This window comes from Toxotes jaculatrix, chromosome 8, assembly GCF_017976425.1.
Source record: "Toxotes jaculatrix isolate fToxJac2 chromosome 8, fToxJac2.pri, whole genome shotgun sequence".
Lineage (NCBI taxonomy): Eukaryota > Metazoa > Chordata > Actinopteri > Toxotidae > Toxotes > Toxotes jaculatrix.
This window is the reverse complement of record NC_054401.1, coordinates 20,046,059-20,118,147: the sequence shown is the minus strand read 5'-3', so window position 1 is coordinate 20,118,147 and position 72,089 is coordinate 20,046,059. Positions and strand designations below refer to the sequence as shown.

The 72,089-nt window shown below is 43.1% G+C and overlaps 2 protein-coding genes across 5 annotated transcripts; one reads left to right on the top strand and one right to left on the bottom strand.

Moving 5' to 3' along the window:
* Positions 1–15,737: 15,737 nt before the first annotated feature.
* On the bottom strand, positions 15,738–52,006 carry LOC121185738 (teashirt homolog 1-like). 2 transcript variants are annotated; one of them, XM_041044120.1, is made up of 3 exons: positions 51,979–52,006; positions 49,287–49,858; positions 15,738–20,572 (listed from the first exon to the last, which is right to left on the bottom strand). In XM_041044120.1, the coding sequence occupies exons 2-3, from the start codon at positions 49,324–49,326 to the stop codon at positions 17,037–17,039; spliced, it is 3,576 nt and encodes a 1,191-aa protein (XP_040900054.1). In that variant the 5' UTR covers positions 49,327–49,858; positions 51,979–52,006; the 3' UTR covers positions 15,738–17,036. The 2 variants fall into 2 exon arrangements, with proteins under 2 accessions (XP_040900054.1, XP_040900053.1); XM_041044119.1 differs by lacking the exon at positions 51,979–52,006 and adding an exon at positions 50,071–50,616.
* Positions 51,202–55,471, top strand: LOC121185740 (prostaglandin reductase 3-like). 3 transcript variants are annotated; one of them, XM_041044121.1, is made up of 2 exons: positions 51,202–51,806; positions 54,318–55,471. In XM_041044121.1, the coding sequence occupies exons 1-2, from the start codon at positions 51,523–51,525 to the stop codon at positions 55,246–55,248; spliced, it is 1,215 nt and encodes a 404-aa protein (XP_040900055.1). In that variant the 5' UTR covers positions 51,202–51,522; the 3' UTR covers positions 55,249–55,471. The 3 variants fall into 3 exon arrangements, with proteins under 3 accessions (XP_040900055.1, XP_040900056.1, XP_040900057.1); XM_041044122.1 differs by lacking the exon at positions 51,202–51,806 and adding an exon at positions 52,017–52,312; XM_041044123.1 differs by lacking the exon at positions 51,202–51,806 and adding an exon at positions 52,356–53,204.
* Positions 55,472–72,089: the final 16,618 nt, after the last annotated feature.

Below are 72,089 nucleotides of genomic sequence, written 5' to 3'. Positions count from 1 at the left end.
TGTCCCAGTAAGGTCACTGAAAATGTGAACACACACATATTTTATGTCATCATAGTCATGAAATATCTATTGAGTATGAATTAGTGATGTTTTCATGTCTAACTTAAGATATCATACTGTGAATCTAAGTGTATTCGAATGGCCAAATTAGAGTATAGACCACCATGGGTATTTATAGTGTTATTGCTGTGTCGCTGAGGCAAATGAGATAATATCTGATATTTTCTCCCACAGTGACAACAGGTAGAGTGGGTAATCAGCAACAGCAAAAGCATTCGCACACACATTCACACGTGGACTCACACATTCATACTCAGGCATAGAGCATTCATCTCTCACTAATCTAACCACAGGGATCCCTCATAGTTGTGGCCCCTAATAGCAGGAGCTGTCAATATGGACAAGCTCAGTGAACCCAGGACCATAACAAGCCAGACCCCCACCACCATAAACACACACGCGCACACCTCACATCTACACAATACACACACTGACTGGCTTTGATCAAATACATGAACATCATGAATATAATTTTGCAACATCAGACAAAAAAAAGCGATAAATGTGTTGACTGTAGACGCTGTAATACACCTCAGTCTGGTGCTAATTGAATTTTATCTATTATACTCCAGGCTCCACAGTGGTATAAGGCACAACATGGCAAATAATTGACCATTCATTTTCAGCAACATAATGTTATATGGATGTTATCACCAGGCCTCTATCAGGGGACTTGTATTGATGAGCTCAGTAAGCTCATCTGGAGTAAAAATCTGAATGTATATGGAAAGTGCATGTCTGTCGGTGTTTTTCTCTGCCCATAATTGAGATTAAATTAGAGTAAAATTAAAAAAAAGTCAAAAGAAGAAGAATCATCAAGCTGATAATAGGATTATTGTTTGTTGTTTGTTTGTTGTGGATGGCGGATTAAAAAGAAAACCAGGGTTAAATGCAGGAAAGATTAGCACAGGCTGTGTAGTTATCGCCCTGCCGTTTCATAAAATTAGCAAACGCAACAGACTGAGAGCTCATTTGCATGAGGAGATAACGCTGGCATTGTTGTACGAGTGTTGCTGCTAATTAGAGGTTGTGCGAATACTGTTATGATGAATTAAACCCTTCATCATTAACACTGAGAAAACTCACAAATGATTGGACAGAGGGGGGGAATAGCTGAAACAGGAGCTTGAAAGAGTATTTACAGGGTGTCAATTTGACTGACACCCCCCACCCCAAAAAGCACCAAGGGAGGGGCGGCTTTCCCTTTCGAATATTATCAAAGTCAGCAAAGCCCCAGATTGAAATATTATGGGGTTTAATACGACTTGGAGGTGTGACCTGCTTCTTTGCGGTGGTTTGTGTGTGTGTCTGTGTATGCCTTCTGGATGTAGTTGATGTGTGTGTGCGCACTTGTACGTGTGTGTATGTGAGATGTGTATACGCGTTTCTGTACCATGCTGTATGTGAGTTTGCTTTATCTAAAGTGGTTAATTAAATAGCAGAGTGGAATTGTCATTTAGTTTTAATTATGTGCCATAAATGAGGAGAGCAGCCGGCTCGCTCTCCCTCTCTCTATGAACTGGTCCTTCAAAAACATCAGTGAATAAAACCTAATATACGGTTCAGTTCGAAGTTATGCAATCTGATGAGGGTTGGAGTGGGGTGGGGAGTGGAGAGTGGAGGGGGATGGAGGGGAGGGTAAAAAGGGAGATGGTGCTAATTAAAGTCAGCTCTCTGTCAGTTCTGGTGGATAAACACTTCAAGAAGCTTTGCAGATAGACGAGAGATGCCTTTGTGTCAGGGAAATCTCTCTTACGTGGAAACGTACGCCGCAAAGGGTGACAATCCCCAGGGAGAAAGCGTCTGATAAGGACCTTGTCTCGGTTTTTAAAAAGCCAGAACAGGCCTCATTAAGGACCAAAGTCATATAGATATGCCCTTCGTCTGGTTTCTATTCTATAGCCAGCAACAAAAAACAATGAAACCACTTGGATTGCGAATTATGTTGCCATCAGATATAAGTCAGGTTTTGTCAGTGGTAATTATAACTTATTTATTATTTTTGGAGAATATTTATCATGTGATGATGACTAACTGTTTTGATTCACAATAAACTTCCATAGCTGGATGTAGAAATCTTTTTCTACCAATCATAATTTACATGTGCTTAGCAGAAAACTAACACTGAGTTTATAATCTGCCTAACCTGGCTCCTAAAAGCCTCCTACATTGCATTTGTCTCTAGCAAAATACTGCAATTCTACAAGAGAATGAAGCGGATGCATTTCGTGTAGCTTAGTTCTAGGACTCTCAGTCGACAGCTGCATGTCTGATTTGTTCACGTCTTCAAATCAGATTGATGCTGGAGAGAGAGAGTTGACAAGTCATGGTCATCATCTTGCTACATAGCTAAGCAGCTACCTAGATACACCCATAAAAATAGGGACAGATGTACAGGTTGCTGTGAGATGAACACTAAAAAAGAACTGGCCAACTTTTTAATGTAGTGAAAAACTTCAGCTTAACTGCTCCTGACAACCACTTCCACAGGTTCTGTGTCAACTAAAGATGATGTTGGTGGGACAGATATGTCACTTACTACTCATTGATTAGGATGCAATAAAACAAATTAACTCCACCCCCCTTCCCAAACAGAAATGAGCTAATGTGAGTATAATGTCTGGCTGAATGACTTTAGTAAAATAAAATAATAATTCTGTCTGATAATCAGTTAAGGGAAATGTTGTTTGTAGGGGGCCAAAATGTTTTTTAACTCGACCCGAACTGGTTATTGTTATACTAATGAGTCTGTATTTTTTTTGTTTTTTAGAAATGTAGCTGTAAGAAATACTGGAAGATACAGTATGTGATACTGTATAATAATCACCAGCAGGAGTGCACAGCTTTTGGATCATGGCTACATGAAGTGTAGCGCTCCTTCTCATTCTGCTTAAATGAGCACCTCTTCAAGTATTACCAAATATGGATAAAATGTCATAAATGTCCAAACACATACCATCTTAGGTTAATGGCAAAGTAACCTCTTTAATTTTGCCAGCCGTTGATCCTGTCCTCATTTGTCTGCTGTGGTTTGCTGATGTTATTGTGTTACTTCCTGGTCAGCAGATCTGCATCTCTGTTCTCGTAGATGTTGGTTGAGGGTTGAAATGAGCGGCTGCTGCGGCTCTGAGGCCCCCCACCCCACCCCCCGTGCCTGCAGGCAAAGCTGACCCCGCTGTCCTCCTCCGACTGTCTGCGATGAGGTGGCGATCCTCGCTTCAGGCTACAAACATACAAGGGGGAGGATGGAGCGAGGGAGGGAAGGGGAGAGCAAGGCTGCATGGGGCAAAGGCTTAATTTGCCTGTTTTGTCACTAAATTTAAAAAGGGAGCTGCTCAGAAGTGTAACATTTTACACTGTGTTTAATCCCACTCTGTCACGGCAAACAAGGGGCTAATGGGGAAAAATGTGGTGGGGGAGTCGGGGGTGGGGTGGTCGAGAGGTTTTCCCTGAAGTGTGGGGAGCCAGTTGACTAGTGGTTTGCATGGCTATTTGCATCCTCTACATGGCCAAATTAACACCCGTTTACAACATGAACAAGCGCATTTAATTTAAAGTTGAATATGCAATGGATTTAGGGCTTTTAAAACACGTGACAACACCAGAGACTGCAGTTTACATTATGATTCTTATCCACAGTTAACACTGATTACTTTTAACTAACTTTAACCAAAAATCAATCTTTTACCATAAAGGTGAAGCTAATATATGTTGTTTTTGGAATATTTAAATGGGTTGATTTGAAAGCCACTAACAAACAACCCATTTTGTCTCTTAGGTAGTGAATGAGGACTTTTATTTTCTTATGTTAAAATTATAAGTAATTAGCAAAACAGTGGGGAAATGTATTGCTTAAACCTAATGACCTTAATGAACTGTGTTGACCTCCTTTTTTAGGCTTATTTGAATTACTCTTAGGTGTTATTGTAGTGAGCTGCATCTTAGGTTAAACAAGGATGAGGCTTTTTGGGGGGAAAAAATTGCAGTAATTGTTTGTTGTCCTTCTTATTAGTTTACTCACCTTTTTATTTACTATTGTAACGATGTGCATCACAGCCCAGTGGCTGTGAAAAGGAGAGATAGCAAACAAAAAGGTATTTGGTGAAGGGTTTTTTTTTTTTTGGAACTACACCACATTTCTCTTTGAGTGACAGCCAGCAGTATTTTCAAGGCTTTCCTTCCTAGTGAAGCCCGGGCGACAAACTGCACATCACAAGCCGGCCAAGATGGCATCCATCGCACAGCCCTGCCACTGATCTCACCGCCATCGGCCGCCAATCAGACTCATCACATAGCTGCCTTCTGCTTGCTGACAGCAGCCAGGGCCAAAAAAGTTAACTCCTTCCTCCACCAGTCTGGACCAAAAAAAAAAAAAAATACTAGAATAACTGTCTCTTTCTCCGTCTCTCTTTCTCTTTGTTTCTGGTCAGATATTATCTGCAGAAAACAGGACTGAACCACAGCAAGCGATCACTCTCTCCAGGATCCACCTCAGCCTTCTCACTGTCACCAGGACAGCAATGCAGCTGTGTTTTTACTTTCTCTTTTTTTACAGCTAGGCCAGCCTTATCATCTCAGTTTGCATACACAACACTGTGGTAAATTATTGTGTGAATGTGCATAGTGAACATCTCTAACTTAATTGGGAATATTGAATAGCAGATAATTAGATATTTGATGTGACACGTGGCGCCTAATGGGCTTGATGCAGTGGTCTCATGTTGTTCCCATAGCGAGAGGGATTTTTGATGTGTTGTCAGGCCCCAGTGTAAAAATAACTGAAGTGACAGCAGTGACTTGGTTGTCAGTGTTGTCGAGGCTGGTGCGGATTTTCACAGCCGTGGGTCCTGTGTATGTGTGTGTACGCCTGTGTATATGCGTGTTTGTGTTGTATGTGTGTGTCTGTGTGCATGTGCGCACTTGTATACGTGTGTGTGTTTGTGCACGGCAATGTTGTGGGTGACAGTGCTGATCGCTGTGTGATGACAGCCTATCATTGTCGCTGTGCAAGAGTGAGAGTGGCAGGGGGGCCTTTTTGGCATGTGTTTTCTCCACGCCTTCATCTGTGTCTATGGCACTGCGAGCTTGGCTTAACAAAGGAGAAGCAGGGTGGGGAGGTGTGTTGGGGGGGTGTACTGGGTGCCGGATGTCGGAGGCTGGGTGGGGCTAGCCGTGGAGAAAATGTGTTGGTAGTGCAGTCACATGGTGTCACCTCCATCTACGGTTGAGGAACAGGAAGCAGAATTCACAGGCTCTGTGGGGCAAAAAGTCACCATGGTAACCAGCTTCTTTTTAAACTCCTCTTCTTGTGTGTTTGTATAGTGCTTCATCTTACTGATGTTTAACCATCAGTCAGATTGAAGGTGTTTACAGTAGTTTAACTTTCATTGCCACAGGTTTGTTAGGTATCATTTTGGCAAATGAGAATCCAGAAACCAAATCAACTGCACAAAGTGCTTCACTGCGTTTTTGCAGTGTTTCACACGGTTAAAATACCAAGCAAGCCTGGCATTTTCAACAAGTACCATGTGGGAGCAGTCATTTCTTTCTCTGGTCTAAAATTTGGTATGGGGAAAGACTTTTTTTTTTTAAACTTGCCTTAAGCTGTAAGATTGTGTTTTAAGCAGATGGATCACATGATTCTCTGTCTAAACAAAGCTCTGGAGGGCTGGTTTGGAAAAGCCTCTTTCTTGTTGGTGTTATTACTGTGTTCATATTTCGACAAACAAACCAAAAAGGCATAATTTCTCTAAACTGACTACTGTTAAAACGCCCAGAGAGTGTGGCCTTGGCATACTTCTGGACCAGCTAACTTAATTTGAAATTGCTGATAATGGCTGTTGAAAATACACATACAGTACACACACATACGGTACAGTGCACACACACGCACAATGGGTAAAGTAAAATTATCTTGGTGACGTGACAAGGAACTGACAGGCTGTCCATTAAATCAACACCCAGGAACATCCCTACCTTCCCACCACTACAGTGATGCATGGCCATTAACTGGACTGTCAGCCCATCTGTACTCTCTACTTCCACCAAAGCTTCTATTCATCTGCAGACTCTCAGCAGAACATGAGGTTTTTATACTAATAATAAACATAATGTATAGTAAATAGGAATTTTTCACATATACCTTTCCATTCGTTACTTTCTCATGTCTCAATCCTCTCCTTTAGCTTGTTTTCATGTCAAGGTCGAGTTTACATTTTTCTTCCCAGTTATTTATACCAGACATACTCTGTCAAAACCTGTCATTTACTCTTTTATCAGAGCAGAAGACAAACTTTTCGGATGCGTCAGAGACAAGCCACTGCATGCTGTAAACTCTGAGGATCGTGAGAAACGTACGCTTCATAAGTGTGGAGGCAGTTAACCTTTAATAAACAGATGGACAACTCCAACTGGCGCTGTGAAATTAACAAGCTCGAAATAACAACGGGACGATTACATGCAAGCTGCCTACAATGGCAGTCTGCTTCACTTTCCCTTAATTTTACTTTTGTTTCTTAAAACTGGTTGAACAGCGGGTTGGAGTTCTCAAGGCGCCATGTAAGGGTCCTCATCAAAATGAGGACAGTACGATGTTTAGAGACTATACAAATGTCCACTGTACACATAAGCTTCACTTTATTGCTCCCATACTTACAGTGTTGAATGTAAAAAAAATAAATCTCCTGCCTTAGATGTTTCTGACAGATGTGATATTCAGAGTGAATTTTGAAATTTTATCCACAAATTAACATTCATTTATGGTTAACACACATCAGAAATAACAACTACAGCATCCATGCCAAACAGTTATTTATCACAGCAACAAAAAGGCCTCTCATGATACTCTCCAGTTTTCAGCGCAGTCCAAGAAACCCTGTCAGCAACTTCTGACTACACAAACTTTAACCAATAACGTTAACAGTGGGTCACAAGGGAGCAGTGATCGAGCCCAGTAATGCAGGCAAACGGCTTCCAAACAAACACATTGTAGTTCTTTAAAGAAAGGGAATGAATGTACAATCTATACCCCTTAGGTCCAAATCCTCTGAGAAATTATCATTTTATACAAGTTTTGGAAACAGCATTTAGACTTTTACAGGACACTAAAACTCTCCATTAAAATCCAAAAAAACGGCTTTCATTGAAGGTTTTCCAGACTGTTGAAAAAATCCCCCACACAGCAGTAGAATTATTTCTGCGGCCATACATTTTATCTTAAAGTGATATTAACAAAAACATATTGACTAGCTGTGGTCAGGGGAGAAACCACCATCAGGGTTATAGAGGTTAGACTGTCTGCATCCTGTTCTGTGTAAGTTAACATCTTGTCATTGCACTTAATGGATTTTCTGTTGTGACACTTAAACTTTTTTTGCATTCAGCAAAGGGAAGTTTTATTTTGCCCACACCACTTTTACACACTAAAAAAAAAACAAAAAAACAAAAAAAAAACAACCGCAGCTTTGTAATAGTAGTCCAGTTTGTAGCTTAAAGCCTACAGCTAATTTTTAGAATTCCATACAGTCTGATAGAACAATGGACCAATTGACAACTGTGAAAGCCACTGCCTTTGATTCACTATTAGTCATGGAAGAAAAATAAAATAAAATTCAGTTTTAATAATATCATCAAATATTTCACCAAGAGCTGAGAGCAGTCATTCTTTCGACATGATTAACACCAATCAACTTCTCAAAAACTTATTTGAAATCTAACTTTGTTCTTGTGCATTGGGCTATTATGTATTCTACCATCAGACAACCTGATGAACTTCATATATTTTCAAACTAAAGTTAGCAACATAATATCAAGACCTGACTTGGCAGGGGATTAAACATGAAACAAGCGCTGGTTCTCTGACAATATGACAACACAAACTAGCACATGACAAAGGCCAACGCAGACAATATATACACACACAAGGTAATGGGAAACAGGTGGAAACAATCAGGGCGGAGAAAGACAATCAGACCAGGAGGGAAACACAAGGGGAAGAGGCAAGTTACCTGAAACGAGAGGAGAGTAGATTTCAAAATAAAACTGCAGCTGCAGCAACCCCATCTGTGCTCTAGAAGAGGTCTTGTTGCGGGCGTAGACGGAGCATGCCTCCACATACTCCTGCACTTCTCGCTCCATGGAAGGCCACCGGAACCTCTGGGAAATGGCATGCATAGTTCTTTTGGCTCCTGGGTGGCAGGTGAGCAGTGAGGTGTGAGCCCAATGGATCACCTGTGGTTGCATAGCAACAGGAACAAACAAATGATTCTTCGGGCAACCCCTAGGTGTCGGGTTCACAACATTAGCATGCTTCACTTCTGATTCTATTTGCCAAGTCACCGCTCCTACCACACGGTTCAGTGGTAGAATGGGCTCAAGATCCTTGGCAGTGGGCTCGGGGTCAAACAGACGGGACAAGGTGTCAGGCTTGGTGTTTTGGGACCCCAGCCTGTAAGATAACACAAAGTTAAAGCGGTTAAAAAACAATGTCCATCTGGCTTGACGAGCGTTAAGTGGCCAACATGAGAATCTGAGTCTGGGGTAAAGATCAAAGATCATCCAAGTAAACAAAGGCATTAATGGGATGACACATTAATGACACCACTGAAATGTATAAAACATACCAGTTAATCACACATAACCTGACCCAGGATCAGCTCACAGCTCATGACAAGATGCTTGTTGTTGTTTAAATTTCTTAACACAACCTAAACCTAACCTTAAATTAACTAATTTAGGGGGTCTAACCTTCATTAAATTTTTGATTAGTTAACTTTAATCCTGATCAAAGTTGTTAACCTGCTTAAACTTAAATGTTAGATTCTCACTTGATGGACAAAGAAAAGCATGAGTCGTATTCAGCTTAATGAATCTGGAAAGTGACAGGACATGATGCAGGACAGGACGTAATAATCTCCCACTGGAACAAGACCCTCATAATATAACAACATAACATTATAATTCCTACAGCACAGTTTCATTGTTTCAGTCTTTACCCTTGCCGTTATTCGTAGATGGCCCCTAGGGTTCATGGCAAGGGCATGGCAATACACTGAGCTGAACTGAAATTAATATTTCCCATCAAGCACTGGGATCAGTACAGTAATATCAGTGGACAGGTGACCTACAGGCCTATAGGACCTCCGGATCCTCATTCATGCCTGCCCTGGATGAGGCCTGTCCAGAAGAAGACCCTGAGGGCCCATGTTGTACCTCATAGTCATGTCTAATCTGGTTACCACGGCAACGGCAGGGATTAGGAGCATGATGAGGGAGGGGCTCCTTTAACGAGACTAGTCATATGCATAATTCATGTAAACGAGCCAGGGAAGGTGGGGTGGGGTGGGGTGTGTGTGTGTGTTGGGTTGGGGGGGGGGGGGTCAGGAGTAGTTGATGGTTGATGAGTGCTCCTTGAAGACACATACAGCAATTCACAAATTAAACTAAAAGCTAACCATAACTTCACTGATATCTTTTTCAAATTTTAATGTACATATACTGATGTAGAACACAGACATACACACACTCTTCAGATTGTGCCAGAATCTAACCACACGCTCTGTAGACTTTATGAACATACCAATTCAATATTGTTTTTGTGTCGTTTACCAATTTACAAAAAAAAAAAAAAAGTACAAGCACATCATCAAACACCAATCAAACACATCTACATGTTCATCCTCAAATGCTTTATTGAGTCACTGAAGCAAATATTATGTGAAGCTGATGATATGTGGTGTCAGCGGTGCTTTAACACCACACTGCAGCTGAAGCTTGGAAAACAAGCACATCCAGTGGAATGACAGAGGGTCATTTCAACAATATTAGTCATTTTCACTCATGAGCAGATGTCTTAAGGGACAAGATTATGGCTGTGATTTCACTGTGACTCAACATGCATATCACCAAAGCGTGAATGAGCCTGTGCGTGTGAGTGTGAGTGTGTGTGAGTCGGGGTGTCTGCATTAGTGAATTTGAATGCACTTGTTTATGTATATGTTGCTTCTCAGTGGACATGACAAATGTGTCGCCCCTTCAGTGTGTGCTACACCAAGATGCCGCCTTCCACCACCCCTCAAAAGCACACACATACACACTCACACACCCTGCCACCTCTTCGCCCTCGCTCTCCTCTTCGTGCCCCCCCACCTGCATAATAACCCCCCCCCCCCATCTTCCCTGCCAGAGCGCCCATGTCCAAACCAAACACAACAGATCAACAACTCGGCATGCAGATCGTGTCACGGGATAAATTATGCGCAGCGTGTCAGCTTCATACGTGGGCTCTCGGCTGGCTGTCCGTGACATGTGTCAGGGTGCCCCTGCATCTACGCTTCGCAACGCTAATGACGTGATGCTGGGTTAGCCTCCGATGCACCCCACCCCACCTCTCCTCCTGCCCTCAACCACCCCTACCCTTCTACCTCTTCACCCACTGCTCCACCACCCCCCACCCATCATGCGACGATGAGACAGTGTGTCACCTCCAGAAGGGCGGAAGCGAAAAAAAACCCTCAGGTTTTGAGGGGATAAAGATGGACAACCATGTCTGGTCCAGTATGAGACTGTGGTGGCTGATGGTTGAGGGCCTTTAGAGAGAGGGGTCTGACTGATGTGGAATTTTGTAAAATGATCAAGTGTCACGCAATATTGTTAATACTTGTCCATGTGTCTGCTAAAAAAATTTTTTTAATACTATTTTCCCTCTAAAATGGGCGTGAAAGTGGGAAAATGATAAAACCAACCTTTCCCTTTAAAACCAACTTGGAAATAATAATTAGATTATATTACTGATTTAAATAACAGAGGCTGAGCATCAAAAATTCTTATCAATACAATGTCTTTTTTTTTTTCACAGGCGTACAACACTGAACCAAATGCCAAAGGCCAGTATCAGCACTGTATATCGGTCTAAACCTTCTACGTACACAACATGACATCTAAGACCTTTTTAAAACAATTTACCGGTCTCCCCTTCCCACTACCTTCTCTTCCTGCTCAAGATGGTGCATTTTTTATTTAAGCCCTCTTTTTTTTTTCTTTTTAGTCTTTGTATGCAAATCCTGTCTGACTTGTCTGAATTATGTGTGTCTGTCCGGGAGCCTCTGTGATTCGGAGTGACTGAGGACTGCACACACGGTGATTGCATCCACTGGGCCTACTCTGAGCCTTGCATAAGTAATTGAGATGTCAGTATGTGTTCTCATATTCCCACAACAAAACTGTAGGAAAACATGCACTGTTGAAGGTCATTTGAATAATTCCTTAATGGAAGGGAGGCCTTGTTTTTCGGGATGCATGAAAAAGCAAATGTCAATGATCAAAATCAAGCAGCATCATATCTCATGGAGGCAGCACTGATTCCTGGAGCACTTCACCCTCTATCTCCCTCTCTTTCTCCCTGAAAAGATAGATAAGGGATAAGTGTCTTTGTGCATATCAAACACAACACAAGCCACTATTTCTCAAGGGTCTTTTTGAAACACAAATTGGTTTTGAGATATTTTCTATGTTGACCTCTTTGATTTGAAATAAGAAATGACAGGGACATGGTAGTTCTCCTATTCAAAAAAAAAACCCTGAGAGGTCAATGACTACATCATACACATGCTGGATAATGGAAAATATGTCATTAATCTTTCATATGTGAATTATTATTGTAGCTATAGACATGTCCCCAGGTGATCAGTCAAATAGAGATAGATTAGCTGCTACACAGAGAAGGTGTGCGCAGAAAATCATGTAACAGATATGGGGCATGTTTGTGTCTCAGAGATTAAAGATTCAAATACATATTTCATGGAAAGGTGCATGGTTTATAATGTATATCACGAGGAAAATCAAAGACACTAAGAAATAAAGATACACAACAAAGCAAACAGGCCAGCCGCCCCCCCCCCCCCCCCCAAAAAAAAAGAAAACAAGGAGAAAGAAAATACAGTGTAGGAACAGAATGAGTAGGTATCGTATCTTGTTTTGTAAAACCACATCCCTCATCCAGCAAGATGGAGGAAACATTTCATCCCCTGTATGCTTTGTGTTTTGTCCGGGCTTGTGATGGATGAAGGGCCTGGCGACACACACCTGCAGTTCTCATCCACCACCACATCGTAACTAAAGGCTTGGCAGACTGAGATGATCTCCTACATCCGAGAGCCGGCTGCTGTCAAACACCATCATTCTCCAAAGACAACTCTGTCACATCAACACTCCCACCGCAAAATAAACCCACCTTGATGAAAGACTGCTGCATGTCCATCACAAAAATACAAATACACTGCTACTGACACCAGCTGGAGCACTGCACTCTGTTACAGTGGCAGTATCACAGTATCACACTGTAGTGCCCTGAAAAAATGTGGTATAACTCTAATAAGTTAATAAATTCACTGTTTTGCAACCTCAGCTTCTTCACTGCATCTGAATCTATAATCTTGTAAATCTTCTGTTTTGTATCACAGCTAATTTTATAAATTTTTAAAATAAAATGTCTAAGTTCCCTCAGTGCAGTTGGTATGAGAACAATGCCGACTTTGGTTTCTTAAAAGTGATGTTCATAGTCCCCAGGAGAGCTCTGGGGGATAAACAGAACCTGCTCTGGTACTATACAGAACCATTTTTTGGTTGGTGTGCATGGAAGGTAGAATTATCACAGATCCTGCACATTTTACAGTATGAAGCTGAGCCACATAATTGAATGAAGTCCACAAACTGACTTAAATCAGCATAAAAATAGACTGAGGCAGGTATCTTCAGCAAAACATGAACACCGATAACTTCTTCCTGAGTCCAAATTCCACAATGAAGCATTTTATCAGGATCCAAACAGATTTTTGCGACTTTAGTTTCTGATCCAGTACAAAGGCTCTCAGTCGTTGTTGCTTTGTTTGTTGATTCTCTGTCAGACATTGTTTGTTTTGATGTATTTCGGAAGGGTATTAAACCATACGTTGGAGTTGTGTGCAAAGTTGGAGGTTTTATAGACGGCAGATGCACGCCAGGATCCTCAGCAGGAGCTTCGGCTTTGTTTCATAGCTGACAATGATCTTTGTATACAAACCAGGAACAACAACCACGAACATACGAAGCCGAACAAAAGACTTGTCAGGAAACCACAGGTGTGAGCGTGTGTTTCCACTGAGCATACTGAACATACATTTGAGGTAATAACACGCCTTGAATCTTAAGAGGTGAACCTCTGAGAAAAGATCAAACATCACATGCACGGGGATCACCATGCCCTCCCTTATTTAACTTCACTTGTCTGTGACTCCTAACCACAGAAATAGACCTCTCTATCATTTTCTCTAACAGGTGACACAAATATATACAGTACACTTGATGTAATGTACAGAATCAGAGTGTAAAGTAGACTCCCATGCAAACACCAATATATCCCTGTTCTATCTAGGCAGGGGCAGATGCGAGTTATGGAGGTTAATACTCCCTCCCTGTGTTCCCACCAACCCAGGTAATTTTGTTATTCCATTTGTGCCCTCTGTCTACACCCACCCCTGTCTGCTGTACATAATGGTCCCAGCCCTGAGAGGAAGCAGGCATTTACTTATACAAAACCTTGAGGAAATCCCTACCAATCCTCAGGGCTCACGTTCAGCAGCGCCCAAAACACAAAGGCTATGCAAATCTGCCCAGCCTGCGTTTATCTATCCTCGGTTTCCGTTTGCACCACGGGAACCAGCATTGTGCCGTGCGTGGCGATTATCGCATGTAATTTACATAGAATACGCACAGGAAACAGTGCACAGATCTCTAACAAAGCAGGAAAGAGTCTCTATCGGCTCAGCAGCTATCTGACGGCACAGCAAAATTACAGGTTTAGCTGTGGGGTATTAAACCTACAAGGTGTTTTTTATTTCTGGTGTGCAGGGAACACTATCTCCTCCAAATGTTGCTTGTTTATCTGCCTTGTTTGTTTTATAACCCAACTCTAGCAGCCCCTTTCTGAGGAAGCTGCATCTTCAGCCGGGCTAATCTGCCCTCTGCCTGTGTTTCCTTTGTCACTGAATCCATGTATCAACACAGCGAGGTGCAGCCAGATCGAGGAGGTGTGTAATTGCACAAAGACACTCATGCTAATATAGCTGGGAGAGTGAGTGTGTGTGACTGACTCAGCCAACACGAGACATGTTGTGAGTGTGAGGAATGGAAGTCATAACACTGCAGCATGGTTTCATCCATACAAAGGCTGGTTCTGTAAGTACTCAATCAGAAACTTGAGACATGAGGGCAAGATGAGAGATCAAATTCCTGATGCAGACGCTTTACCTGCGGGGCTGCCTGAGGAAGAAAATCCCACAACTTGCTGCTTACCTTTGGCTGGGGGTCATCCAGAGGTCATTTTAGATAATGAATCACATTCAGCTCTGGCTTCAGCTGAATGTTAAAGCTGTGGTAGCCAGTACATTACGTGAAATCAGACCTGAAACAAGAGAAAATACAACAGCACACAAAACAGTCAGAAAAGGCAAAAGTGGCGAGATAAAGCTGCAACTAAAGTCCAACAAAAGCAGCCAGTCTGATGATTAAGAAGTTGTTTGGTTTGTTAAAAAGGTGCAGAAATCGTCTGTCATGCTCTGCAAGCAACTATGCAAACATTCATTTAGAGGAGATGGAAACACAGTCAATGAAGTGGAAAAAGAATGCCAATGGTTTTCTACAACAGACTGCATCATTTCTGACTGAGCTTACACAATCACACGCTGGCTGTGGAAATCAAAGCAGTTCAGCCAATAAACTTATACACAGTGACAATGCTGAAGTGACACTTCATCCTGCACAGACGTTCTTTTATCTGAGCAAATGCGAAAATAGAGATAGGTATGTTAATAATCTAGCATTTACTGTACACATGTGTTTTAGACTATGGTTTTGATGAAGGAAGCAACCAATTTATGGCCACCAACTTATGAGCAGTCTCTGAAATATCAAATTGAAGTTATAATTCAGTTTTGATTATAGCCTCCACTTTTACCAAATTATATCCCTTAATTATAGCATCCCCATCACAAAAATCAATGTCATTTTTTAAATGCACAGTGCAGAGATATGCAGTGTATTTTCTAGTTAGCAGTATTGCAGTTGATCAGAGGAAAGGACAGCTTGCTGCTCGTGTATCATCTGAATAGTTGTGTTAATTATTGGTTGGTTCAGTGTGGCCAGTCAGGAGGCTATATCAAGCAGAACAGACACCCATCTGATTTTGTTCCAAGAAGACAGGCAAAAGTACACTGCTATCATTAATATAACACTGATTCTTTCAGAACAGGCCCTCCGAAGGCCAGTCACAAGCCTAGCATGGGTTTCTTACAGTACAATAGGCACCCTTACAGGCTTATCATCCCCGTCATCTTCATCATTATAATAATCATAGGCGGTATGATGTGGCTCAGTCATCAGTTATAAGTATGACACCAGTGACTTTTCTTTTTCTCTAAAAAATTGTGCAAACATAAAAGCAGGCCTGTTGCAAAATAAGTACAAACAGTGAAACAAGGAATTTTTAAATCTCACCTCTGCAACATTGAGTGTAGCCAAAGAAAAAAAAAAAAGAAATCCTATTACACTGGGTGAGGATTCGATTTGGGTGTGACTGCTTTAAATTTTATACACATTGAGTTTGGTGCATCACCATTACAAATGAACAGACAACCACAAATGTATGACTGTTAACAACTGCTTTGGGGTTTATTTTACAATTGAGAAAGAAATGAAACAAACTAATCGGTGCTAAAAAGTTTTTTTTGTTTTTTTTTTTTACAATATTGTCGATAAAACATTGAAATGTATAGTCATTGTGCATCGCTTATTTATTTTCCACACCATTTCATGCATCAAATTGGATGCAAGTATAATTAAAATCATTTCTGTAAACCAAGCCAAAGAAGCTAAATTTGTATTTTCTTTTAAAAAAGGACATTTTGTAGCTCTACAGCATATATCTATATACACCATCTGTTTTTATTTTTTTTTATCATTTTTGTATATAAAATGACAATATAAAAGTTAGAGAATGCACACACCTTAAGATACAAAGAATGTTGAGCTGTTTCAAATGGTAAGATATGTCTTATGGAGTACTGACATTTCACTGGTAATCATTTACATGTAACAGACTTTTCTCTTTACAGTTGAATAAAGCGACACAATTTAGAAAGAGAAAGTTGTAACAAACCATACAACTGGAAAATTGCTATAAGGTGATACTTCACAACAAGGAAAAGTTTTTTGAGCAAACTTGCATACTGACGGCCATTCATTTTCACTGATTGACTCGTAACCAAAAGCAGCATTTCAGTTTTTCCAAATGTTCACGTGATCTTTTTTCTAATACACTGACAGATTTGTGAGCAGGCCATTCATCATCAGAAACATTGCAGTGACAGGAACCCAAAAACGAGAAGGGGGGGAAATGATAATCCTTGATCTTTTAAAATCAATCTGATTTTGACAAATGCAAGATATTTCAAAACATGTTCTCTTTACAAATTCAAAATTCAGCTGTCTAAGGTGCTACTTCAGTCTTTCAGGGTATTCTTTCATTCTTTTGGTGTATACATTTAATTTTCACCTTCTTCATATCAAGTATTATACAGTTTTCTCTTCCACCAATTCTTCCCACTCAACACTTTTACCATTGAAGCAGTAGTTGTATTTTTGCCATGAAAAGATTAAAATCTTGTGTTTAACCTTGATTCACTAAAATACATGCACAGATCAGACAAATAGCATATAAATATATTACAAAATAAGTGTAAAAAAGCTTGGCAAAACAAAAACAAATCAACATGAAAAGACATGGTCCAGTCAGGCAGTTATCACAACAAAAAACAATAAGACTGATTTTTTTCTGGCGGCTCAGTTCGGCCCAGTGCAGTAACTGTGAACAATGTCATTTTAGTGCAATGAAATTCTAGTCAGTTCCACAGCTGTCAGTCTCTATCCTCAGCTTCAGACTCCACTTAAACCTTCTCCATCTTCTCTAGCTTCTCCAGTTTCTCCAAAGCAGTGACAAACACCAGGTGGTCCTCTGGAGACTTGCCGTGGGTCTTGCTGAGGTGCAGTTTGACTGCGTGTTTGCTGACGAATGTCCGATTGCAAAGTCTGCACTGGTACACAGAGCCTGTGTCGTCCTCTGGCGTGGTCAAGGCTGACAGGGGGCTGCCGAATGTCATTTTGTCTGTGATCACCTTTGAGGCAGCCTGCTGCTCCCGTAGGTGCTCAGCTGACAGTTTGGACAGGTCCTTCAAGCTGAAGCCCAGGTGAGACTCCAGGTGGCTGATGTAGGAGGAGGGAGTCCTGAACTGGGAGGCACAGTCACCACAGAGGAACACAGGCTGGCACGAGTCCATGTTCTTGAGAAACTTGGTGCCCCCAGTCCGTCTCAGCTGGTACTTGACATTAGCCAGCCAGTGGGATATGGTGGTCATGGAGAGGCCTGTGAACTTACAGATATGGACCCTTTCCTGAGGACCCAGGTCAGTCATGGCGTAGCGGCCCTCCGGGGTCTCCCTCAGGCTGGAGGCGAACTGTGCCTGGAGGATGAGGAGGTGCTGGGGATTCCAGTTGGACTGCCTCCCTTTCCTCTTCTGCACTGGGGAGAGATCCTCTAGGGCGTCCTCGAATGCACTGCCATCAGCATCCGACTTCTCTGAAATGGATGAAGGAGTTGAGGATTTGGGCGTCAGTCTGCCAGTGAGGTTCTTTACCATATCAGAAATGTCCATTAGAGCATTCTCTCTCAGGGGAGAGGAGACTGAGTCAGGGAGGGAAATGAGGGGTTTGTTACCATTTACACTATTGTTGGTCAAGAGCACACTGCTGCTATTGTTATTGTTATTGTTGCTGTTCGAGGAGGACTTATTTTTACTCAGGTCTATAGGCTGGTCACTGTTTTCATACAATTGATAGTGGTTGATGGGCTCAGCTGGCTTGCCCTGAGGAGTTGGGTTGAAAGCTGGCTTATCCATCATGCTGTTGCTGATTTTGTAAAGCATAGATAGTGGGTCTGCTGCTGGGCTTACTGGTTTGGAGGCCTTACCCAGGTGCGTGTTCATGATTGACTGGAGTGCGCTGAGAGGGTTGATGAAAGGAATTTCAGGTGAGTGATCAGTGATGATGCCAAGACTGTTGCCGTTAGTTACTGGGGACTGACACGCCTCGGAGCCGTTCTTTGAATGGTTGTTGTGGCCATCTACTAGGCTCTCTTTGGGCTCCTTCTTGCAGATGAGCTCTGAATCTACACTGCCTGGGCTGCTACTTCTCATACCAGACGGTTTACCTGCAGAAAGGTCATTTGGAGATACTAATTGCTCTCGCTGCTCTCTCAGTGCAGGAGAGGGGGATTTTACTAATGATGGGGGCCGGCATCGTTCCAGGCTAACCATCTTCTCCTCCTTTTCCTTCTTCACAGTGGCAGCTTTCCCTGTCACTTTCTCCACAAGCTCTTCCATGGCAGTGACATTGCTCCTGAGGGGGGTAGGGGAAGAAGGACTCCGAGGTGAGTGGATGACTGAGTTGGCATCACTCACCAGGCCTCGTAGCCCACTGTTAAACACTGGCTGCATCTGGACACTCTGGACAGTTGGAGGCAGAACAGTAGTGGAGCTTTTCATGGCACCCTGCAGCTGGTAGGCTGCATGAATGCTAGGATAGCCACCCCATGTGGGTGTGCCTGTCTGGGCCTTGCTGATGGCACTGGATACAGTGTTCTCAAGGGATTTAAGAATATCTAAACCCTCTTTGGGTGTCTCCTCAAGATCTTCTTCTCTAAGATATTTATAGGATGTGCCGTCAGTCTCAGATTTCTCACCTGAGTCATCTTTTTCCTCCTTAATTTTTTTCTCCACTGACTCACCACCCTCAACCTTTTCATCATCACCTCCTTCCCTCTTTTCCTCTGAGCATGAGGAGAGAGCAGGGGACACAGGCTGGGACTTAACACTGCTGGGAACAGGGAGTCTGGTGGTGGTTGGTGGCAGTGGGATAGACTGAATCTTCTCTTCCACCACTGGATCAAAGACCAGCTGTTTGCCCTTCTTGGATGCAGAATTTGTGACCTTCAAAAAGTGACCTGTAACCATCATGTGGGCAGTCAGCTGTTGTAGTGTATCATGAGAACTCCCACACTCCATGCATTTGAGGATCTGGGCTTTACGAGCTTCAAACTGCCACGTGTAGCTGGCACCATTCTGGTAGCCATAGCGGTTGTTTGGTGTAACATAGGGGTTTGGTACGGCTTTTGTATCTTTCCCAACATCCCCAAGAGATACACTGCCACCACCACTACCGGCATGGAGAGAGTCTGGGGAGCATGGGGAGACTATAGCATCTTGTATAGCTCGTTTTTTAGCTGAAGTGGGCACCAGTTTAGTGGCCAAGGCTGGCACTGGTTCTTTGAGAGGCACTTTCTGGTAATGCTTGGTCTTGATCATATGAACGCTGAGATCTTGCAGAGACTCGAATGAGTGGCCACAGTACATGCACTTCAGCACCTTCTGGGCATCCTCTTTCCCCTCCATCTCCATCAGGGAGCGCTTGCGTGGTTTGGACCAGCGCTTTCCCTGATCCTCCTCTTTGTCCTTGTTGTCATCCCGATAATGGCCCGTCTCATTCATGTGGACTGTCAAACCCACCAGTGTGTCGTAGGCCGCGCTGCAGTCTTTGCAGCGAAACTTGCTTGCACCAGTGAAAACAGAGCCATACAGCTTGTTGTTCTGCCGGTAGAGCTGTACTGTGCTGAAGAGGCTGGGCTCTGGTAAAAGGTGGTAAGGGGTCTGCTGAAGAGTTTTGGCAAGTGCTGCCTGGTGCCAGTCATAGGCTACACCACTACCATTACTAGCCCCACCGCTGCTGCTCCCACTGCTGCTGGTTGCACTGTGGCTGCCAACAGAGCTAGCTGCTGTGCCATTAGTATTGCCACTTGCGCTGCCTGTGTGGTTGACAGTGGTGCTGGAGCTCCTGCCATTGTGATGACTGCTAGCCATGTTGACCCCACTGCTCTTGTTTATGGTTGTAGTTGTGGAGACAGAGGTGGTAGAGGCAGGCTCTGGAGTGGTGAGGGCACTGTTGACACTGCCTGCCGCAGCAGGCTTAGATTTCATGATGTCCATTGTGATGCTGGACCAAGAGGCATCTGAGATGAGGTTTGCATAGACGGCTTTCATCTGTGCCAGGCTATCCTGGAAAGAGAGGCCGTTGTTGTTGCGGAAGGGCAAAGCTGTGCCTTCCCTCTCCTGACCGTCCGTGGAAGAGGTGCTCTTGAAGTCCGTAAGTCGGTCGCTAGCATCACTGAGTGGAGACCCATATCCGGCATCAGGGTTAGTGCCATTGCTAAGTGGAGAGTCTCTGTAGCTAGGTGGCTGGGCTCCATCGACATCCTCCTCTTCCTCATTGCACAGGAACTCATTGTCCTGGCCATCTAATGACAGGCCATCATCCTGAAGGTGCTCTTCCTCATCGTGAGGGGATGCCTTAAGCTCATCCTCGGGCATGTACGCTGGAGCACAGACAGAAAGAAGACAAAAAAGGGGAGAAAAGAAAAGAGAAAAAAGAGGTCAGCTCAGTGAAATTAAAGATTTACAGCACACTAACAGGACCACTGTCAAAATAACATGGAATGAATACTCAATGATAGGAAATGTAAGCTTTTATTCTCATCCAGTGTGTGTGTGTGTGTGTGTGTGTGTCTGTATGCAGGCATGCATGAGTTAGTGTGTATTTTACACACATGTGGCTCTGAAAGCCAGTGGTGAAAAAAGCCTCCAAGGGAAAAATAAATCACTGAGCTTCTGACAGTTGTCCTTTTCCTTCCCAACTCCCTATTCCTCCACACATGCCTCATGTTCCCCAGGAAATGACTGGCTGTTTGGCCTTGTTAGCCAGCTGTATGCTTACATGTTCAACTCCCCCTTTCTCTTTCTTTCTCTCTTCCCCAAGCTTTATTGCCTCTCACTCATCCAGTCCATGAAGTTCAGCTCCTCACATGTTCAGGTTATGTAACTGATCGTGGGGTGGGGTGGGGGGACAAAACACTAATCTGGAGATATCACAGCTTTTCCTAACCCACTCTGATGAGCGGAAGGTAATTTTCATTTGAGCTAATAAGCAGGAACTGGTAAAACAATGGTACGTGGACTGAGAATACCACAGTGATTGCTGGAGGAAGGACTCTTGGGCAGACAGTTTATGCACTTGCAAAATCTACTGCTGTTCTGTGATCCAAAATGGCAAGCACAATGCTTAACACAGAGACAGAAGAAAGTGAACACATGATCAAAGATTGAGGTGTGTGGAAAGGCAACTAAAGAAAGCTGTGATGTAACAGGTTTACTGGTAAAATATATAAAGGCATATAGGAGATAGAAGGCTACACTGTGTGTGTATTCATGCTAGGGAGGACACAGCAAGCATCAGTAAGTAGGAGAGACAGGAGGTGGTTGAACAAGTGAGTGAAAAGAAAATGTGGGGGAGAAAGAAAAAGTGAGCAGGAGGTGGTGGGTTTGGTGGGTGGGGAGAAGGGCCGTAAGAGAAAAGGCAGAAAGGAGGGAGAGAAAGAGAGAGAGAGGGTGAGGGAGGCAGGGAGACAGGAAAGACGGCCCCCTAGCTTCTTCCTTTATCTCCTTCCTGTATGGTGAGATGTGTGTCCTAGATGCCAGTATCAGTCTCTCCTGATGAAACAGATGTGCTGTCAGCTTCAAACGGCACGCTAACCTGTCATATCATAATCTAAGTGGACATAATACCTGATATATATACACTGGCACCATTTACTGCTGCCTGAGAGGAGATGGGTGGAGGAGGTGGGGGAGGTGAGCAGCTGCACCATCGACTGTGACTGTGCGATGATGTGCATGCGTGTGCATGCGTGTGCCTCAGTAACTGCCTGTTTGCAAATGCGTGTTTGCCCGCACGCTCACCTTCCCATGCCTATGTGTGTACTTTACGCACTCTGCTCTGCTCATACATGTTTGCTCTTACAGCGCAAAGCTGAACCCACCGACCATAATATTGCCTATAAGTCTGAGTTTGCTGTGTGCTACTGATACACCCTTCTCCAAATGAGCAACATACTCCCCTAACGCCTGACAGGATTTCAGTGAAATGAGAGCACTACAGGAGAACCTGGCTGCGCTTCAATCCCACTGACAGACTGAGACCGAGACAGTTTCTAAAACTCCTGAAAATCCCTAACACAGCAGATTAGCATTATGTGCTGTACTCTCTACAACACATCTGCAGAGTGTCTTCTCTTACAGTGCCTTCCCTCTCGCTAACCCGCTTCCAGAACAGGAGGTTATCAATACATATCAGCCATTTAATATACAAAGCATCCTGCAGAACGGCTACCCATTCTTCACAAGCACACACGAACAGTGCAAACATACAGTAGGAATTACCTATGTGAGTCACTCATGTCGGCTGCAGCCAAAAAATAGCTAAACCCCAATAGTTGGCAGTGCTTAATACATACACACTCACACACATACACACACACAGACAGCAGGAATGAGAAGCAGCAGATCAGAAATATCCCTGGGTGAGTGACAAAACACAGACTGCAGCAGGGAGGGGCTTCGAACGATGAGCAGGTCGCCAGGGAACCCTTTGACGATCCCTGTCAATCAATGCCTGTCCTGCCATGTTGTCATGGAAACAACAAAGAGGGAGATATCAAAAGCACACAGACAAAAGACTGGCAGAGACAGACATCTGTAAAAATCACAGGCAGCAACTGGACGGTTTCGCAAACCATAAATGTACAATGTTAGTAATGAAACATGGCTAACATTAGTCTGAAATAAATTATCTCTCCATCTGCTTTGAGATGCTGCATTTATTCTGACACGATGCTGAAATCTGGAGCATGAGGAAGGAAAAATACACATCAACACTATCTGTTCAATCACTGCAACTTGATGATGTGTGATTCTGACTGGTGACCAGATTAAGCTCCTTCTCTTGCCCTGGACGCACATATGCGGAGCAACACCAGCAGCAAGGGGCAGGCTTGGGAAGGGGTAGGGCTGGCGTGCCGTCCCTGGCGGTTTGGTTTGCCGAGTGGGTGATGGCTGTGAGCAGGGCCATCTGCACGGGCGCCAAAGCGCCTGTCACTTTTGCTCGGGGACGTGCCGCCATCAAGGAGACAGGCGGCAGCGTGGCCAGGATAGCACTGCAGACTCATTGTCAGAAGCTGCAGCGATCAAGCCCGCCACCAGCCACGCCGGATCACCAACGACACACAGCAAGGAAGCTTGAATTAGCATTCCAGTGTATCACTGATCTCCCAATACCTACACATGCGGTTCATACACCATTAATAAAAAGGAACATAAAGCATGTCAAGTGCTAAAAAGGGTTTGTAGTAGCCCCTTTGGATGTTATGAAGAGTTCTTTAAAAAATTCATAATGCAAATCGAATTGACACATACACCTATGGTGCTGTAAAGCTTGTGCTATCAAAGGTTTTCATGTCTCAGACTACCAAATATACTTTGGGTGACAGACCCTTATTTGATTAGATGTAAGAGCTTTAAAAGAGCTATGTGTTTTGTTCTCATCTATCTCATTTATTGTTATTCTTACTTAAATGAGAGTTGATGGAGGACTATCTGAAATAAAGTACCAATGAAGCACCCTTGATTCTGATTCCTACCTAATACATAAAGATTAAAGAATACAACAGTTCATTACAGATTTTGCATTTACAATCTGTGACCAGGTTTGCACATTTAACACTAATTCTCAGAGACCAGACTAGAGCTGAGTGGGTGCAGTCCTGTTGTGCAGAACAGACAGGCAGTTTGATATGATATTTTTCTGATGAAAAGACTGTGGTGAACGCCCTGTATCCTGCCTCAGCACGACACTGGGCCTCACAATGGGACAACATGATCGACCTAAGTACAGATCATCCCTAAAACATTCTCCCTCACACATGGATTTGACTTTGTGTGTGACTTGATTTTTGTAAATGATACCAAATGAAATACAACAAGCAGACACGTCAGCATTTTGGCAAGGAGGAGAGCAGAAACATATCACTCCTTTTCAAAACTTTGCTATCTTTCTCTGCCCTGCCCATTTTTTTTGCCTTCTCCCTTTTCTTTGCTGAGAGTCTGCTGGTTGTTAAATCAATAAAACTCTCTGTCAGGCTCGCGGAGCTTCACCATTTGGCCGCTGTCAAAGCCAAACAAACCAGATAAGAAAGGCAGAAAGGCGATGAAATGAGAGAGAGACAGAAAGAGAGAGAGGAAAAAGAAGGGGATGAAACCAGTCAGCCTCCCCTCACCAACACCTCCACCACCAGCCCCATTTCTCCAACACCCCTCCTTCTATTTATTTACACACATTTCTTTATTTATTTGATGTGAGTTTGGGAAGAGGGGGCAATCACGGCAGTCATTTGCGGCACTAATGTCCAATCACAGGCCCCTTCACTCATGTGATTTAGGCAGTGCAGGAGTGGGTTCGCAGCAGAGAATGGTGGTGGGGGTAGGTGGTGGGTGGGGGGTGGCAGAGGCCGTTTAGGCCAGCCCCTAATAGGAAACTGGCAGTCTTATTCCTTCCCCAGATTCTGTTTGTCACCCTGCTCTCCATTACGTGCCTCTCAACCCTGATGGCTTTGGACAGGAGCTGATCAAAAAGCCATCGCTTGACCTACACGCTGTGGCAGAACGAGACTCGCGCCCTGCACAGGGAGAAGGGGAGAGAGGGAGATGAGATAGAAGAGGAGGGGGAGGAGGAGGGGTGTATGTCACTGAATGTGCAAGAGAGGAGAAAGAGTGTGGTGGTGAAGATGGAGGATGGAGTAGGGAGGAGGAGGGAGGAGGGGGGGTGATAGCTCTCGGACCGGGACAAGAGGGCTGTAAATAAAATGACATTATTATTTCCTCTGTCCCGTCATGTAGAAAAGCCAATTATGGTAATGCTGCTGCCGGCGTGTCAGAGGGAATGCTGGGATGTGCTTCCCGTGAAGCGGCTAACATGAGAGCAATGCCCTGATCAGGAACACAGGCCTCAGTTTGACAAGAGACTGTACAGATAGAGAGAAGAATAGAGAGAGGAGGAGAAACAAAAGAGAGAAAGAGATATGAAGCTAACAACAAAGCTGTATGTGGGCCTTGTTTTCTTAACGGATAAATATTAAGCTATCTGCAGGAGAAAAGATTTTTCAAAAACTCAATCCCTTACAGATGACAAAATGAGGTTTAGGGATCCACGGTCTGAGGTGTGGGGAGTTCATTTTCACCAGTTACTTGATATTATCCTGAACACATTTGATTCTCACTGCTACAAACATTTAAGAAGTGGATTTTTTTTTTTTTTTTTTTTTTTTGGAGAAATCAACCCGCAACAAAACAAATATCCGTGAGGAGGTGTGTCGCACAGAATCTAATGAAATGCAGCCCCGTGATATGAAAATGATTGAGAAGCCCTAACCTAAGAGAAGCTATCAACCTGAAAAGTTCAGGAGTTCATGAATTATACTCTGTCACACCTCAAAATTTGACGAGATGAATTATGCAAAGACGACGGTGAAAGAGCCGGATATTGAGGGTGAAGGCGATCATTTACTTTAGAAGCTAATTCGTTCTCATCTCATCTCAGGCTTCTCCCGGTATTCCGTTCTTAAAATTCCTCCTGCGCTTGATAGAGGGGGCTCTCCTTAAAATAATTCCTCAGCTACCTTTCTCCTTTCACTCCCTTCCGTCACCCCCTCTTTCTGTTTTTCTCCCACCCTCCTCCTCCTCCTCTCTCCAGTCTTGCTCACACGCCCACATGGGCCCCTCCCAAGCGGAATAATGGAAGCATATGGCCTAGGCAGCACCTACAGGGCCTTAAATAACTGCTGCAGCATTCCAGCTCGCTGTACCAATTTATCTCTCACCCCCCTCTCCACCCCATTTCAAAACACTTCTAGCCTGAGTTGAGCTCAGCAGACAGCAGCGGATGGGACATGTTGTTCTTCAGACACATAACTACATAATGGACTGACGTAGAAGGTGGTGTGAATGTGAATAAGTGCTGTGCAAACAGGATTACTGTTGAAATTCTTTATTATTGGCAGATATTCAGTGAGTCAACCACCAGCCTTCCCGGTGATCGTTGGCGCTGGTGGCTCCATGAAAACACTTTAAGTCATGTTGAGTTACAGTAGGCCAGAGGCATTATGTAAAGTCACAGTGCTGATCTTCTAGAGAGCAGTTTGTTAGTGTGTTTTGCCTTGCTAACAGCAGGGCATAAGAATGGCAATGTCGGACTGTCTCGCAGTCAGTTTGTCCAAAACTTCCAAGGTCCATATCTTTACAACTCCCGGCCAGATAAAGATGGGAGAAAATCTTCTTGGCCTTTGAGAGACTGTTCTCTCACTAAACAGGTTCAGGTTCAAGGTTCATATCTGCCAATGCTGTTTTAGCAACGTTTTGGGGAACATATTGATCAGCTACTTGCTCACACCACAAGTTACTAGCATCAGCTAAATACCTAAATGTGTTGCGCTATAGATTCATCTGACAAGATTATTGTTCTGTAAAGCAAGGTGGGGTCAGAGGTCGGACAGGTAGCCAGAGCTAAACTGAAACAGGTCATGCTCTCATGTAAATATGTCAATATGTCCCACAGACATCCTTCTGTCTGACCTCTACAGAATGATATATGGATTGATGGGAGGCCTATGTGGGTATAAGATCCAAGAGGTATGTGGCCACGTTTGAGTGTGTGCGTGAGTTTGTGTGTGTGCGAGTGTAAGTGAGAGAGAGTGAGTGTGAAAGGTGCTGCTGTTTTATTTATAGAGCGAGCGCTTTTTATACCCAACTCAAAGATCAGTTCAGAGAAGCAGCTTGTGGGCCACAGCCAAGATCACTCTCCATTACCGTGCATGCACAGACCAAACACACACACACACACACACTCACACGCACACCCAGACTCTCTCTCTCGGTTAAATGCAAGCCAGGGCTGTAAGCACTATCGTCTCTGCTTTTTACACATGCATGCAGTAACAACATCGGGAGACATTTACAGTATATCCAGCCGTGTGTTAGTTGTTGAAGGGGTGGAAGGGGCAGGGGATGGGAAAGGGGGGGGTGAACCCACACTGACTGACTGAGTGTTCTTCATGGAGTACAGCAGCTTTAACATGCTGGGGGATCAATACAGTGAACCAGCACCGATCGATTGCAATGCATCTGGCTTTTTTTTTTTTTTTTTAAATTTCATTCTCACCCACTCACACTGCGCACTGAGCTGCTGCTGCTGTCCTGCGAGGCAATACATAAATAAACAAACACACATATGCATACGCATGAACACATAAACACAATAACACATGCACACACCTGAGTGGCTGGAACGATTGTACCCTCCATGCAAACGCGGGTTCAATAAACCCGTATGGAATTTATTTATTTTTATTGAGCATATCAGCCCATCCTGGTCTTCTCTGCATAACAAGGCCTGTATAATTAAACCATAAATTTCAGTGCGCTCCTTTAATTACCACAGACAATGTCAGGAGGCAGCAGAGTAAACAAATGGCTTTGAAGTGAGCAAGGGAAAAAAAAGTGCTTCAACACAGCAATGGAGAAGCTGTTCATTTTGGTGGTGATGTTGTTGCACTTGAAAAGGATGAAATGTTCAAAAGAGTGTATGTGCATGGGGAGTACAGTATGTATTTTTTTTCCCTGCCGCCTTTTCTGTGAATGCTTTTGAGGAATGCAGGTTTGCTGTAAAGTGAAGAGAGGAATAATCAGTGTAAGTGTATCGCTGCGAGCATGACGATGTGCAAATATGTATATTTGGATGAGCATGACACGCTTTCGACTACTAATAAAGTGTGTAAGGAAATGTCTGTGTTTGCGTTTGTGTGTCAGCATTTGTTTTTCTAGAACACACACACAGTGAAGAAGGTGTGTTTGTGTATAACTTATTGGCAGACAGAGGCTCTTGTCCCTCTTGACCATGACTCGAGACGTCTAGAAAACTGCATGTCTTACAGTATATATGCACTTGTGTGTGTGTGTGTGCGTGTGTGTGTATTGTGTGTGTACGCTTTAGGTCAATGTCAATACACAGGCCTGCTTCTCAGCAGCTTAGCTAATTACACAAGAGCCCTGAAGGCCACTTAGAACAGGTTAGCTAATTAACAAACAGGCTGATTGCAGATTAATTGAGAGGTGTTCCTAATCTTCACCCCTAAATGCAATGACAAATGCTAACTGGCACTAATTAGGCCGGTATGGAGAGCCGAGAGTGGAGGCTGTATTTACAGTTACTGCGGCTCGTATGGATGTGTGGCTTATATCCAGCTCCCTGTAACAGATCTGCCAACAGGTTAAACAAATAAACTTCAGTGGAACTACTGGGATGCAAAAATGTGAAGTAGACATTTTCATCAGCAGGTTTTTCACACTGTTCACAGCCTAAACAGTCAAGGTGTGTATTTTTTTCCACTATATTTCTAATTAGTTTGTGAATTGTGAGTTTGATGTTTGATATAATTATTATCAGTTTTGGCCAAAAAACTGATAGTGAATTCTTAATAATTTATTGCTTGTAATGTTAGTTATTTTTAAGTTTACACTACTTTCCATGTTAACATAATAATTACCATGACTTCTTGTATACTATACTATTATAATGTCCTCTCAGATCATTTAGATCACATTGGCAATTAAAAGTTTTCAGTAATCTCCCTAAGCTAAAAAGATCCAAGTTACCGTTGATTATAATCACCTGCACTTTCTTTGAAAACTCCCTCTCATATGTTCACTGACGCAGTGTTAAGGCTATAATGTTTACAGTTGACCTTTCAATGTGTGTGCGTTTGTGTGGTATTGTGTGTGTGCCTGTGGGGGGTCGGTGCATTTATGTCTGCGAGAACATGAATGGCGTGCGTAAATCACGAAACCTGAAACGGCATCAACACAATGGGTTACGGTGGATTACAACGGCAAAATGAAGAGAAATAGTGGAACCATCACCTGCCAATAGAAAATAGACCCCCACACCCCCAAAGACACACACACACACACACAAACACACAAACACACACACAACCACCCCCACCCTCCCTCCACACATACACACACACTCAATCTTGCAATTTTCACAGCCACTAAAACTACTCCCCAAGGCCCAACTTCTTCCAACTTCCATCTGCCTGGATAAATTTATCATACAGCTCCCCTGTCTATCACACACACACCTGTGCCTTTTAAGCTGCCCACCCCTTCCAAATACACACCAACTCAAATTCCACCTGGCCTTTTTCAACCTCTGACCCCACCCTCACCCAAGTCTCCCTCCTTCCCTTAATCCTTTCCCTTCCATCCATCGACTCCTTTGCTTCCTTCTTTCTTCTACACCACCTGCGCTTTTAAATCCCCACTTCGCTTCACCTGAACACACACGCACACTTTGCCAATAAATACATGCAAGCACCCTCACCTAAATCCCAGCAAACACACACAAACATACACAAGTATGTACAAACGCACACACACTCACATGCACTGTCTCCGACAAGACAACAACCAGCACCAGCTGCTTCCATCTCCTAGCAACGGCCAGCCTGATAGATGACCCAACTATGGATAATTACCGTAAATCACCACAGCTCACACACTAAAGGAGAGAGAGGGGCAAGAGAGCTTGAGAAACACAGAGAAAGACAGAGAGAGAGAGAGAGAGAGAGAGAGAGAGAGAGAGAGAGAGAGAGAGAGAGAAACAGAGGAGACTAGGGAGTGAAAGGGATCAGAAATAGAGGGCCGGGACTGGTCATGTGTGCACTAATGCACCTTGATGAGCTCAAATTCATCTGCCTTTTAAAGCACACACACACACGTTAAGTGTTGAGTGTACAAATGAACACTCTCATGTATCAACACACACACACACTTATATACACCCAATTCATACACTGCTGCACACAATATAAACCTGTGTATGTGCATGAACACTCAAAAACAATAAAAAATGCACGTCCGCATACACACAAACACTTGTGTACACTTCGACGCGTATAAAACACGCTCACGGACACACATTGGTAGCACTGTCGCTGTAATTGGAAACCGCAGGCCCCACCTCCCTACAGAGGAGCTTGTCTGTCATAGATTCACCTCTTTTACACAGAGGCGCCAATCAAAGGCCAGACAGAGCTGCAGGGTGGGTCTAAACACTACCTTGCGGAGCAGGGGAAAGCATTCACTAAGAAAAAAAAATGAACACAAAACTGCTGTTTCTGATACATGAGAAAATATTATTGGTTTCTGATGATCAGTGCGGTAAATTTTGAATTTTAGATTTTAAATAATAATCTGTACCTGAAAGTTCCACTACGTGACATTCTTTTTAATTTACTTCAAAAATTAATATCTGATGACTTTTCCATAACCTTTTAACTTTCCACTGATGATAATAAAACACATTTACATAAAACCATGCCCGACGGGCATGCAGGCTATATTCCATGTATTCTAAATTTAGCAACATGACAAACTACCTCCAGAAGTTTTAAATAATTGCACTCTGAACAAAGTTTACTCCAAATTATCAACAGATCTTCGATATGCACACGCAGCTGCTCCATTTACTTCCCCTTCATTTTCTGCTCTCCCAGACATGCAATCTGTCCCTCTCTTTCCCTTTTTTCTTTCCTTGCTCCCCCTCCCTCTTCCCTCACTCCCTCCCTGTGCGAGTCCTGGCTGCTGCAGACATTTGATCTGGCTGCCTTGTGATAGATTGACAGGTAATGAGGAGGTTGAAGGGGCGTTGGAGACAGGAGCAGGTGTTCAGCACAGTCTTTTTGGCCAGCGCTAAGCTGCCATGTCCTTCACTGCTGCACCGCACCACTCCGCTTCCTCCCTCTCTCACTCATTCTTTTCCTCCTTCTTTCCTTCCTTCTTTCCACCATCCCCCCTTTCTCTTCCTGAGAGAAGAGGACTATGCAATCCATCACGCAGTGACACGCTCAGACATAGACTGTCTTTATATGGGGAAAAACGCATGGGCCGTGGAAATAAATAGAGAAACGAACATCGAGTCCCATGCTGGCAGCAGTAAACTAGGCCTCGGACTGATCAGTCAAACTGTGTCGAGGAGAGGATGAGACTGATTTGGAGCATCCTGCGCAGAGGAGACCGATATGGGCTTTTAAGATGCTGATACTGGTGCCGATATGACTTTTACCATGCAAAGTAGAATTCCCTATTATGTCTTTCCCCTCTAAATGTATTCTTGTGAGGTTAGAAAAAGCTTTGAAAAAACATTTCAACCATCACGTAATTTTAAAAGGCCACTGAAAGCCAAACTAATGACATTATTTTAGATTTAGCAGCTCTGTACGGCAGGGAATGCAGGTTTCACTGCAGGATTTACACACTTGAGGCGGTGAGTAAATCCTCCCACACCTCACTGAGGTGCATTTTCTGGTCAGCCACCTGAAATAAAAACATTTCTAACACGTTCATATTCACCTGCTGTAGTCAGGCAGAAATTCTGCCTACATAATATCAGAGGTGGATGGCCTTGCCTGGCCAAAATCCAGCTAGAAGCCAATATCAGAGTCACTCTACACTTTGACCTGTAACAAACCTGCTGACATAGCGAAGCATCGCTGGTGCATCATACCTCACTAAGTAAGGAGGAGGAAAGAGCAGAGAGGAGGATGATGAGTGGGAAGACAGAGCAGAAATCTGAGGAAGGGGAGAGGTAAGGACAAGCTGAATCAAAATATGGGCTGCCAGTGGATACGAATGTTTTTAAATGTGCAGCAAATATCATTTGCTTTGGTTTTGATTTAGGTCAAATTGTTGTTTTGCTGTATGCAGCAATTGCTTTGGTTGCATTTCACAAGTCTAGCAAACCACAGAAGATCCCTCAACAAAAGCCACAAGGAAAGTTAATTTGCTTCACTGGTCAGGAAAAGGTCTTTGTTCTGGGGTTGAGCTTGTCCTTGACCTGTGATTCATGGCAGGTTTAACCCAAAGTGACCACAGCTGGCTGCAGTTGGTTTGGATCATGTGAGTTTACATCCAAACAAATTTCCAGTGTACTGAGAAACTTCCTCTGCTCAGCTTCAGTGTGACATGTGGCTAAGTTCTGAGGTAGAAACCAACAGCTCTGCTGAAGCTACTTGAAAACACCTGAAACTCAGTAAGAGTGGAGCTTGTATTGTCGTCATAGGAGCCAGCGGACTGAGTCAGTGGGGGAAAAACAAGGCTTGAACCTATAAATCCACCCCTACAGTTTACTACCCAACATTAAAGGACATGTCACCCTCCTAAATCAGTGGGCCGAGAGGAGACAGCAGGGCTAAAACAGGGAGCATTTGCATGTTCCCTCAAACATTCCTGAGAGGTGAACAAACCACTCGACCACCTTCCCCCACTTATATCAACATCATAGTTCAAACAATTTGAGATTACGCACTACATGATGGATGCCATCAGCTTGCTGTCATGAGGGACCTCTCTGAAGCAAAGCGAGGGTTTGGATACGAAGAGAAACTTGCAAGTCCAGTTATCTGGGTTTTGTTTTTATCTGTGTTCCAACAAATGGATTTATACGTTGAAATCCAGCACCCGGTCAGATGTCTGACCAGCTTTCTTACTTATTCATAGCTACAAAAACAGCTTCACCTGGACAGTCTTACAGACAATTTAATTATTTAAAATAACACCAGATAAGAGCGTGTAGAATTAAAGAGGAAGCTACCAAGCTTAAAATTAGCCTTTCCCAATTGTCACCCTACTCAAAGAGAACCTGTTTTCTGGAAAAAAAAAAAAACGTCACTGACGCGCAATCACATTCAAACACACTCGCCTGTCAGTTTATAACTCTCCTACTCTCTCTCTCTCTCACACACACACACACACACACACACACACACACACACACACACACAATGACACACACACACAGACCAAACGTCATCCAATACACAAATAGACACCCACACATACACACTTTTTAAGCCCTCGCCTGGCATCAGCTGTCACACAACCTGTCTCGGAGAACTAAGCAGAGACAGACGCTGTCAACTTAGAGTGCCTCAAATGCCCACATCCAGCCAGGCAGAGGAGAAATCAAGCCTGTCTCCCAGTATAATTTGCGCTAATCCTTCATGGGAGATAGTAAAGTCTATGGCATATCTGCCTAATAGCATCAGTCACCGGCAGGTTCTAATCTCATATTTAGACCCATTTCCATCACAGACTGACGACAAAAGCACCAGCACAAAGTGTGATTACCTTCTTATTTTTTTACATTTCTGCATGACTTGACTCCTGATAATGGTGGTGGTGGTGGTGGTGGGGGGGTTTAAAAACACAAGAAGCAAAAACTTTGAGGTTCTTTTCTTAGTGGAGGAAGAAGAAAGTCATTTCAGACAACTACAGAAGACAGGTGGACAGAAAAAAAGAAGTAAAGTAAGTGGCGAACTGTATCAGGAGAGAAAAAGTAGGTAAAGAGAGTGAAAACCTTTCAGTCAAGAGCCTGCACACACTCACACACTCACGCTCACATTAACATTTACATATCCTCATGCACACCTTACACACTCACATACACACTCTCCTTTTCAAAGCGTTTACAACCTGTGGTGTTTGTCCTGCTCTGCTGGCTGCTTTACCACGTGCATTTGAATGCCGACTGGAGTGCATCCCTCTCTTTCAGACAGCGCCATAAAAGACGACACACACAATGAGGGCTCTTTTCAGCCGAGTGGGGCTGCCTGGGGGTAGGGAAGCACCTCCAAAACCGCCACAGCACTTCAACTCTCAGGGCACAATGAGGTGCTAAGCCTTGATGAATAATAAGAGATTATTCATAAAGATGACAAACAGAACAGAAACAAACTATACAAAGTGTTGGGATGAAAAGTCCTTTAGTTGCAGCTTTCCTTCTACAGAATGTGTCTTGTCTGTGTGTGAGTGTGTGTGTCTCCAAGAGTGACCTGGCAAAAGGAGGGAGACAAAAAGAAGGGGTGGTAGCACAAGGATCCTAATGAAGCCGTAAATCAGAGTCCGATGAGAACAGACTCTGAAGGAGGATCACATCACTGGAGATCAATGTAGACAGTTACACACACACACACACACACACACACACACAAACACACTGATGAGAATAAAGACGAGAAACAGCCAGGCGCCAGCACATGCCAGAATTCCCAAGTGAAGCCGACTTATGAAGGTACAACCAAGTACATGAGCATTAACACACGTTCATTCAGACACACACACACAAAGTGGCACACAGGCTCATCTACAATCTATTAAACTTGCTCCCCACTACAAACCCCCCCCCGAACCCACCCATGGGCTCAGGAGTTCCACCTCCTTGTTCAATCCCGCTCGTCTGAATAATATCAGCCGTGATGAATGGCGCCATAACTCTGATATCCACAATCAATCTCTGCTTTAAAGACACATCCATCTTCTGTAATGCTGATGGTGGGAGGGGGAGGAGGTGGTGGTAGGGTGCTCGCCTGACCTCCTAGTTGGTGGTGGTGGCGGTGGTTGTTGGGGGGGGTTCTTGGGTGCTGATAGAAGAAAGAAGGGGAGGGGGGAGGGGGGCACTGAGTGATGTCTGTCAGCTCACATCTGGCTGCAAAAATAAATGAGGCTTATGAAGACAAATGAAACGGGGCTGTCTTCCCAGTCCTCCACCTCCCTGACACACACACACTCGCACAGACAGCCAAAATGCACAGAGAGGATAGAGTGAGGAGGTGAGAAGACAAAGAAGAGAGAGGAAGAGACTGAAGAGACAGAGGGCGTTCGTTAATGTAATCATGTTACAAGGATAGTGCAGAGTTTTTTTCTGCATCTCAAAGCTCTGTCTCTCATTCCTCATCTCCATATTAACTCTAATGTTGTAGTGTAGTCACACTGACACGTATGTTCAAGTGTGCAGTCTTATTCTGCTGAGGATCCTTTGCTGAGCAAGAAAAGGGGAAAATAAAGGTATCAAAATGGCCACTGCCTGACTACAACTCCAGCCCTGAACTCATACCTATGTCTTTGTGTACAGAGGAGGGGGGGCGGGGAAGTACTTAGTGCACTGGGGGGTTTAAAGAGTGAACTATCCATGACCTGTTGGAAAGGTCACCCCTCAGTGACACCGCCACTGAATATTCTTCTTAATGATGTACCACGTCTTTTAACCCCTGCAGACAAAGCAAGGAAACATTATACTGTCAGGAGGGCTCCCCCACTTCTTCTTCTTCTTTTTTCCCCCCTCTTTTTCCCCCCTCAGTCTCTCCCTCTCTTGTCTGCTCACCACCTCATGCTGCCCCGAGTTGGATTTTTAATTATTAAACAGAGAATTTCACCCAGAGTTTTTCAGCTGCTCTTCAGGCTGTGTGATCTGAAGGACCTGGCTGGATTCTGCAGTGACCGTTAATAGTAAAGATGTACTTACTTTAATCTGGTGTTAGAGAGCAACAGTGAGCAAGAGAGCACAGTTTTCAAAGAAGGCACGTTTGTAAGATGGATCAGAATTGTATGTATTTGTTATCCCTAGCATGCCTTGAGGAGTCCGTCTACATAAATGTCTACCAGTACTAACTTCATTTTAAAAGACATACAAACGTTACTTATTCAATACAATAAATTATATAAAAGTAGCTTGTAAATGATCACATTGTTCCAGAATTACGTGATTTAGCTTCCCAATAATTTTATGCTGATTTTACTTGATCTTTGCTCATATGTTGGACAAGTCCTACAAAATAAGACATCGCACAAACATGGCAACAAGGTGTGTTTTACTGCAAGTAAACACAGGTAAAGAGGCAGAGTACAGTGTTAAAACTCTGGCCTCAGACGCCTAATCTGGCTACGGTGGAGGAAGGGAAGGGCACCCAGGTGAGATAGTTTATTGATTCTGGAAGTGGCTGGGATGGAGTTAACCCTAGCAGGGGCTGATGATGGGGGTGGATGAGGGGTTGGGATGAAAGGTGAGCCGATGATGGATGAGAGGAAGCTGAAAATGGAGCATGCATGCGGTGAGCTAAGACATTAACACAAAAAGTTGTAGATAGGTATGCCATGACTGGACTGACACAGCTTGCTATTGTAACTGACACATTGGTTACAACAGGCGTTCCTATGTACAAGCTGTTCTGCAACGTAATGCGTTCTTAAACGAGCCCCGAGCGCTCAGTGCCGTGACCCCGCAGACCTCCGACTGGGGCCCGACCAGCCGGGAAAGCTGTAATCTCTCCGTCAAACAACTCTTCAGAAGCAGGTATGGAGAGCGTGTGTAAGTGTGTGTGTGTGTGTGCATATGAATGCTTCCAGACCAGCAGGAAATAAAATGAATAAAAATGACAGCAAAGTAAGCAAAGAATTTAGGAGGGGGCACTAACAGCTATGCTCTAATGAGGCTTCAATAATAATCAAAAAAAAAATTATGGGTGTTGTTAACCAGATCAGCAACAGCCGCCCTGGAGGAGCGTGACACACACACACACACACAAATGTCAATTCACTAATCCAATTAGCAAGGTAAAGTTGCTGTGTATCTTTCAATACCAAAACTTTATTTCTGAAGTATTATTACTATCAGCACTGGGTGATAAATTTATGAATGACTGTATAATAAAATTCTGTGTAAGCTGTTGAACAGTTAGCTTGCAGGGAACACTGGTTTTGAATGTTCTTTTAATGTGATTTATTCTTTCAGATTTTCTTCAAAGTTGGACTGACTTAGCCTTTAAGGTATAGCAACTGCCTGCACTCACTGGGGTAACCTTGCATACACAAACACAGACTAGTACACACACACACACACACACACACAGCAGCTGTGTGTGTGAGTACAGGGAAGACAGAAAACATTACAGGGCCCTTTTTTTGGCACCAGGCAAAGTGAGTAGGGAGGGTGGAGGTGGTCGGGGTGGAGGGTGGGGGGGTGAGAGGCAGAGAGGAGAGAAAACGAGGAGGAGAGTGAACGGCGGGGGCGGGCTGAAGGAGTAGAGATGAGTGAGGGAGGGAGGGAAGGAAGGAGGGAGGGTTGAGCGTTGGAATGAACTCTCTCAGGCTTTGTGGTGCACGTTTCCCAAGGCCCCCGCCTGGCCCCTTTGATAAATGACACATGTCATTCTGTCAGCTTGTGACACTGCAGCTGGGAGGCCCTGTGATATATGGCTCTGCTGAAAAAGGAAATCAACTTTTTTCCCTTCTCTCTCTCTCTCTCTCTCTCTCTCTCTCTCTCTCTCTCTCTCTCTCTCTCTCTCTCCTCCCGTTTCTGTCTCCCTCTCTCTTCCCTTCTTTCTCCCTCCCTCCCTCCCTCCCTTGGCCCAGGCTGAGTGCATGGCCTTTTTATATGAGGATTTAGGTTTCCTCTGGTCCCCCCCAGAGCGATAGACAGGCATGCATCCAGCCAGGTTGCGGCTGGTTTGTTCTCTTGCGCACACACACACACTCGAGGTGACGTAGCTATTATGATCGTGTACAAAGCCGTAACCCGAGGAAAAGGGGGCAACGCCACATCGGAGGTGGATCCAGGATTTATGGCTAAGAGCCGAGGAAGTAAACAAAGTATGCACTTTTTAGTAGGCAAGGGGGGCAGGTGGAGCGGTGGGGGCAAGATTCCGGTTGGGCAGGATGGCTGGTGTCTCCCACTGGGTCATCTGTCATCCATGTGTCTGACTGGAGGACGAGCACACACAGCTCTGGAAACATTGCGCATACACACACACTCCCACAGGAACTGGGATGAACTAAGAAAAGTATGCCACACACACACACACACACAGAGTTACGCAGGCACATACAGTATAGATGCAGGCAGATAAATATTCACACTCGAAGAGAGATTTCAGAGCAAATACCCACACTATCAATCTTCAAACAATGAAAAAAAATGCAAACAAAGACACGATGAGATTTTATTTCACAGGGCAAATGAGTCTAGCCAAAAGAGCAATGCTCTAACCCTCCCTTCCTGGCAGATTAGCCTATCACGGCATCCCATTGACCCCTCCACTCCATGCACCGCCCACGCAATGGGTGAGCCAGCATAAAGAAGACCAGTCTCTCTCTTTCCTTTTTTTTTCCCCTCTTGCATACACACTTTCTTACTCTCTCTCTAATCATATCCTGGTTCTTTCCCTTCCTCACTCTACCCCCTCCTTCTCTTTCTCTCTCTCTCTCTCTCTCTCTCTTTACACCCCTCCTCCCTCTCGTTTCTCTCTCAACGGCTGACCTGTTATCAGTGCTCTGGAGACTTAACGGCCAAAAAAAAAAAAAAAACAGCATGAGTCAGGCGTGACGGAGGGACGTTTCCCAGTGTCGCCTCTCAATCTTCATGAGATCTCACACACATCCACACACGATTCACACACAGCTACAAGACAAACACACTGATTTGAAATTAAGCAAATGTCCAGATATTGTCACTGGAGGTTACTCGGTCCGGGCAGGTAAAATCGTGACGAGGTGATGAATGTGTTGGTATGAAATTACAGGAATAAGGAAGAGGATTCAGGCCATTCAGCAGGGCTGCATACACACTAATGAGTAAGAGTTCACTATGTGTTGCTATGGGGACCAGGGCTACTTTAACTAAAGGAGAGCAAAAGAGCAAGAGACACAGAAAGACACAGAGAGAAGAGAAAAAAAGAAAGCAGCATGAAAAGGGAGGAGAAGTTCGTGAGAATCCAAGAGACACAGGAGGAGAAGAAAGAGGCGGGTCAGACATTTTAATAAATTTGTTTACCAATACTTATCATTTATTAAAAGATGACCCTTACGTAGGTCTAATATGATGGATCTATTTCAGCATCACGTTTATTGTAAATGTAACACTACACTGTTGTCTAAGGGAAGCTCTTTTAACCACATTTAATAGTAATGCTGAATTTTGATTGGATTAAACAACAAGGCAGCAATATTTTTAGTGTTATTATTATCATCATTGCTATTATTATTGGCTTATTGGCTTAGAGCATTTTAGTATCGTGTAATTCTGGTTGAAACACAGAATATTTAGAATTTCTGGTGGCATGAAAATTGTCAAATTAATACCATGCAGCATTATAAATATCAGCTATCTGCACCTTCCAGCACTGAAACACTAATGTTCACTGCAAAAGGCTCATATCTGTTTGAACCTAAATGGAACATAAAGTCAGCTGAGGAGAGAAACACTGAGCCGCAGAGAGAAAGAGAGGAAACAAAAACACGTAGAGGAGCGCAGCAACCGGCCGGACTGCGGCCACCTGGGGGTCACGAACTGCCTACGACCCCATCAGATGTGCACTCTGGCTGGGATGGGGGGGTTGTGTATAAGTGTGTGTGTGTGTGTGTGTGGGGTGGGGGGGGGCAAGGCATCATTAGGGCTGAGTGATGAGTGGTAGCCATGTCTCACGACTGCAGGGTAGAGCTCCGCTGCAGGACCGACACTGCATTTATAAATGCCAGGAGGCCTTCACAATGCCGTCAACAGCACCAGTGCAACAACTGCGTGTATGTGTGTGTGTGATTAGAGGAGGGGGGTAAACCCCCACTGGTATGAGCCCCCTGTTAACAAGCTGTCTCTGTGTCTCCGTGACCCACAGGATATTGCTATACACATGTAGACAACAAACACATTGAAAACACACAGCGACGCTGCCACTGGAAGAACATTCCTACCGCTAATGTCCATCTACATGAATAGTGTAGCCACTGTAGCCATTTTGTTTTTGTTTAGTCTCCTTTTGGCCCAAAGTTTGGTTTGAGTGGTTTGATTTTCTCTTTTAATCACAGCTGGAGGAGAGGAAGAAAGAGGCATGAGGAAATGAAGGAAGTGATGTGACAAGAGGGGCAGTGTGTGGAGGCAGGATCCTGGGAGTGTGTTGTTGCATGTGCGTGTAAGAAGGCAGCAGTGTTGGACTCCAAGGTCAGCCGATAAACACCACATTCACAAGTCAAGAGGGGAGGTAGGTGGAGAACCTGCAACCTCCCGTTTCCCCCAGTTCCTCCGATTCCAGCAAAGCATTCGCTTCAATTAATCACTGGAATTGTTACACCATGGTAATACCAAAAACAATCTCCATGATCACACTCACAAACAAAATTTCAAATTGCTATCATCCATCTCACCTGCCCCCGTTAAAAGCACAGGGGGGTGGGGGTGGGGGTGGAGGGGGAGTGGTGGCTAGGCGAACCATTCATTGGCCTCCCTCTCTCCCTCCGTTCCAAAGGCCTGGCCGGTGAGATGATGGTGAAAAATTAACGGCAGGCAGCCAAACAAGTAAAGGCACCAGGGCGAGGGGATCAATGCACGGCATTCGCGGCAGGAGCAGCTATGTAAAACACTTGCCTTAAGTCAGCCGCATCCAGTTAATATTTAATCCCCCCATCCATCTCCACAAAAAGCGTTTCCCTTTTAGCTTTAGCTGCCGTTTACTTTGATTACACACAACCGTTTGGGATGGAGGGGCAAAGCAGGAATGATAAGAGAGCATGGTGGGTGATTTGCATGGGGATGGAAAATATTCTCAGGTTTGATAATCGCTCAGAGCTGTATAGTACCAGTGTGAGACAGAAAAGAGGGGGTAGGCCTGAAGAAAGAAAGAAATAAAAAGAGAAAGAGGAAGAGAGAGAGAGAGAAAGAGGTTGGGTTTGTGATGAGGAGAAGAAAAAAAAAGGATGATGCAGAATGAAGCTCCGAAAAACAAACCGAATTTCACTCCGAGGGGTTGCCTTATTTAAAACAAGAGATATGCAAATAAAGCAGGAGTAGCGAAATAACACTGATATTATCTTCCCCGGTTATTTTCTGTGGCAAATGATTTCTAGGGAGGAAATCCAAAACTGTAACTCCCAAGTGAACATGCAAATCCATCTGTGTATTCCTGGGGAGCCTTCTGCGCTCACTCTCATGTTGCTTTTCCACGTTGCTGTTTTTGCTTCCTCCTTCTACCGACAGAAGCTTCTCATGTTTATTCTGCGCCGGCACTGAAAACTGCATTTATTACAGAAACCAAGTAATAACTACACAGTGTCAACAGTGTGGCACATAGCATATAATAACTTTAAAATTCATATGGCACGTACATGTGAGGCTAAATTATTTGGTGTATAATTAGAAATAAAGGTGTGTGCAACACAACACGTAAATCTTCTCTCGCACACATACACACACACTGAAACCTAGTCTTGTGCACATAGCGCTTTCTATTACACTTTACCAATTAAAGGGAAAATAAAGTGCATACCACCGCACTGATATAAACCCTTAAAAATTGAGAAAATATGGCAAATGGAGAACACACACCGCATAAATTTCCTTTTTTTTTTGCGGTAAAGCCAAAAGCATGACTGCCGACCCAAAAATGTGTTTATCTGCCAGCGCGTTTACTGGTAGGGAGCCTTCAAGATGGGCAATGGCAACTGTTCATTTTCTCACTCATTGACCCCAGATCTACACTTTACAATGTGGAATAAAAGCAGCCCTGTATTAACCAACAGGGTGAGTAAGAGAGGATCAAGGGAATCAGCATCTCGGTAAGTGTGCAGCCACTGCTGTGCAAAAGGTGAACACACCACACACTGTGTGGAAATGCATTGAAACATACACACCATAGTTGTAATTAAGGGGCTTTTTTAAACCTGTAGAATACAGTTAAACACCATATTACAGCCCAGTCTAAATCTGTATAACAGAGTCGTTTTACAGGCGGTGAGAGTCTGATGGAGGAGTCTCATACTGAAGTTAAATCAACGCTTTTAAATACCTACGCCACTGCATCTTTCTGCTGATGTTCGGTAACCTGAGAGCAGGGTTGGCCACAAACAGAGGATCACAGTTTGTACAGCTATTAAATGGACAAAACTGGACACCCCACCCCCCCCCAACTGTCCACCTACAGACACATCACCATGATCACTAATACGCCGAGCTATTGATCAGCGAGCGTCTGCCGCTGGCTGCCGTTTCAAAGGGAGAAGAGAACCGGCACTGCAGGGCCTGTGACAACCCTGACAAGGGTAAAGTGTTATTTCTCTCGCATGCCGACAGCTGGACAAGGGGTGGGAGGGGGGAGTTGTAGGGATGGAGGGACGTGTGTGTGTGTCGGGAGGGGCACTCGGCCGGCCGGGCAGTAATTCTTAATTGACACCTGTCAGGATAATGGCGGCAGTCACAGCTGTTGCGGGAGAATTTGTCCATCGTCCCGTTCATCTGTCAGCTCTAATACCCGTCCTAAAAGCTGCCCCCCCACCACACTGATTCCATCCCACCACCCCTCCCCTCGCCATCCATCCACCCCCATAGACCCCCACCCACAAGCATCACTTTCTTTGATGCTGATGTCGGACTAAACATCGGTGCCCATTGCCATCTTCGAACATTCATTCTTCCCATCTCACTCTCAATGCTATTCAGTCACTGGAGTGACAGTACAAATAATGCCAAAACAGACCTATTCGGTTACATGGCTGTATGCATTCAAAACCATTTGGCAAAAGACAGCTTAAAAAAAAAAAAAAGATCAAGAATGCACAGTTAAACTCTTTCACTCCTTCCCTCATTTGTTTCCCTCTCAGCTTTTCATATCGCCGACGATCTCCACCTAACTTTGTCTGATGAGGTACAACCAACGGGGAAAAAAAAAAAACAGAGCGCAGTTTAAAAGAGAAAAAAAAACATTTTTTGTCATCGTTTTTCATTCACCCCGTCCTTCCCTCTCCCCTACCACCAGCACTTCTCACTTTTTTCTCTTTGCTTTTGAGCGGCAAAAAAAAAAAAAAAAAGGGTATTTATATCCAGAAGAGAAGGGGATATGAGATGAGGAACATGCTGGAGAGGGGAAAAGAACAAGAAATAAAGGGAAAAGGGAAAGGGAGTGCCGAGAAATGAGAGAAGAGATGAGAGGTATGCGAAAGAGACGGAGAGAGAAAGAGAGGTAGAGAGACATAGAGGAAGAAGAGACAGAGGAAAGGGAGGAGTATGCAGGGGTTGGGTGTCCCTGGATAGGGCTTTTGCTCTTCTGTAGTGGGCCCATCTCGTTTGTCTTGTTTGTTTGTTGGCATCAAAGAGCTGCCTCTCACTCCCCCTGCTAACTGATGTAATGAGTGGGTAAGCTACATGGTTTTTTTTTTTTCCTGCGCCAAGGAATTCAAATACTTATTAGACAAAATATTCTGTAATTGCTCATCTTTTATTGATAGAAGTAACATGTTAAATTTGGCTCTAGCAGACTTTCCCATACCCTCTCGAGGAGGCACGGCACTGATCAAGAGAGCAAATTTACCCTCAGCAAATGTAATACTTTACTTAAGAAAATTTGAGATGTCAATTTTTTGCCTTAAATTTTGCACGACTACTTCTCTTGAACGCTTCCCCTCTTATCTTCTTCATGTCTCAAAGTATGTGCCAGAGAAAAAACAGAAAACACAACATGTCAACAAATTTTCATTAATGAGCTCTTCAGCCGTACATCCCCCACTTTGGAGCCTTAACAAAATGTAATTACTCAGCACAACACAAATATTACATAGTAATTAAGCACACTTAACGCAAAGCTGATAACAGCAACAGCGCACTGTTTATCAAAGGTTTGAGTCCAATCTGAATTTCACGAAAGTAAAAAAAAAGAAAAAACGAGTTTGTTATGCTGCTGCAACATTGAAAAATGAGAACAAAAATTCTTTATTTGGGGGGAAATTGTTTTTCTATGGCAGTCAGGAGTAAGACTGCTTGTCAGCCCAGTCCCAGAGGGCTGCTTTCTATCTGTTTCAGACTTGATTTTCTCAGACTTGAATTTTTTTCTTTTTTGGATCCCATGACTTGCTGCTGTTTTTATGTGCTGCAAGGCAGGCAACAAAGCACATCTGGCTGCTTTAATGATATGATTTCCCATCATACTAAGCCACCTCCATTATGACCTCCCACAGAGACATGCTGGCTGCACTTAAGCATTAGGTGTAGGTGTGTGTGTGTGCGCGTCTGTCTGTCAGTCTGACTGTCTGTGTTTATGGTTGACAACGTGTGTGTGTGAGTGTGTGTTTAAAGTGCAACAAGGGCAACACACTGCTAGTGATGGTAGCAGCGTGCCCTTAGGGCAGCTTTTGTTGAGAATGCCCCGGAAAGAATCAGAGAGAAAGAGCGAGAAAGAGACAAGGACAGGCATTAATGCTACGGTGTGAAATATATCCTTATTTATGGGAACACGAAAGGCTCCACACATGCTGCTCAAACCTTGCTAATACCTTCCATTTGATTATGTTGGTTATTCACTGATAATCAATACTAAATAAAAAACCTTTCATGCTGATCTTAAAACTGTTTTGGTGATGAGAATGTAACTAATGTTTTTTTTTTTTTTTTTTGTGGTCACCGCTCGTGCAAAAGAATTACTTTTTGCAAGGATAACAAACGAAACTAATGAATGTACTGTAACTAGGAAACTAATACCACACACACACACACACGCAACACCAGGAGCACTTGTGGTGACTCCAAGCATTAGAAGAGCGAGCTAAGCATGTTTGACCTTTGACTGGCTCAAATCCCAGATGTAAATTTAACTATTAGTTTCGGAGGGTGGCGCAGGAGCAAAAGTGGCTATCGACGAAGCTGATCGATGCCACCTGCTAACGACACCACCACCAATTAGCGTAACCTCTAGCCGAGTCCAAACACACACACACAAACAAACACCAAAGGGAATGCCTAGGAAGTATACAGCACAACTGAAGAGGGGGGGTGCGGAATAAAACAGGCTGCGGTGGATCAATATGTGTTCCTGCTCTGTCTGATATCCCTCCTTTTGATTGTGAATAGTGAACAGATATGACAGTCAGAAGTGAGAAATACGTGGAGCTGCTGTTAGAGCTTGTTTTCGTGCTCCTGTGGGGGAACGGAGAGGGGATCTGAAGGCAGGCCCTGCTAAAGAGGATGACTAACATGGCGTGGTTACCGTTACACTCGTTCAAGTTATTCATTCCAGGAAAACTAACACCGGTCAGAGCTAAGCTACACGCACACACACCCTCTTTGCCTCTGTCTCCCCCCCCCCCCCCCTTCACATACACACACAGAAACAGACACACACACGCACGCTCACACAGACACACACACTTTTTTCATCAAATTCTAACATAAACTTCTCATTTCTCAGAAGCTGTGGAGCCTTTAAGCCATCGGAAGTTATAAGCCGCTCCAACTTTCGGGCCAAAGACACTAGTTCCTTTGCTGAAAATCAACTTTTCATCAAAACAAGACTGTTCTAATTCTCAGGAAGGAGGGTGTTATTCAAATCCGGCAACATTAAAAGTGAAAAAAAAAAACACACCTAGAGGCTATGCACTGCTGTACTCCTCAGGACGCTGGTGTAGACAGAGAAGTGGGGGGCACATAAATCTCAGCATGCTGATTATTTCGAGGGGAGAATATCACATAACAGCATCGTCAAGTAAGAGCACAAAGGTCGCTGTGTAATCTTAGCTACCCCGGGCATGCAAAATCATTAATCCCTGGGCACTGTGATTCTCCAGCACGGAATAAACTGGAGGCCTTCAGCGAGGCGGCTGCAGCACTGAGTTGGGAGGATGTTCAGCCAAAGTGCGTGGACACTATGTTATGATGTGGTGGTGATTTACAAGCAGGACTGTAACACATGCAAAAGTGTAAAAACTTCAACAGAACGTCTAGATTTTAAAAATGGTTCCTGGGATTACTTTGGAGTGCTGATATATCAAGTGGTTAGAGCAGGCCTGAGCCGTGTAAATAAATAAATCTCTTGCAACAGTTAGAAAATCTCCACCCTCACATTCCATCTGAAAACAAGAGGAAACTTTAAGAAAATGCACGGCTACTTTGACTCAAAAATTAAGCGCTGTAATCGAAAGGATACCAAAGAAAACAAAGGAATTAGATGACAGAAAATAAAAAGAGAACAGAGGAAGAGGTTGCGATGTGCTGTCGCTAGTCTGTCTTGCTTATTACAAGGTTATAAGAGTGGAGGGGGGTTGGTGGCGGGGGCTTGCCGAGGTCATTAACTGGCATTGTCTCCTGACGTGATTAGTCAGGTAGCAAAGTCCATTTGTCACCTGCACAGGCAAATTGAGTTGGTGCTGCACTAGGGGCTATGGGGACTGTATAATATCAACTTGATTACATCAAGGCAGCTGCGGACTTGACACCTTACTGAATTTGTCAGCATTAATCGTTAGGGCCTGTCACAAATCCATCAGCTCCACAGATAATTAGGGCTCTCTCTAATGAAGCCAACGGGAAGCAACCTTATCCCCCCCAACCCACCAGCCCCTCTATACGCGCACACACACACACACACACACACACACACACACTGTCTTTCTTATAATTAACCATCGTGCTCCACAAAAATAAGAGCGAGTATCTTATCTGCCCTTCTTCCTCGCCTTCCTTCTGTAAGACTATCTAAGCCTGCCTTGGATGAAAGACGGCATCACTCCATTCTGCCTTTTAACTGTTCCTGCCTTCCCTCCTGTTCTCGTCACCTTTAAATGGAGTCATTTCATGATAAGGTGAGGCCACAAGTGTAATAACACACACAGGATTACGCATCTGATCATCACAAAGATACATACCATTTATATATTCACACACTTGCCAATGCATGTTTTTTTTTTCTTTTTTAAGTTTCTCTCCATTGTGCGTTTCCTGTTTAGACTGCTAAACTTGAATTTACCCGTAAGTGTAATGAGTGCTACACTATACTTAGGAAATTATATCTCACATCTTGACCATTTTATGTGGATATAAATACCACACACACACACACACACACACACAGAATACAAAATAATACTGAGAAAACTCCGGGAGAAAAAAAACCCAACTAATTATTCAAAATCAGATTTGTGTTCGTGGAACTGTAATATTTAGTTTTGAATAAAAACTAAAAAAAAAAAAGAATAATCTGATGACTGACTTAATAGAAATATATGTGTATATAATTAGAGCAAAAATCCTGTTCTTGCCTAAAAAGTGTAAATTATTAGAAAATGAACTGTAAAATTTCCACAACTCAGTGTTCAACTCAAAGAAATCCACAATTAGATCTTTCGCTATTTTTGGTGTTGCGGGATAATTTTATGCAGGATTTGGCCCTGAGAGACTAAAATAAAACATATCATAACAAGTAATGTTCTCCAAAAAAAGGTACAAGGTGAGAAATAAAAGGAAGCCTGTCCAGACAAGTCTGCTATTGTTTTAATTGTCTGACTTCTGATTTCCATGCTCAGTCCCACCATGAGCAATTTCCTCTCTGAGCAGCAGCACAGAGAGGAAGCCACAGGTCAGTACCAGCTCCCAGTAGAGCATCAGGCTACCCTGGTGTGTGTGTGTGTGTGTGTGTGTGTGTGTGTGTGTGTGTGTGTGTGTGTGTGTGTGTGTGTGTGTGTGTGTGTGTGTGTGTGCGTGTGAGAGTGTGTGTGTCATTTGTTGCTATTGGGAGCGTGGAGTAGAGGGCGTTATCTCTGACCGACCGTCATGTTCATGGAAGAATGGAAAACATCTCATCTGCCAAGCTGTGATTGACCATTACAACCCATGATGTGCATGGCACTCAGTGGACAGTGTAATGGATCAATGGTGTGTGTGTGTGTGTGTGTGTGTGGTGAGAGAGGGGAGGGGAGGGAGGGGTCACAGCGATGTCATGTTTTCATGCCTCCATCTACATGCAGAAACCTAACAGAAGCCACTCTGCTGACCTCTTCCAGAGGGACATTTCACCAAAACATGAGCCGTAACTCTCTCTCACACACACACACAACACACACTCAGACGTACAGCGAGGTTTGATATCAAAATCTAAATCCTTGCTTTGCAGTGTGGGCCAGAAATCATGTGAACACTGCTTTGCTAGAAAGGCAAGGGAGAAAGAAAGAAGTCAACAGCGAGCACCGGTTGAATGTTCCCCATCCTACACTCCTTCTCATCCTCCTCCTCATCCTCACCACCACCACCACCACCACCACTATCATCACCAGCTCCCTGCTTAAAATGATAAAACCTGCTGAGTTCAAAGTCTTCGTCAGCTGGCCCTCCTGTTCGACCCGCTTTGCACCTCATATTTCAAAATCTCTTTAAAATTCTGTAACTGTCTTTTGTTCACTCCAGTTGTTAATGCCTAACTTCAAAGGCTCGGCCTCATTAGCACAGAGGTAGAAACCCCTGTCACTCATTTACATTTGTTTAAAGGCTGCAGGGAGACGAGAGGAAAAAGGGGGAGTCCAAATCCAAACCACTAGAAGTCAACCTTGTCGGTCCTCTGCCAACACCTGGTTTTATCAGTTGGTCACATTGCAAATATTATACTCCCCTCCAGCAGTGGATATTGATTTCATTACTGGACTGATTCTTACAGTGAATGTGGAGTGAATTTGGATGGGGACGCGCAAAAACCTCAACATTTATCACTAAGACGAAAAAGGCACACAAAAGGGGCTCAAACGCCTGATTAAAAAGGAGTGTTTGGGTTGATTTTTAGTGTGATCTATTCACCCACACACACGTCCTTTCATCTGCTTTTAGTGCCTTCACATAAAATAAAATGAGATGATTTTCCACCATAATTCACAACTTTATTTGCTTTTCAGTTCTTGCCTGAGATAACAGGAGGGTTGTGTGTTTGAGTGGCTAAACCTACCAGAGGCATGCCCGTCTTCATGGAGGGATTTATTGATGTTTATCAGGGATGAATAGATCAAAGATTGCCACATGACAGGCGATCAATCACGCATCAAATCAAGGATGGCAATCCTCTAATAAAATAGAAAGAAGGAAAAAAACCGGCTCTCACCAGTTTTCTCCCCCTTCTTTCCCAGTCAATTATTCATCATTACTCACTCTTGAACCTCAAAAGCTCCCTTTTATCCCCCATAACATGCCATTTAGTTTATCTCACCATTCTTAAGAGAACTTTTCCTGGCAAAGGAGAATGAAAAAAAAAAACGGAAAGTGGCTTTGCGCAGATATGTGCGTCATTTGCGCAATTAGACACATATTAAACACAAGAGTGGGTCAGGAGGTGAGTTGCGCGCTGTGTTAATATCACAACAAATCTAATTTAAACAGTGGTAAAATAAATCACAGCATGCAACACAACTAAAGAATGTGGTATGGAAGGAGATATTTTCATTTTGGCACATGTAAATAAAAAAAATAAAAAACTAGTTAGCTACTGGGATGTGGACTGGTCGTAATGGAGGGGCGGGTTATACCTGCTGATCGCCGCGGCTCTTGCTGCTTTCTCCTCGGCATAGTGACCGTCTCGTTCCACGGTGCTTCTCATGCAGGAATTACAAACAAATCAAGTCTATCAGTTTTGAAAAATCATCCCGGTTTTCGGGGCAGGGGGTTTTGATCTTGGAGCTGAAAATGTCAGTCTTCTTTTCAAAGTGGCTGCTCTTTTTTGGGTTTAATAGCTGGATCGGCTTCAGCGAGAATGAGCTCAAAAATTACGAAGGGATTCGGCCAGCTCCTGACACCCTCATGTCCATCAAAGATCATCTTCCTTCATCTCTCTCATGGCAGGGTAAAAAAAATAAAAATCAGCAGAAGCAGCAAGCAAGCACCTTGAAACCCAAGTTTTCAGTTCACTCCCCCTGGAAAAATCCCCCTAATCTCCAGTGCTGTTTGGAGGGGAGCGATAGTTTGCTGCGCCTTTTACGCACACCAAAACTAAAAAATAAATAAACTCTGGCAGTAACCAAGGAAATAAGTCCTGTGTGATCGCACCGCACAGCTCTGATAAGTAATGTATCCTTGTGTTTCCTCTTCTTTTGCCAGAGACCTGAAAGAGAGAGAGAAAGGGGAGAGGAGAAAATAGATAGACAGGCATTAGATGGGTTAATGTCAGTCCCGTCACCACCACGCCACCTCAGCCCGGATCCAGCCTCACCAGTCCGGCGGAGACTTTTTTCTCCCTCCCCTCCTTCCCTCCTTCTCTCCCATTGAAAAAAAAAACACAATAAATGGGACGAGCAGGGTTTCTCTCTTACTTACGTTTTAAGACTCGTGTAAATGATTTCCACCGCTCATCTCATCGCATCTTGGACAGAGTCGGTTTTTTGGAGGGGTGGTTGATGCGGTGGAGAGGATATCACTTGAGAGAGAGGGGAAACAAACAAGACGCAGGCGCATCCAAGCTTCGCCAACACCAGACCAGATCGACACGGACTAAAATATTTGTCTCTTTAAAAAAGCAAAGAGGGGAGAAAACTCCAGGGACTGATCCGAGGTCTCCCAAAAAAAGAAAAAATGGAAACGCGGTGGATCCAGAAGCTGTTTCAGACAGTCTCAACTGATAGACAGACGCATCGAGTGGCTTTTCCTGCTACATTTTTACTCCTCCCCTCTCCACAAGCGTCACCCCTGACAGAGGAGCCTACCTGTCAATCTTTTTAATTGTCTTGTTTTTCCTCTCTCTCCCTCTCTCTCTCTCTCTCTCTCTCTCCCTCCATTTTCCCGTTGCTTTAAAAATCCCAAACCTCCGATAAAGGACGGGATTCTTTCGGAACTTATCGGGAGATGAACTAAAACCAAACTTATATGAACATGTACTGCAAACCACAACAAGTATTACTCATAAGGTTTTTACAACTTACATGTCATCTTTAGCTTGTAAAAGCGTGGCACTGACATGGTACGAGTCAGGGGTTTGACTCCCACTGGGAATGGGACGAGGGGTTCAATGGTCCAATATGTTGTAGTAAATAGTGCAACATTTTTTTTTAAACAACCTAGATGCTTCCAGAAGACGACAGTCAGATGACAGCAGATGATCGCGTTGTTTAATGAAACGTGCAAGCAGAGTGGGATGCAAAGCACACACTTTCACAAATCGCTAGCACACGCTTTGGTTACAGGTGTAGGCTACATGCGAGCATAAACACCATTCGGCAACATCGCTCTCCAAAAAAAGCGAATTAAACGGAAGCGCATTTGCGCAACACGCTGAATGAATTCTTTTTTTTTTTTTTTTTTTTTTTTTTTTTTTTGTAGATTTTGTAGGTGCTTAAAAAGATCCAGCGGGGCTGATGTTGTTTTCGTGGGAGGAAAAGGGCTGAGGATATGTTAGGAGATGAGGATTGATTTGTTTCACCTTACTAGGAAGTGAGTGTTGTGTCCGGGAAGGGGAGGGACTCCGACGACAAGTCTGGAGCGCTGCTGTGCTACTTACAAGGCTGCACCAGTGCAACGTTTAAATCCTAAATACGCGATTCCGTGCATGTTGTGGTTTTTCTTTTTTTTCTTTTTTTTGCTTAAGTAGCCGAGAGTCACGCAACAAAGCGTCGCGGCATTTATATTTGTTTAAAAGCGCGTTTGGCCCGGCCTGGCCTGCATGCTGTGCATTTGCAGAGGGAGAGCCTATAGCGCAGGCTAACGGCAGTCGGGGTTTACTACTGCCACTAACGCACGTCAAGTTGTCCGTGAACTTTGTCACATTTCGGAGCCATGTCCAGCCTTCTGTTGGTGAGAAACGGCAGGAGGGCGGTTTCGGTTATCGGCTTGGGGCGCAGAGGCACCGACGCACTTTCAGGAGTTCATCCGGTTGCGCGGCGCTTCATCATAGATATGTCCTACTCAGCGCACTTAATGGATTTTAAAGGATCCTCCATACCGAGCAGTATGAAAAAGCTTGTCGTAACCAAGCTTAGTCCTAATTTCAGAGAGGCCGTTTCTATGCAAACCGTTGCGGTTCCGACACCCGGAGACGCGGACCTGCTCGTCAGGAATCGGTAAGTTGTTGTTTTGGAAAGCTGAGCAGAAACACATACTCCTGTTTTCTGCACACGCGTGCGGATTAGCGATAGATGACCCAGAGCGTGTTGTGAGTCTTATTTGTGCATCATTATTTCATGTCGATCTATCACCATATTGTTGAGAAGTTGTAAAAAGGGCTGCGCTTACCTCGATTTACCCATGTCCAGCACCTGCGAGCATCATCATCATCACAAGATGGCAAAAATACGTGAGGAATAAGCGCTGTACTGTAATTCCAAGTTCCGCCCTCTCTGCATTTGTCTATCAATCCATCTCGGAATCTCTCTCTCTCTCTCTCTCCCTCTCTCTCCGTCCTCCTGTGTCTCTCTCTCTCTCTACGTCACGAACCTGCAAACAGAAAGTCATGGGGGGGCTCAGACTGGCATCAGGAGATGGAGAAGGAGATGCAGTGTTACATGGCGCGGGAATTGCAGCATCATTTCTCTCATTCACAGCAGCAGAGCCCAGCAGTGTGTTCACGGTCAGAGGAGAGTAAGCCCACCTGAAGTCAGCGTACACACCTTTTGTAGCTTGATACGGTCTAAACGATTATGAGATAATATGATGAAGTAGCATCAAATTTAACATTTAGTCATTTCATTCTTTAACTTTTTTTATTTTTGGGGGGAAGGAGTTGGATTTCTGGTTCTATTTTTGATTCCACCCAGAGGTAATGTCCTCTCCAAATTTTGATTTACTGCTGCATCACTGACTGTATGCATGCCTGATCTGATATTAAATGTTAGGCTAAATTAGCCTTACACAAATACACCTCAGGGTTTATTGTGTTATTTACTGCCAGTAAACTGCAGGTTTCCATCAAACTGAGTGCAAAACATATAAGGCCAACTTAGTGACTTATTGCCTTGTAAGACAGTGATCAGTTGCTTGTGAACTAAGATCTTTGACCGGTTGTGTGTGTTACTGAGGCATCACAGTCATGGGATGTGGGGAGATGTTTTAACTACCAGGGAAAATAAATATTTCTGTTTGTGGAATTGTGGTGCAAACTGAGAACTACTTATTCCGTTTTTCGCAGCATCAGTGCATTCGTAATGAAATATAAATATGAAAGTGTTAAATGAGGAAACCCAGAGTGAGAAATTGATAATTGAAAAGATCATAACTGCAGCGAGAGAAGCTATGAGAGATTAATTCACAAGAAAGGAATGAAACTTTTTTCTTCATTATATGTTTTTGTTTTTGATGACATTTTAGATGAAGCAGGTCTTTTTTTTTTCATCATAGAGTAAATCCAAGATTCCTGAGTGCTCTTCAGTATGACATTTGATCCACGTGTACACTGATGACCGCAACTGAAATGTAGTCACATAAATGTACACAAATACGTGGCTTGCGCATGAAGGAGAGAGGTGGGGTCAAATTGCATGATGTTCTTTTTATGATGTTTTTCAAACTGGACCATGAGCACTTTGTCCAAGATTATACATTCTCTTTTAATTATTTTTAAGATAAGAATTCTCACAAAAACAAACCAGTCTTTCTATGAAACAAAAATAAAAGCCATGAAACATTAACATTTCATTTAGCGTTTTTCAAAGTTTAGCTTTTGTCATCACACACATGCCAATAACACATATCATGGTGTTATAATGTTACAATAACAGCTGTTGGGTTTTCAACTTTGCTGTTCGTGATATAGAAGAACGTTTAGGTGAATATTATCGGTTTCAAAACTTTTTCAAAGGAATTTGTTTGAACTGATTTTGACTTTATTGTCACAAATGTCAGCTTTTTTTTTTTAATGTTTAAACTCAAGCTGTTCATTATTTTTAGTTATGTATGTTGAAATAGTCGTATCTTTGTTGATAACATAGCATTTCTGAGTGAGGAAACGGATTCCGTAGATGTAAAGCAGTCAAATCAGGGTATTTTGTTCTATCATCAGGTCCCATCTATAAACCACAGAAGCATTATCTACAAGCTCAAAGTACATGTGTGACATGCACCGTAATGAGGCACAGCATGCGTGCTGCTCTAAAAGACAGTAAATGATTTATTTATACATTCCTTTCTCACATATTTGTTTCCAACATGTTAGCAAAGTAAGATGAAAACAGCCGTCTTCATGTTGAGGCAAGAAGCAACTATCTAAGATTTTTTAAAAGTGCGGTTTGTTGTGGGTGTCTCTAAAGACAATGAATCATGACATCATGCAATGTGTTTTGTGATACAAGCCTTTCCCTGTCAGAGCAGGACTGTTCTCTTCAAGAGAAAAGGGAATCATTGCCAAAACAAACCGGAGTGTTTATGCCCACGTGCAGACGTGTGTAGAGAAGGAAGCTGAAGCCTTGACCTTCAGACAGGAATTCAGGAAATATGTGCTTACACTAATGGCCATACAAAAGCTTTTGCATGCCATTGTGGATGTTTTGTACTCATTTTGATCACAACGTAATTATGTAACAGTCTTATCTTCTCGTCTTTAATCTACAACTATTGTTCTTTTCTCTGTTTTTTTTCAGTTTTGTGGGAATCAACGCCTCTGATATTAATTTCTCGGCAGGCCGTTACGACCCATCACTGAAGCCTCCCTTTGATGCCGGTTTCGAGGGTATCGGTGAGGTTGTCGGCCTCGGCCTCAGCGCCAGCTCCCGTTACACCATTGGGGACACCGTGGCCTATTTCGGCAGCGGTGCGTTTGCAGAGTACACGGTGGTGCCAGCCAAGGAAAGTGTGCCTGTCCCCGCGGTGAAGCCAGAGTTCCTCACCCTGCTGGTCAGCGGTGCAACTGCCTACATCGCCTTGAAACGTCTGGGCGACCTGGCCAAAGGTGAGACGGTCCTTGTCACAGCGGCTGCTGGAGGGACCGGACAGTTCGCCGTTCAGTTTGCTAAACAGGCCGGTTGCCACGTGATTGGGACCTGTTCGTCCAATGAGAAAGCCGGCTTCCTTAAATCCCTCGGCTGTAACAGGCCGATCAACTACATCACAGAAGACCTGGCCAAGACTCTTAGGAAAGAGTACCCACAAGGCGTAGACGTGGTGTATGAGTCAGTTGGAGGCAGCGTTTTAGAACTTGCAGTGAACAGTTTGGCCAATAAGGGCAGACTGATAGTGATTGGCTTCATTTCTGGGTATCAGACCGCATCAGGGATCCCACCCTTCAAGGGAGCAACGCTACCGGTCAAACTGCTTCAGAAGTCGGCCAGCATCCGGGGATTCTTCTTGCCCCACTTCTTCAGTGACTACAGGGAGGCTCTGGGTAGCATGATGCAGATGTTTGCCAAAGGGAAGCTAGTGTGTGAGGTGGATTGTGGGGATTTGGCAGAGGGGGGGGGGTTTGTGGGCTTGGAGTCAGTCTTCCGGGCTGTGGACTACATGTATGCAGGCAAAAACCTGGGCAAAGTTGTGGTGGAAGTGTCACCACCTTCTGTTAGTAACAGTAAGCTGTGATTTCAGATTGTTAATGCACTTAAATCATACTTGAACTCAAATGATTAAGTTTAAAATGATAAACACTGTGAGGTAAGGCTTTAATAATATTTACCTGAGGTGAGAGTCTTTATTTTTGTAAGATGATTGACATAGCATTAAATGTAAAACAGCATAATGCTTTCATGAATAAATAGAATGAATAAAACTTTATTTTCTACTAAACTATGTGCAATAAAAAAGTGACTGATTTTAATTTCTGTGAGTTTTTGGTCATCCCTAATTTTGGAAGAGTGAATTTTATATAAAAGAAATCTGAAAATTAACTAATATCTGTGCATTGATAATTGATAATGTTGCACAAATACTCTGATTAAAACTCAGAAGCAGCAGCCTCTGTAATTTTATCAAGAAAGAATTTTTTACAGCGTTTCCTAATCTTGTGTGCCCACTCTCTTGTACAAGTCCATCTCTGAAATAATTTTAGACCTGCTGCCATAATGTGCTTGCTTTTAGCACACTCAGGCACTTTATCTACCATAAATGTTTTATGATAGACTTCATTGTTTTTCTAATAGGGGCTTACATTGGTATGTGCCTGTCAAAAGTGAATGCTGCTCCAGGTGTGCTTGGTATTTCATTGCCTGTTTGTGGCTGACAAAAACGGCATTCACACAATCAATCTTTTCATACACATGCCCCGAAGCTGCACATAATAAAAAAAAATTAGTCCAGCTAACCAGGAGTTGGACTAGAAAATGCCATTACTTTTCCCCACTGTGAATGAAAAAAAAAATCAGTCATAGTGAATGCTTTGTGGAATGCCCTTTGACGTATTTTTTTCATTTCCATTTTTTTTTTTGTATTTAATTTAGTTTCAGAAACAAGAAACAAAGCAGTGGAACATACCGTAGGAAGTTTAGTCACATGGCAGATCATTTCCACATATAACCCAAAGATTATCCCTGTCAAGCAAAAGATAAGGCACAGAAGATGAGTTATTGCGACTTTAAAAGTCTAAAGGGTTAAAGATCTTACAGGACACAGTAGTATACAATAGTGACCCCATTTCCTATAAAGGAAGAAATAAGACATGAGCTATAGTGAAGCAGTCCATTTGTTTTAATGTAGTGTATGTTGTCTAAAACAAACACCTGTTCCTACCTGGCAGGGAGGGATGTAGTCTTCATGCACTGTGAACATGTTATTTCCTCATCCAGGTGGCCACTCAAAATATAACCCAGTGTGAAATACGTTACAGGTGTGACCCCAGCATGCAAAGCTGCTACCTTCACCAGACGGTGCAGGAAATCAGAAACACACCGGGCCAAGGCCATTTTGAATCCATAGTGGAGGAAGTCAGAACAGCTCTTCAACACACAGTGGCCATTTTCAAATTTAAGTATGGTAGTTAATTGTTTTTTAAGGCCTGCAATATCTTTTAATAGCAGAGTTTCTTTTGTTGATCATCCAAGTAGAGGTTGTGATTATTGGCTACAAAGTATGTACATTAAGGTCTCTTTTTTCAGTTAACACTAAAAAAAAATAACTCTGGCTGTTCAGTTTGTTCCCAGCTGTCCATGTATTTCAGTTACTTTTCTGCCCCTGTCAATATTTCAAACATGCTCATGTTTACTAAATTTATAGGTACAACTTCGTGCAATGACTAATTTTATCAATTTTATTAACATCTTTTGATCCATGCAAATGAAAATTATGTCTGCAGAGGATGACTCTGCATTGAAGCAACTTTATTTTAAAATTATAATTAAAACAGAGACAGGACCAATGAGAAATGCACTGAGTTGTTATGACCAACAGAACAAACAGGAATCTTTAAATTATAGCATTAACCTCTGTAACACCACTGTTTGCTCAGGCGTTAAGATGCAAAAGCAAGCTTATACATGCCAGCCACACAAAAGGTGAGAGAGGTATTAATGCACATGGATGTTTAGATGAATTTAGCATGCTTGAGTGCTGTGTGCATCCATGTTGCACGGCGAAGAGGAGGTCAGGTTTAGCATCTCTTCAATTAACAGGAGAGGCCTCGTCTTGGTGTCCTCCAGGGCCTACCTGTACTTCCACTGATTAGTGAGCAGTCACAGCCCCAATTAGAGAACACAGGAACCTGGAGAGACAACACTCTTTATTTAATTGGATTGTGTTGCAGTCAGAGCCTGCTAACTGGCAACGTATTGAAGCAACCTGGAACTGTGGAGTGTAAACAAGACATTAAAGACAGAGAAGGCCTTCTAGAGAAGCATTCACAGACTTTTGTGTGATAGTGAAACTGCAGAAATATTTCTTTATTTGAGGAATTATGCTAAGTGTCACTCTCATTTTAGTCAAGAGTTGCTGTAGCACTTCTCCTCAGAAAGGGTCATTAACACACCAGTTAAAATTAAGTAATTTTTTAGGTGGTAAGTAATGGAGGGTAAACTAAGTTTACCCTGTTTAAACTGTTGTAAATATGGATGGCTTAAATACTGAGAAGAGATTATAACAAGTGCTATTAAAATGGTTGCACAGAAAAGGGTACTTCATGAAGAAAAAGGGCAAATGTGATGGTTTTTATTTTCATGGTTTTCTGAGGTTTGTTTTGTTTTAGTAGTAGTGTGCCTTAAAGTGAGACTGTGTAAGTAAGAAGAAGAAGAAGAAATAACACATTCTTAGAAATGAAAAGTTGAACCAATAAGAATTAAAACACACTTTGCTTAGACATTGCTCACTCAGGTAGCTGACTTTGTGATTCTGATGTCTTTGTTCTAGTGTTTTACTAATAGCATTTACCATCATGCCGTAATTGTTTTGTACTCTCACTTTAAAATGAAAATGTTCTTCCACTTTTACCTTACTGGTTGAGAAATCACAACTTTTTTTGTAGTTCTCCAATTCCATTTCAGATTTCAATCCAAGACAACAGCACAGGGCTGGTGTTCACTGTAGCACGTTGACATTCAGGGTAGTGAAATTCTCAAAGGTGTCTCTCTTTTTTTCTTTCACAGAACCCTCTTTTTTCCACAGTTTCCCCCGTGCTGGAACATGTGGCACATAACAAAGACATCACCCTCATAGTGTGGGATGGTAGTCTACCTCCAGGTGCCTAAGGGACACTGGCTGGCTGCTTGGTGCTGCCAGGATCCAGACAGTCCAGTTTCTTTCTCTGCAAGTCAGTCAGACCCCCTCAACTCCCCAGCTCCCCGAGCCCCCGTCACTCCTACCTCCGCCTAATTACCAAACCTAAAACCCCACTCAACTAATTAGCCACAGCAGACCCAGGAACTGTGAGTAAAGGTAAAGAGATGGCTTCATTCAGGAGTGTGTGTGTATGTGTGTGTGTGTTAAAGAGAGGGAGAGTGAAAGAAAGAGACAAGAAGAAAGGGAAATGGAATATTCAAGCCTCCTTTAGCGAGCACATCTCTACAGCCAATTAAAGTCATTTATTAAACTCTTTGCGAAACCTGAGTTGTGCATGACAGAATGATAGGGGAATGTGTTTGTTTGTGGCTGTGCATGTGTTTCTCAATACAAAGATCTGCTTGGGGGTTGTATGCACGTGCACACCCACCCTCACACACACACACACAAATGTCGACATGTGTCTCAGTATGGCTGGCAATCTGTCGGTTTTTCTGTCTGTCAGCGCTCAGTGGGACATAAATTACAATATGCAGCAGCACCACTTGTGTAAGTCTCAATGAAGGGGTGGAATAACTTTCTTAATCAAGTTCCCCTGATTAATTGTAATAAAGGTGTCATCTGTAAATGTGTCCTCCTGATTGAGTAATTCGGGGCCGGAGACAGTAAGCACATCCCTGGTGATTGGGGGGTTGGACAGAGTTGGGGGGGTGGTGGGGGGGTGAGGGAAGGAAGGTGTGTGGAGGACATACTGAGACACAAATAGCTCCTGGGCACACTGGCAGCCTTCGCACAACTGACAGTTATGAAATACAATTATCAGTTGATCTGCTTAAGAATTCATCAGTGGCTTCACCGGCCAGTAAAGATGTTCATAGAGAGACGGAGAAGGAGGGGGAGAGGGAGGGAGGAAGGGAGAGAGGCAGGGTGACACAGGAAGAGAGAGAAGGCCTCACTGAATAAATGAGATTTTTATTTTGTCCAGCAGATTGTTCAAATTATGTTGCACTGCTGTGAGAGGATTATCTTTTCTGCTGTTTTCTTTTGTTAGAATCACCTGTTGTATTCCGTATTATCTATCTAACCCCAGTCCAAAACAAAGGCATTAAAAAAAAACTTTTGACCTTTGTAATGTAGTAGCTCTACATGTTCAATTTAAAACTCAGTGCAGAAATAGGGTTAGTAAGTGTATGTAAGTTTTCTGTTTTGTTTTTTTTTTTCAGGTTTTGTCTTTTTATTGTTTTTTTCTTTCAAAATAGGAATAGCCTCTTTTGAAGAAAAAAATAATATTTTCCACGTTATGACCCCTCAGATTTTTTCACCAACACCAGTGGTTTCAACACCATCTATATCAGTGTATTTCAGTTTGAACTAGACATTCAAAAATCTTTTAACTTGTAAATCGATAAATTGGCAGTTGGAAGGAAACGTCCAGATGTTTAGGTCAAACTGTGCAACAATATTCAGACAACAATTTGCAGACGGCCAAGTTCAAGAGCAACCAAACAAGTACACAATTTTAACACCATGTAACATCCTTCTTAAAATATTATCAGCTTTTTTTGTCACTATACCTACACTAATAAGGTGTGATAAAACTTTATTCTAGTGTGCTGTGTTACCTGCAAATGGTTTGAATAATAGATCAGATCAAGTACTAACATTTCTATTCGACAGATAAAAAAACACAACAGCATTCATCATCTCTCTCTACCTACATTAACCCTTTAGGGCACCTTCTGTGGCCTCTGGAGGGGAGAGAGACTCCCTCACCGTGCCTGTTCAAATGTAGATATATATTCAGGTGAAAGGCAAGGGCACCATTCACCACCTCAGGATTAATGACAACATCATTGCCATCGCCATGCTGACCAGCCCCATATTTCCATTGGTGGGATAAAAAGAAGAGGCAAGACGGTGGTGGGAGGGGGAGGAAATATGAGCATCCTGTCGGAGGGATGACGGACAGGTCCTCAGTCCAGCTCCCCCAGGTCCCCCCACCGTCCTCATTCTTTACTGGCCTGAGCTGGCTAGCGAGGCAGCGTCTCTGCGGCCAAGGACACAGGAGTGTCAGCAATGCGTCTGGGTAACATCGTTCATCAGGCCGCATCAGTAATGGGTAGCTCTCTGTGACAGTGGTCATCAGGACACAAAAGCAAAAGGGCCCATAAACATCACATGACAGATGGCTGGGAGGGCAGCTTCAGACAGGGAGGGAGGGATGGAGAGCGAGAGATAAAGTGAGATAGAGGGAGGGAGAAGGACAGAGGTGGAAGAGAGATCTCAGGCTGGATTGTTAAGTCTTAGGTAAAGTCTCAAGTGCTGAATGGTTTATCAGTGCCCATGTTCAATGTCAACTGTGAAGAAACAAAAAAAATGGATGAAATGAATCACTGGGTAAATAGTTTGTTACTGATGTCCAGCAAAAAGGCCTAAAGTAAGAGGAGCTAGTGCAAAAATATCCCCAGTAAATCAGTGCATGTATAGAAATTAATGGAAAATACTTTTACAATAAAAACATAGTGGCTTGGACCTTTCAGCTCAGAGGAAAATCATTTACAGCAGTATTTATTGTTAAAGATATGAAGAATGACTTATTTGAAATAATGTCCTTTCCACTCCAAATTGAATTTTGAGAACTCACATTTTTGTCATTTTCCCACTTTCTCCCATATTTTTTTTTTTTTTACCTTCATGTCAGCTGTTACTTTGGCCAAGTGTAAGAAAAGTGTTAAACGGAAGGTCCAATATGAAAGAAGTGTTTGCTTAAAAGCCTAACATAAAGAGAGAAAAAAAAGTTGTGCTTGAAAAGAAAGGATAAGAGATTGTTGAGGAGACATCTTCAGAGATACAAGCCTGCAGCACTGATATGTCAGAAGATTTCATCAAAGGGATGTTTGGCACAACTCCGACTTTGAAGAGTTTGACAGATAAGCACAGCGTGTCAGAAGAGCTGGCCCGAGGAGGCTGATGTTTTTTAAATAAATTACGGTCTAAGCAGTCTGAGGGTGGGTGAAAGTTAAGGAATAATTATGGAGGTGATAGCAACGACAGAATGCGAGAAACAGGTTGTGTGAAAATGAGGTGAGGTGAGGGTGTCGAGGGCTGTCACAGAAGTGACTGCAGAACCTGCTGTCGGTCCCTGTAGAGGGAAGACAATTGTTGTGTTAGCAACACCTTTGTCACCTCAGGATGTATATTTTGTCTTCACGTGTTTACAGGGAAACAAGTCCCAAATGTGAGGTATCATCTTCAAAACACCGGGAAAAGTAGCTCCCTGCCCTCCACGGTGACGCCACAGGCAGCGCTGCGTCTTTCTTTGTTTTGTAGAAACAGTCTTGCCCGTCCATTAATCGTCATCCATCCATCCTGTGCACCTGTATATAAAAGGGAAATTAGAATATCCATCACTCGAGCACAACGTCAGCATGATTGATGGGTTAGTCACAGGATCCCCTCCGTTTCCTACCGAAGCCTGTGTTTCAGGAGTGAGAAGTGAACATTATCTAGCACCATGATCAGATTTAGTCTGCACATTTCCATCTAGGAGAGCATTTTGACTGGATGATACACAATCCCTACAAGAAGGCAGCCAGCAGAAGGTTTATGGAAATCTAATATCACAAGGCTTTTTGGTTTGTTAGACTTGTTATTCGTGGAGTGGGCTGGTGACACTTTTGATGTAACAGTATAAGACAATGTAACGAGGCAGAATCTCATTTTGTTGAAGTGTTTCTGTCAAACTATGGTCTGAGGGATGATGGGGAAAATCTGTGCAAACAGGTTTTGAGTGGGGTGTGCTAAGACTAAAATACCAACTGTTCTCAGAGAAAAGCCTTTGGTAAATAACAGGAAACGTCCTCTGAGAAGGCGATATGAATGCCAGGGAGCGCAGGATGCACATTTGCCTTTTAAGTCAAGCAGACAGTATTTAAATAAAACACATAAATAGATAGAGTCAGTGTGAACAGAAGATGAGAATTAAACTGATTTTTCAGACTAATATAGGTCTAAACACTGTCGGCACTGTCAGTCCCAAAATACTGGTGTTTAAAAACCCATATCGGTCAAGTTTGTGTCTCTCCTTCTCTGTCTATCTCTCTCCCCTTGTGTGTTTGTGTCTGAGTGTGTGTGTGTGTGTGTGTGTGTGTGTGCTTGTGTGTACTTTGACGACGTGGAGACAGGAGCCCTAACGCTGCAGGATGGAGAAAGGTGAACAGAAAACAGAAGGTGCCCATGGAGGAGGTATATGACATCTGTCAGGATCCAGGGTGGGTGGGGGATTCAGTGCCCCCCCTCTGCCGGCCCGAGGGTCACCCATCGCACCACAGTCGCTGAAGTTGTCACGACACCATGACACTTCCTTGGCAATGGTGGCCGAGAGCCGGACAGCCTCAGACGTTCAAGACACACACATATTTTTGAGTAAATTTGTCTGAGGGGAGTGGGGGGCATTTTGTATGTGTTGTTTGTTCTTTCTCTGTACAGAAATGTCAGCGTCCTGCTCATTGTTTTTTTTTTTTCTCCCTTTCTCCTTTCTCTTCAGGGTCCTGGATGGAGGAAGGTCAGCTGACATGGCAAGGTCGACAAACAAACAAACAAACAGAAGGAATTAAAATAGAGAAAAACAGGGCAGATGAAAATGTGGTGGGGTGTTTTTATCGCTGTGAGGCTGATGGCGTGTAGCAGCCATTACTCTCCATTGTGTCCTCTGCCCCCCATTGGCTGAAACAACACCGCCTGGCAGGGCTGCCAGTGTCACGTCATCTCATACTTCTGCTTAACTACATGGACGACAAGAGCCACTTCACACCAGGATCCCCGGAGTCTTACTGCTCAGGTAACTGTGTTTGCTCAGGGCAGCAAAGGTCGTTCACACTCGATTTGATAAAAATCATTTTTTTCCTAAGCCAGCATGAATTAGATCTTGTAGTTTTTCTCATCTTCATAACAGGAAAGAGTAAAAGAAAAATCTTCACAAAAAGTTTTGATTTCACAATAGCCTGGTAGCAGAGCTCTGACTCAATGCTGGATCTCTTTTTTCACGAAACGGCAATTCAGTCTGATAGTGAGGCTAATTGGAGCATCCCCAATGTTCTTTAACTGTACATTGATGATGTCTTCAGACCTTTTTCCTTAAGTTATCACACAAACTTTACAGAAGAATACTATAATGTCAGCTGTAGGTCATTACATCAGCAGAAGTGTTTTTTTGGAATTCATTTTAGATGCATGAACATTGAGAAATGTGGAGGATTTACACCTCTGCCCTCTGAGGTCCGATGCACATTCTCAATGATAAAGCCTAGCCTCCAAACACTTCACCATTACCATTACTAGGGCAAAAAAAAAAAAACATTTATCATTACATTCTTGCATTGGGCCTAAACTCACATAGTTTTATATTCTCCAAATTTGATTTTACAACATTGTCACATCTTAGAATTATGTCATGAGTACAGAGATCATCTCAGACCATGTAAAATTGTTATCATAGATCAAGATTTGAAATGATCGCTAACAACTGCTGCCAACAATGATTGCTGCAATTTATCAAAAGTAACAGAGTGAATTCAGACATTTGAAAAAAACATTATTATTTTTAGATGTTATTACTGGTGATAATTGAACTGATAACCCTGACTTATAACTAAGGAAGTATAATGTAGTTATTTGTATGATTAGACCTCATCCTAAACAGCCAGCAGAGCTCTGCTTGTCATGACTTTGAACACGTTTGGCTCAGGCTGCTCCAGGTGAGGCCCGGGCCTCACCCGCAGATCTGTATGCAGAGTGTGTCTTTAAAAAAGCATGTTTCTTTTGTTTATTCTTTGCATTGTCTTTTCCTTTCTGTGCAGAGTTTTGACATTGGAGATGACAGGTGTCTGTGGGGTGGAGGGGGAGGAGGGGGAGGAGGAGGAGGAGGAGGAGATGCTGGTAAGAAAACAATCTTTTACTGCCTGTGGGTGAAGGCAGATTCCTCTAGGCAAGGCGGCCTTCAGCGTTTAGCTGGGGGCGCAGTATCAAAATCAGAGCCACTGCTGTACCCCTAAGGCGCTAATCTCAACCAGTTACCGTCAAGTGCTGCTTCTTCTTTATAATCCTTCATTCCCCCCACCCCTTCCCTCAGCTCTCTCCATCTCCGCCATTCCTCCACTGTTCTAGACCCAATCCACAGAGGTGAGAGGATAAATGACAGTTTGAGAAGGTGCAGGGGAAGCCAGGCATCTTGAATCCAGCATTGTGTCTTTGCTTACCAGGCTTAATATCAAATCTAACTGTACAGCTTTCACAAAACACTTTGCTGGAATTGTAATATCATAATTAGCTAGGCTCTGTGCTTATCCGTACCAAACTAGGCATCTCACCAGATGCTGAGGAGACCTCTGCCGTCATTCAGTCAGCTCGATGGAGAAGGGTTGTTGTTTGATCATTGGATGACTGCTTATTTAATAAGTGTTAACTACGGAGCAACTGAGCGAAGGAAAGAGGGGAAAATGAGAGAAAATGTAGGAGTAAAAAGCATTAAGATTAACTGATGACATGTTCAACTGTGCGCATAATATGAGGCTTAGTTAAGTACGCACATGCTGTTTGTCAATTATTTAAAACCCCAGGAAATTAAGTCCAGGTAATCTCATAAGGTGTAAATAACATTCTTTTTCATGGCAGCTTAATTGAATTCATTTGACGCTATTTAGAAATAACAGAATTAGATTTGCTTTCACATGCAACCAAAGACTGTCGAGAGGCATTCTTTGGAAAGGTGAATAGAAGAGGAATTAAACTTTGTTAATTCAAGCAGATCTGAAAGGGATCAGATGTGGGAATAACTGAAAACACACAGGATTCCTCACGCCTTCCTGTAAAGCTCTCAGTCCTGCACTTTGCACAAAACCTGCTCTCGAGTCTGTCATGCCTTTCTGATACACAACTTATTCTCAGTGACATACGTAGAACTCATTCTCCTGTTGCAGCCACTTGATGAAACCAAAGCTTAACGCCTTACATGTAAACATTTAAAGGTAATATAACAAATATTTTGAATTTTTGAATTGATGTTGTCAACTATATAAATATAAAAATATTTCTTATTTCAAAAAGTCGCCAAAGGTTTTAAAATCTTTAGAATGGTGGAAAAAAGATCCTTCGTAGCTCATTATATAAGATATGCGTGGAGGGAAATATCTTCATGATTGCTGGTTATTCTACTGTTGCATTCACTGTAAGTCCCATCATATGAAAGCATCGAAGTATCACCTAAGCATCAGTAAATGTGCAGCCATTGTAGACTGGAGCAAAGCTGTTTGACAGCGGGTTGCAAGGACCAGGCCAACCATGTAGACACAGAGACAGTGGCCTCAGGCATTTCTGATTTGGCCTTACTAGTGGGATGGCATGGTTTGATGCTATTTACACACACACACACACACACACACACACTTACACACACAAGGCCGGTATATGTCTGACTTGTCTTGTGAGTGAGCGGGCCAGAGATGGAGGTGGGGGAGACAGATTGGAGGGACGGAGGGGAAGAGGGGAAATGGAGGGATTAGATGAAACCTTTCAGCGCGTGTCATCATCCCTGACATTCTGTAGGGCTTGACCTTAACAGAGCAGCATCGTGTCAGAGACAGGGTCTCATCACCGCCAGGGATCACACACACACGCTCACACACACAAACACAGACAACCCTTCAAAGATCTTTACAACTCGGACATCAACACCCAACATACGCACCACTCATATAAATACACATAAGCAGACACACACATACACTGGCCAGCCAACTGTCATATACCCCTGATGTGTTCGTATGTGCGTATTTATGGTCTCTGTTATCAAAAAGAGCTCACGATAAAAATAAGTGTGTGAGCATCATCATTCCAGACTGCAAATTAACCTCATGTTATGAATAATGGTGAACAGATTGAAACATATTAAAAACATGGTAGCTAATGTTAGCAAACATCATGCTTCATGTTACAGAGTCATTTTGCAGACTTTGTCTCCATTTGTGCTACTATACCTACTTATTAAAGCAATAAAATTAGCACTTAGTTTTAGCATTTAGTGACAGTGCATTATTGTCCTGTTCATCGGTCATATGTATTTATAAACGCACAAAGACAGACGCTAACAAATGCTACTCTTCCCCTCTTCCTCACCTGACAGGAATTTACTTAGAGCCAGCCTATAAAACATAAAGCATATAATAAGTCCCATCTTTCTATCCTGCCCACCTATAAAGTGCGCAGAGTGTGTTGTAACGATGCCTCACGCAGGTATTAGACTTTATCTCCCACACCTTCTCATTGGTCGGCCTCCATCTTCTGCGGACAGATTTAGAGTTGGCCATAGGGCTGCTATTATAAAAATATGGTTGACCTTTGAGGACCAGGTATAGTTTAGAGGGGGATTCTTTCTCCCCGATGCTGTTTGGACAGCCTGTTCCTCTCAGTCTTATTAACATATGCCAGTCTCCCTAAATGTTCTCGGTCACTTTATTAAAAAATTTAAGTACAACAGTATAATTTTTATTATGCTCATAAAGGAAGCGTTAGCTCACATTAATTCTTTCATGAACAGTGAACTTTTGGAGTGAACTGCATTGAGTTACATAATTAATTTCATCTTTCTGTTAACCCATCGCCATGCAGTATATACCAAAGTCCTGCTCTTTTGGTCTTTGTTTAAACCTTGTTGTTATCTATCTATCTATCTATCTATCTATCTATCTATCTATCTATCTATCTAAAATCTAAAAGTCAGGTAAATCTCAACTATTCTGCTGTTACTTATCCAGCGTACTGTATTCGGAGGCGTTTCCATAGCTGCACACATTATCTTTATTTCTGCCTTGAGCAAATTCAAAAATCTTTTTGTGATATTTTTCCTAAATCGACACATCATAAGTCACATAGGAATGGTTCGATGGAAACACATTTTGGTGTCTGTGTTTGTCAGTGAGAGTGCTGCTAGGAGTTTACAGAAGCGGTGCAGTGGTAGCAGTGTGTCTCTGACCCCATCACGCTATCTGTTCTAATGATGCTCAGGCCTCCATCAAAGTAGGGACCCCCCGTGGCTCCTGGGGGCCCCTGGGCTCAGGCACAGTTGCTCTGGTTCGGTTTTTTCCCCTCACTGCTTGAGGCTCGGCACAGTAATGAGAAACAGAATTTAAAGAAAAGCAAACCAAAACAACAAAAACCCCTCCATCTTAGACTGACATTCAGTCTGTGTTCAGTCAGCTTGCTCTTTTTCTCCTTCTCTGTATCAAAAACAAAGATTGTTTTAATGGAGCAGTTCAAACACACTGGGCAGCTTTTTGTTCAATGCAACATTTTTCTCTTCTCTCGCCTGCACACACACACACACACACACTCACACAAAAAGGGGGGATTATTGTACAGTGTGTTCACATATGGATTGATATGTTACAGCTTGCTGGACCGATGCAAGACAGAGGGAAAAAGTATTGATTTTTTGCCAATACGGCTGCATGTTGATCCTGGGGCCACATTCATTTTCATCACTCAGATGCAGGGGGGGAAAAAGCAGACGAGTGTCACACTTGTTTTGCCAGTCTCCATGGCAACAAGGATCATCCAAGTCAGAGGAGGTCAGGCCGCTGGTGAGAGGCGAATCTGGGTTCACTGAAATCAACATTACATGAAATGCCCTTCACCCTTCGTTCTCTGTCTCTCTGTCCGTCTCTCCCTGTGTGTGTCCATCACTTCAGCTGTCTTTCTGTGTTCACCGCTCTCTCTCCTGTTCCACATGGCGTCGTCACTTCTGTTTCCTTTATAACTATTTTCTATTGTGGTCCTGTTCAGATTCCCGCAATGGTAAGGGAAAGCCTTTGATAGTACTCTTGAACAAGCCGCTGAACCCCCTGGTGCCCCAGTGACACTAGCCAGCAGCCATCAGTAAAACACTGTTGACTTTCCCTGCGTGACTGAAGCTTAAACACATCGCTCATTTCTCTCATGTGCCTCCGCTCTCCTCTCAGTGTTCTGCAGCTCTCTGACCAGGCTGCATCCTCCATCCCTCATTCTTCTTGACAGATTAGAGTTTATTACTGCAGTCCCAGATTTGTTCTTACTGTGTATTTGGGTGGTTATATGTTTTCTGGCTCCTCATCCAATTTGCTGGGGGCTGATGGGTGGCTGATTTCAGGGGGAGGCGCAGAAGAAAGAAGGGTGGCTGCCTACTGACTGAGGCCAACAGTCTCTCCTCAGGTGATAATTGGTTGCTGATGCAACATCCAAACCTCCGTAATTAATCTCCACAGTTGTGTGTGTGCGTGTGTGCGCATCACAAACAACATGTGTTCACCTCTCTACGCGTGTTGTAATGCCCAATGTTTGCAGTACAAAGTAAAGGAAGGCTCTGCTGATATTGATGGGGGGCTGTGCTGTGTTGTTGTATTTTGTTGGGTAAAATTATTTTGAGAATAGTTTGCTGATGTCCTCGACAGTAGCAGTATTAACCTTTCGTTACTGTGAAACTCTCAGTCAAGTATAAAGCAAAGAGCTGAATCCATTCTGAGAAAAAAAGTTTTATGTAGAAGAAAAATGTTTTTCCTACTTTCCTATCCTGTCCCTGTAATGATGTTGCAACCTTGTAGATTTATCTTACAATTCCTCCCAACCCCCAGGTTGGAGGCCACTGGTCTATGGAAGGCCCTTCACCTGAAATAACTGTAAAACATTAGTCTTGTCAATTAACAGTTTTCATGTTACATAATCTGCCACTTCCACAACCAACTGACTAGAAAACGCTGATTGGCATTTCATGTCTTGTGTCAGACAACTGGCATAAAAAGTGATAATATGATGATATTTGGAAAACACATCTTTTCTCACGGGACGACCCCGGGGCGTCAGCCTATGAGATCCTCATTAAGAATTCTTAACCAAATAATATTTTTGTGTAAAGAACTGCAAAGAAAAGCCTGTGTTATCCGACAAAGTTCATTAGAACACATTTTTGGAAAACAATATTACAGTGTAACTTTTCACATAATACACATCAGGTAGTTCATGTTATTACACTGCAGTTGGTGATAAGCTGTGAAAATAACCTGACAGAGTACAAGGTGGAGATAAGAGGCAGATAGAATGAGCATCTATCTTACTGTGTTAATTAAAGATAATCAGTCCCTAAAGACATCCAACTCTTTAAATTAACACGAGATGGCGAGTCCTGCACCTCAGAGGGAAGGAGACAAAGAACGGAGAGAGACGTAAACACAGATAGAGACGGAAGCCGTTTCTGTCCAACTGTCAAGCAAATTTTAAGCACACTTTTGAGATGTCACCAGAAATACGATGTTAGTTATGTGTGTTTTCCATTGAGATAAAGTTACTGTATACAGTTATTGAATGTAGAACAGAGCTTTAACAAAAATACATCCAGGAGAGTGTGTCTGCAGAACTGATGAGCATTGAGAAACTTATAATTATTCTTTATTCTTAGCTGATGCTGATCGTGTTTCACATTGTCTGAGGAAGAGCTACAAAGAAACTGGTGTGATGATCTACTAATTAAGTTTTCACCACTATCAAGTCCAGTCAGTCCTACACAAGCATCTATACAGATATTTTTAGACTGAAGTCAGTGTAGCTGATGTCTTCAGATTCTGATGCCTCAAAAGTATTAAATATTTCAAAAAAATATTATTCTTGTCAAGATGAAAAACAATTCAGAAACTGAATATTTTTAAAGTAAGGCTTTGACCTTTTGACCTTTTCAGTTAAATCTTTGGAAGACATGAAAACATGTGATTCAAGATACCATTGCAGGTTCCTCAGATATTTCATTAACTATGAAATAGTATCTTCTTGTATACACACTGTCAATACTGGAATAAGACTGCACATGAGCAAATACATTTGCTGAAAGTTATTAGCCCACACAGTTTGTAGAGGGACTTGGGTTACATATTTTGTAATGTTTGCATGTATAATTTCTATTGGTATCAACAAAATCAACAATAAACAAATTCTATCCTTTTCTAATATGATGTACAATTTGCAGATTAAGTAACTGACTGATTTTTAAGTGACCGGTGTCAGGTTATCATCTTTGTCTTGAGATAAACCACATGACCAAAAAGTCCTGTCCGGGTGTTGGTGTTTTTTTTTTCCCCCCCAGTGATCCTGATGGTGGGCAACAGTAGGAAGCTGGGCTTCCTCGCCAGGCTTTGTTCTCTGTGACTCCCCTAAGGTAGCTTTCATTTGACTCCCAGTGTGAGTTCCGTGTTAATTAGGTAAATGAATACGTGTGTACAGACGGGGCCGCCCGCACTAATAGCGACACCAGCACAATCGCAACAAAAGGGCCCCACCAGCTAAGGCTAAGTTTGTGATTAAAGGAAAGGCCTCTATGGCGAGGTATAACAAAACGGCATACAGCGAGCTTTGAAGCTTATTTATGGCGCTTTATCTAATCCCTACCACCCGTGGCTATGGAGGAGATATGGATGTATTATTCATGATAATGTATGGTGGTGATTCTTATGTAGATTCACAACAAAGGCAAACTTTCTTTTTGTGCCTCTAAACGGCCAATTATTTTTTTTTCTTTTAGACTGATGCGGAACAGATCAAATGATGGAAAAAAAAAACCCATGTCTGACGTTTGGTGGACTGGTGGTTTACTGTATGTTCTTTTCTGTCTTGTGAGTCTCTGAGCCCTCCAGCTACGGGCTTCCTTGGCAGAACTTCTGACTACAAATCACAGTTTTATTCTTCTCACCTAGGGGATGCCAGAGATCCTCCTTAGTCCTAGTAGTAAAATTTGAACTCAATCCAAATCCACATCATGAACACACAGGTCACAAAATAAAGCGGGCTCCTTAAAGGAACAAATCTACTCAAAAACATCTGAAAATAATTGGCAGTGTACTTCTCACTTCTGGGTGCGTTGCATTGTTTGATAGTGGTTTTTTGTCTTTGGCCTGTTATCCACTGGATTTACAAAGCGACACTGAAAATATAGTATGGATAGTTGAATATTTGGTTTACACATGCTGCTATTTTTGGCACTTTTCTCTGCGTCAGGGACCCATGGCAGAGGGAGCCAAAGGTCAGTATTCTGGATAAGTTTTACCAAAATGAACTGAAACCATTACTTGTAATATTACTCCTAAGAATCTTCCTTTGTGACGCTGAAATGAAACCGCTGGGTCAAATACTCGATTACTCCTTTCATACAGGAGACGTGGTGTGAGAAGTGCCTGTTGGACGGCCATTCATGTGAAACTTGAACCATTCATATGAGACTTGTTTGCATGCGAAACACAAAGCATGAATGAGTTCTTGATCGAGTTTGATCACAGGACAGAGCTGGAGTCAACCACCTCCAGAGTGATGAACAAGAATATGGTCCAGTTTTTGAAGGATTAATTACATGTCCAAAAGTCCATTGTCCTCTTTGATACATTAGTTGACAACTGTTAAATGCAAACCAATCAGGCACAGACCGCAAATACTGTAATTATATGTTGTTGTTTTTTTCTGGAACATAAGATCTAGTGAAACCATTGTGCACAATGCATCTCTGAGAAAAGACAACAATTTGTTTATTTTGTGAAATAGGAGACAAATGTTGACATTTCCAAGTTTAGACATCAAGATTTTTTCCCCCCATTCCTCTGCTTTCTTTAATATCAATAAGCTGAGTGCAACAAGCCTTTCACACCAACTGGGCCCTT

Excerpts from the sequence above, each read along its gene's own strand:
- LOC121185738 (XM_041044120.1), bottom strand. The coding sequence starts at position 49,326 with ATGCCGAGGAGAAAGCAGCAAGAGCCGCGGCGATCAGCAG. Across the intron at positions 20,573-49,286 it reads AGAGCCGCGGCGATCAGCAG|CGTACATGCCCGAGGATGAG; the intron begins GTATAACCCGCC and ends TCTGTGCTCCAG.
- LOC121185740 (XM_041044121.1), top strand. The coding sequence starts at position 51,523 with ATGTCCAGCCTTCTGTTGGTGAGAAACGGCAGGAGGGCGGTTTCGGTT. Across the intron at positions 51,807-54,317 it reads GACCTGCTCGTCAGGAATCG|TTTTGTGGGAATCAACGCCT; the intron begins GTAAGTTGTTGT and ends GTTTTTTTTCAG.